Source organism: Spea bombifrons, chromosome 7 (assembly GCF_027358695.1).
Source record: "Spea bombifrons isolate aSpeBom1 chromosome 7, aSpeBom1.2.pri, whole genome shotgun sequence".
NCBI lineage: Eukaryota > Metazoa > Chordata > Amphibia > Anura > Pelobatidae > Spea > Spea bombifrons.
The window spans coordinates 17,311,746-17,383,834 of record NC_071093.1 but is presented as its reverse complement, the minus strand read 5'-3'; the positions used below and the strand labels follow the sequence as shown (position 1 = coordinate 17,383,834).

The 72,089-nt window shown below is 40.9% G+C and overlaps 2 protein-coding genes across 2 annotated transcripts in view; both read right to left on the bottom strand.

Annotated features, from left to right (window-relative positions):
* PTTG1IP (PTTG1 interacting protein) overlaps positions 1 to 8,477 on the bottom strand; it is a 20,239-nt gene extending 11,762 nt beyond the window's left edge. Inside the window, exons 1-3 of the mRNA XM_053470736.1 lie at positions 8,319 to 8,477; positions 5,264 to 5,316; positions 474 to 582 (exon numbers count right to left, since the gene is read on the bottom strand). Coding sequence (XP_053326711.1) covers positions 474 to 582; positions 5,264 to 5,316; positions 8,319 to 8,391 — 235 coding nt within the window. The 5' untranslated portion in view covers positions 8,392 to 8,477. The remainder of the gene's footprint in view (positions 1 to 473; positions 583 to 5,263; positions 5,317 to 8,318) is intronic.
* A 10,242-nt stretch (positions 8,478 to 18,719) lies between these two features.
* Positions 18,720 to 41,601, bottom strand: ITGB2 (integrin subunit beta 2). The gene is made up of 15 exons (XM_053470723.1): positions 41,524 to 41,601; positions 40,671 to 40,759; positions 40,354 to 40,537; positions 38,520 to 38,690; positions 35,896 to 36,137; positions 34,249 to 34,404; positions 33,144 to 33,239; positions 32,709 to 32,798; positions 31,823 to 31,963; positions 31,206 to 31,390; positions 29,526 to 29,770; positions 27,517 to 27,730; positions 23,011 to 23,219; positions 20,118 to 20,284; positions 18,720 to 18,867 (listed from the first exon to the last, which is right to left on the bottom strand). Exons 1-15 carry the CDS (start codon positions 41,591 to 41,593, stop codon positions 18,802 to 18,804), a joined length of 2,325 nt encoding a protein of 774 aa, XP_053326698.1. The 5' UTR covers positions 41,594 to 41,601; the 3' UTR covers positions 18,720 to 18,801.
* Between the last annotated feature and the right edge of the window lie 30,488 nt (positions 41,602 to 72,089).

Sequence of the window (72,089 nt, the reverse complement as noted above, 5' to 3'; positions counted from 1 at the left end):
CAACTATTCACAAAAACACTGCAGTATGACAACGACCCCAAACACACAGTCATTAAGAACTAGCCTCAGAATAAAGATGAACAATGAGTTGTGGAAGTTGTGATACACCCCCATAGACCTCAACATCATACAGCCTGTCATGGAGACAGAAGTAACCAAAGCTGCCAAAATCCATAGAAGATATTTGGAACAACCTACCTGCCAAAAACCATGCACAAGTATACCTAGAAAAATGGCGCTGTTTTTAAGGCAAAGGATGGCAACACCAAATATTGATTTGATTTTTCATCTGTTCATTCTACATTTTGTTAAATGAAAGAAGTAATGTAGTTTTAAAAGCATTCCTACCTAACAGCATTTTTTCACACCTGCCTAAACATTTGCACAGTACCGTATCTGCTAATTTAAGCAGGGGATATGGAAGAAGTTCTTTAAATGGATTTGTTTTATCTTAAGATAAAGAATTTACTTACCCCAGCAAACTCCCCAACGGGCATCACTCAGCTTGCACAGAGAGGACGGAGGCAGTATGTTTTTGACTGGATAGTCAACGCATTTACTGTCGGTGTTACACCAAAGACACTAAAGAATAAAACAAACTTTTGAGAATAGATAATAGAAAAAAAAAAAACAACTTCAAAGATAACCAAAATAGTTTCTTTTACAAGACAAACCTGTAATTATTCTCGGTCATAAAAAATACAGAAAACTATCAAAGAATAGAAAAAAGCATATCGTGTTCGTATCCAAGGACATGAGACCTTGATTAGTAGTATGCAAAAGGTGAAATTGGATATAACACTAATATTCTCAAGATTAAGAATTAGTGTCAAATCACAAAAATACATTTAGTTCTTCCTGCTACTACTCTAAATTTATACCCACATTCTAAGGATCCACGCACATGAAAAATTCATAATACTCATACACAAATACATAAATAATGACAATACCATTAGCATTAAACAAGATAAATAGATCGATTCTGAATAGAGATTAAAAAAAAAACAAAAAAAAAAAACATTACAACAATACAGAAGACAGGGAAAACCATACTCCCGTACTAAATCTAATTACATAAGGAGGCTACTATCATAACTTCAGTTCACATGGTGAACAGATCATCAAGATACAGGGAAATGTGGCAACCCCGAAAGGTGGTGTTCTTGGAGCAGCCAACACAGGGTTCCTGCTCACAACTGGAAAGAGAGCTTGAAGACCAATATACCGTATTTGCTCGATTATAAAATGACCCTGATTATAAGACGACCCCCCCAAATCTGAATATTAATTTAGGAAAAAAAAGAAAAAGCCTGAATATAAGACGACCCTATAGGAAAAAAGTTTTACCAGTAAATGTTAATTCATTTTTTTTTAAATAAAAGCTATGATTGAGAAAAATATTTTGGTTTTATTTCCTTCTATTTTCCAACCTGCCTCCCAGTTATGCACATCTGCCCCAGAAATGCCTTTTACCCCCTATATGCCACTGTGCCCCATGATATGCCTTTTAACCCTCTTAATGTCACTGTGTCCCCTGCAGCTGCGGGGGATCTGGATCTCAGTCGTCCCCGATTATAAGACGAGGGGTATTTTTCAGAGCATTTGCTCTGAAAAAAACCTCGTCTTATAATCGAGCAAATACAGTATTAACAATATGTGCCAAGCCCACAACAGAGGGTAACTATAGATGAACAAAAATAGATAAGTGGCATGTCTCAATATACTACTATATTATACAATATAACTTGACTTCATAAAATAAAATAATGAAGAGAAAATGTGGGAAACAAACTGAATAAAACTTCACTGGTTGACTAATAGCAGAAGTATGCTCTCGGAGTAATGGAAAATAATAGAATATGGGATTTCTACATATCTGTCACACATACAATCAGGTGCCTGCATCAAACATATCGATATCAAGGCATTACAGCAACACCGTTTAATCCACAGCCATGCATGTCAGTTGTCCTCCAGGGGTTAATTAACCACTTCCAACATAAAAAGATAGCTTGTTCCCTAAAAATATCAGCTCAAACACATGATGATTCAGTTCTCAAACTCAAATGATGGGAATAACTCTTTCATAAGAAAAAATGGCAGCCCTCATTACATTACAACATATTCAACAACATAGTAACATACATTCAATTACTTATTCTGTGTACTTAAAATGTATGTGATGTGCTGCAGTTTAAAATATTATATCAAATAATCCACACATCTGTACAAAGATTGTAAGATTTAAACCCATATACATTACCGGATGATGTTATTCATTTTATATTTATTGGTAGAATTCAAGCAATAAATAGTTCTTTCTTCGTCAGTCCTAATACTTTTATAGTTAAGTCTATATGTAACTGCATCATAATTTTTCAGACTGGAGGATACAAATGTATCTTAGATATGGCCTCATAATATTCTATAGCACCAAACACAAATTTGCCTATTCCTGTAGGTTCAATTTATCTTTGGTACTTTAACTAGGAATACCCTACACATGGGTATAATATGCCATATGAGAGTCCGTGAGCATCTTACAGTTACAGGGCAGTTTAGTATCTTAGCCATTTTCAATTTGTATTAGCATGGACAGTCACAATTTGTATTTGCAGGGAAGGTGGGCAAATATTAATTCTGGGGCCGGACATACCCACCAGCAAAGACCTTTCCACTAGCAAATCCTCAAATGTCTGTGCAGCTGTTGGGATATCAGGGGGCGAACAGACTGGTAAGGGGGAAATCACAAGTGGAGAAAACTATGCCCCTAAGGAAGCCTGAGCCAACTGCCCCTTTTGCCTGCGTTAGACACCTTTGTCAAAAAAGATCACCACTTAAGGGATTAATTCCCTTTACTGCCAGAAGAGTAAGCAGCAGCCTGCCACAGACAAGCAAATAAAGTGTTATGTTTGCACTGAAAGAAACATATGTACACAAATATGTATACTGTTTGTAATGTTCTCCATGGGAAATCTGTTGTGCACAACCAGTTTAGGCACTCAATGTGCCTGGAAAACCTGTTCTATCTTCACAGTAAGCGAATGAAGAAAAAAGAAAAAAAAAAAAAAAAAAAAGACATCAACCAAACCTTAAAGAGATACTCTAGTGTCCTGGACAGCCCTTAAAACAAATACATATTAAAGTACTAATCTTAGCCAGGGATGAATCTGTGAAGTGATCTATAGGATCTACTGGGATCAGCCAACAATAATGCATAGCAAAAGATAACGAAACAGCTCTCCTGCACACTTTAGCGAATGTAACAGCTCAGAAGAGGACACATTGTTAATCGTATTCCTTGGTATAGGCTAGCACCATTAAAGAAAAAAATTACATTACAGGACTGAAAAACATATTTTCTTGAACACAGAGTCAAATACTCTACTTTGTGGTTAATCAGTGTACTGGGAGCAAATTACCTACACATATAATAAGCTCTGTGTAGATGAGTCATTCCAGAGAACAAGGTGGTGTCATAATGAAAGAAACACTCAAGGAATTCTATTTAATAGCCGCCCTTTTTAATATCAAACTACATTTTCAAATACAGCCTAAAACGCTACCCTTACCATTATCAATAAACCCTTGATTTACACTACTAGCCATTATTATGGAAAAAGTAAATAAAAATCATTGGCCATGTAAAGTTGTAGTGCAAATATATAGTTACTTAAACAGCTCTAACAAAAGTCTCCAATGACTTGCTCTCTGCCAAAGCTAAAGGTCACTACTCTATTCTAATTCTACTGGATCTCTCTGCTGCTTTCGATACTGTTGATCACCACCTTCTTCTTGACTCACTTGCTTCTATGGGCATTCGAGATACAGCTCTCTCCTGGATCTCCTCATATCTGTCTAACCGTTCCTTCTCTGTCAACTTCTCAGGCAACACATCATTGCCCCTTCCTCTTTCGGTTGGTGTCCCCCAAGGTTCAGTCCTTGGCCCTCTGCTGTTCTCTCTTTATACTTCCTCTCTTGGCAAACTAATCAACTCATTTGGCCTCCAGTATCATCTATATGCAGATGATACCCAAATCTACCTGTCTTCTCCTGATCTCTCTCCATCTCTCATGTCCCGGATCACCAGCTGCTTGTCTGCTATTTCTTCATGGATGTCACAACACTACCTGAAACTTAATCTTTCTAAAACGGAACTCATTATCTTCCCTCCCTCCATCTTCACTCCACTACCTGAATTCTCTATCACCATTAACAACACAACTATCTCTCCTACTAACCAGGCCCGATGCCTTGGGGTCATCCTTGACTCAAACCTCTCCTTCATCCCTCACATTCAGTCCCTCGCCAGATCCTGCCGCCTGCACCTAAAAAACATCTCTCGTATCCGCCCATTCCTCACCCAAGAATCCACAAAAACTCTGGTTCATTCACTTATCATTTCCCGTCTTGACTACTGCAACACTCTTCTGGTTGGCATTCCACTGTCTCGACTCTCTCCACTACAGTCTATCCTTAATGCCGCTGCTAGGCTCATCTTCCTTGCACGTCGCTCCTCTTCTGCTTCCCCCCTCTGTGAAACCCTCCACTGGCTCCCAATTACCTTTAGAATTAAATTTAAGATCCTGGTACTGACATATAAGGCCATCCACAATACTGCTCCTCCGTACATTTCTGACCTCATTAGCAAATACTCTCCTACTCGATCCCTACGTTCCTCCCATGGGCTAAGGCTCACCTCCTCACTCATCACCTCTTCCTTTTCCCGTCTACAAGATTTCACTCGAGCTGCCCCATATCTCTGGAATCTGCTCCCAAGGAACCTTCAGAATTCACCCTCCCTCCCGACATTCAAGAAACACCTAAAAACCCACTTCTTCAGAGAAGCATACCATCTTAGCTGCTAGAACATCCTTGTCATTGATACCCCCACAATACCCCTCACCCTTTCTCTATGCCTTATGTTTATCACCCCATTTTCCCTCTAGATTGTAAGCTTGCGAGCAGGGCTCTCTCCACCAAATGTATCGGTTTGTCTAAGTCTGTCAATTCTTGTCTTGTCATATCCCTTGAATTTATGTATTGTATTAAGCGCTGCGTAAACTGTTGGCGCTATATAAATAAAAGATAATAATAATAATATATATATATATATATATATATATAAATATACACACACATTATATATATATATATATATATATATATATATACATACATACACACACACACAAACATAATATATAGATTTTATATACATTATATTAAAATATCTAGCGTTTCATAACCAATCACTCACCGTGACATTTTTCAGGCAGCGTTCACATGTTGTGTTGCTCAGTGAGGAGCACTCTGTAAAAAAAACAAACAATTCATAAGCATAACTGGATTATTTTACAACCTCTGTGTAGTCACTTCCTGTCTAAGATGAGAGACATACATATTTCTAACATTCCCTTTACAGTTCAGCTGGCTTTTAAACATACACAAATGGTACCCAGTGAGTATACCATGTGGCATGAGAATCATGTGCTTAAAGCAGGTGATCAGCTCTCACTGAAATCATGTTTGGCTCCACACAGTTCTTTTTTATGTTCTGGTGGCCATCCTTTACGTATTACACTGGATTGTATTATTTTTTTTTATACTACTGGCTTAAAGGGTTTGAGTGCAATTAAGTTTTTGTATGTATCTGTTACATTGTTTTCACTTGTAGTGGTAGAGCTAAAATAATTTTTTTGTCTTTATTTTAATTATTTTTCTTATTGTTCCCAGATCAATATAGATAGAGGCTAGAGCTCCCTTTTTGGGATATCTCAAATCTTACAGATGCCAATGATGGCATCTCCAGGCTCCCTAGAAATTTTGTTTTAATGTATTTATGTCTGGTACCCATCTGCATGTACCCAGCTGGGGCTGGAACGGGACAAACACATAAAGGGGATTCTGCAGAACCCCCCATGCATTTGTAAAAGGGACACTACAAATAGTTAAAGGGACCATGCAAGGCTTATCACTGCCATAAAGAATCAGCTGTTTGAGCAGGGAAAGTCACCCAAAATATCACATGACTGGTAATAGCAGCATTCAGGTGCGCAGATAATGGATGTTTATTGCAGTATAATTATTATTCTTGTTTTATATGGCGCCATCATATTTCACAGCACTGATAAAACCACATTTTCATCAGTGTAACCTAAATTACTTAACCTTTACCTGTTTAATTATACCCGCTTTCGTTGGTGTCACCATCCTACAAACATTTGTAAAGGAACTGAGACTATAAACTAATCTTTCAGGACTAATCTCAGGCAACAGGTGGCTGAGGCAGGCTAACCAAACAGCAGCTAAATCACAGCGCTGGACAACAAGCACCTATGTTTGTTTTACTGAGGTATCAACAGCAACACTGAAGGAATTACTATCCTCACGGCTAACTCACGGTCACTGAGATTGTTATTAATATTAACAGTGTTTTGTTAGCATGCGTCCGAAATGCTCTGACGTCAGCTTTGTTATTTATATGGCGATAAATATTTGTTTTACACGCGTTAACCCCTTCAATCCCAGGGGTTTTTGGTACCTCAAAGCCCAGAGCAATTTTGCCATTTTTGGGGTATGTCGGTTTAGCGATGATTCTCCTTTCCTGTGAATAGTTTACCCATATAAACTATATATCGTTTTTTCAAGGAGAGATAGAGCTTTCGTTTGATACCATAGTTGGATGATTAGCTGGAAATTTAGAATGAGAAATTTAGTAAAAACTAGCGAAGATTAGAAAATTAAACTAATTTTTTTTTTACATTTTCCCTCTGAATCCTCACAAAATTAGGTAAAGTGATGGAAAATCCCCTCCAAGTTTATTAATTCAGGTGTCCTGATTTCAGAAATACCTAATTTATATAGATTTTCCAGACTTTCCCAGCACCAGGGAGCGTTCTATTAGGTGTACAATTTTGTATAATTTTTATGCCTATGGCTTAACGGGTTTGGGGGTTGTGAACGGGGGCAGGAGGGTTATACTGGCTAGATGTTATGCTAGGGCAATGGGAAGTAAGGTTTTTTAATAATTTTTTTATTATCTTTTTTTATATATTTTTTTTTAATTTTTTTTTTATTTTAATTTTTTTACATTTTTTTTTATTTTTTATATATTATTTTTACACAGTAATGGTTAGAGGTCCTCCTAGGGACCTCCTGAACATACCAGTGATGTCACAATGACATCACAGCCCACATTATAATTTTTTTTTGTATTATTTATATTAATATTTTAATGATTTTTTTAATATTATTTTTTAAATGACTAACCGTTTTTTTTTTTTCTGCTTTTTCTTACAGGACGGGAGGGGGAGTGAGAGAGATGGTTTCTCACTCCCCTCCCCGCGATCCCCCTGCACCGATCACACTGTGATCTCTATGCAGGTCCTCACAGACCTGCATAGAGATCGCAGCGTCTCTGTGCCTCATCGGAGGGCAGGATATCCCCGCAGGGGATATCCTGTCCTCCGATGACCTTCCGGGTTACGTCAGCAGTGACGTAACCCGGAAGGGAATGCCCGATCGCGCGTTTCAACTGCGCGATCGCGCGATCGGGCACTTTCAACCGTAACAGCTTACCGGCTTTCATGCCGGAAGCTGTTACGGGAGATCGGGCAGCAGAAAGCCGGCAATGCCGGCTTCTGCTGCCAGGGGGGAGTCCAGGCTGTCAAACGACAGCCTGGTCTCCCGTGCAGCGGCAGGGATGTGTCCCTGACGCTGCACGAAAGGCTGGACGTACCGGGACGTCCATAGGGGTTTCTTTGTGGGCGTTTTTTGGACGTCCCGGTACGTCTATAGGGGAACTAAGGGGTTAAACGTCTGTTGTTTACCGACAGAGTAAAGACATCAGGGAGCGTAAAACTCCCCCATGTTACGTATAAGATGCCTTAGGTGCAGCTCACGAATCTCAGAGTCCTGAACACAGTTAACACATAACATTACTTTGGAGGGCGCTCCCGAATATAAAGCACCAGATATACGTAGTTTTATAACACTTCAGTTACAGTAACAATCGTCCTCTTTTAAATTGGAGCGTTCTATTATTGGAGGAAGTGAAATGCTCCCCAGTATTTTTAACACGGAGGTAGCCAACCCCTTCCACATCTATTAAACACCTAACAAGCACGGGTCGCCTACTTATTTACGATAGAGGGCCTTTGCAGGGATAGGGATTAATTAATTAATGCTATAATGAAGCCGCGTACCACTGTCCGCCCCGGACATTAGATAAGCTACACTTCGAGCCAGGCAAGGGGTCTTAAGAAGTCGCATAGCGTGGGAAGCCTTACAGTCCCATGAATTCCCTCTCTTACCTGTAGCAGCTCGAGCTCGCGTCGCTACGGTAAGCAGATACAGCGCTCCCGTCACCCAAAATGCAAGAGCCATCACGAAAAACCGTAATCTGCTCTCGAGCTACTTCCTTCAGAGCAACAGTTATGGCTCGGCTAGTTCCAATACTTCGGACGAACCCTGTTACGTCAGCAGATCATGTGATTCATTGGGTCACATGGTAAAGAGACATGCTTTGCTTTAAGCGGAAGACTAAGTAGGTAGCTAGCTAAGTTCAGGGTAAAGAAAACCTGGGCAAAGTACTGTTTTGGTATTTTCTTCCTGTTACCCCAAAAAATTGAAGTTCCGAGTTATTTTTTACGTGCTTGACAAGTATTGGCAACGCATTAGTTAATTATTTGGCACAGAAACCTTTTACTGCCACACAATTGAGCAACAGATTTCGCAGCAGAAACCCAACTACTGGGCTGCTATTTGGGGCTCTATATCTTTAAATTTCCAAAGTAAAACCACACCTTATTGTAAAATATTATGCTAGATTAAGGGGGATGTGAGAAATGTGCAGTGTAAATATATTAGTCCAATGGGGGATTTTTTTTAATCCCATGTAGATTGTAAAATGCCAGTTGCTAACTACCGAGCTGATATTTGGGGCAATATATCTTTACATTTCCACAGTAAAATGACAACATATTCTAAGATATAATAGTGGGGTGTGTGTGAGAGATATTTGTAGCGTAACTGTATTGGTCCAACTGTATTGGTACGTAGAATGTTGAAAATGCCAGATGCCAACTACTGGGCTGATATTTGGGGCGCTATCTTTAAATTTCCAAGGTGAAATCTTTCCATTTTGTAACATATCATAAAGGGGGCTATATGTGACACTACTGTACTTTTAATATATTGGTCCAATATGAGATTTTTGTAATGTATGCAGAAATGTTAGAAAACATTTATTATTACGTTTGCAGTTCTTATACAACTAATGCTAATCTGAAACAAAAAGCGTCTGATGGTTTGACCACTGATTGGAAACTGGCAGCCATTCCCGCCTGTTGGTAAATGATGTTGTTTTAATGGTTACACTACTGTGAGCACATTACCTACCTTCTGAAAACAAAAATCAAGGAGTTTGCTTAAACATGATTGCCGTTTTTCTTTTTTACTAGTCGCAAACCTGTACCCAGGACCGGGTTAAACATAGGGGCTGATAGAGCTGCAGCTCCAGGCCCCTACCTGAAAATAGACCCAGGCAGGGCCGGACCGACTGGAGTGAATTAATGAGTTTCTGTGAATGAGTGAATGAATATGTGTGTGATAGCATGGATAGGTAAACCGGGGGGTGGGGGCATGATACAGGGAGGCTGTTTTGGGGGCAAAGATGCCACAGAGAGGCTGTTTGGGGCAAAGATGGCAAGTCCTATGCTTCAATTATGGGTGCTAAGCAGGTCCTGTGGATGCAATCTGGGTGTCAGGGCTGATTTGATACTAATGGGGGCGGTGGCTGGGTGGCATAATTACACAATGTGGGGCTGACTGGGGCAATAGGCAAGGGTGTGGGGGCATTAATTCACAAGAGGGTGCTGGCTGTGGTATCACATAAATCAATATTAAAGGGGGTCTGTCTGGTGGGATAAATACACAATGGGGGGTTCGCTGGAGTGCACAAATACACATGGGGGCTGGCTGCATTAATACACAAGAGGAGCAGCTGGGGCCATCACATAAATCAATACCAAAGGGAGGGGCGGCAGGGGGCATTAATACACATAGGGCTGGCTGGGGGCGATACACAAGGTGTAAGGCACCTACCTTAAGTGGCTCCCGGACATCCTCTCCTCACTCCCGGCAGAAACGCCGACACCGTTCACTGAAACATGAAGCACCCGCTCGCGCGCGGCCGCTTCATGAATATTTATGAGGCTGACCGCCGGCTGGATATGGCGACGCAGGACGCGATCACGTCCCGGACGTCGGGGAACGCCCCCGGGCTATTTAAACCTCACTTACCGTTTCCTCAGTGCTCAGTTATACTGGTGCTTCCTGTATCTCGTGAGCTCCTCCAGTACTTTAGTTATTTATTCTGTTTACCCGGTATTTGACCCTGGTCTGCTTAACGGTTCCTGTGTACTTCTGGTATCCTGACTCTGGCTCTTCCTACGACTACGTGTACCTCTGGCATCCTCACCCCGGCTATCCTACTACTACGTGTACCTCTGGCATCCTGACCCTGGCTATCCATACCGACTACGTGTACCTCTGGCATCCCGACCCTGGTCTACTAAGCGGCTTCCCTCTGACCACCCGTGCTTACAGTTACACCGCCAAGCGCCCTGTTACCCTCTCCAGGCCCCTTGTGCGTGTTCTGTTCTGAGCAAGTGTGTTCCATTCCTGCATTCCGGATTCCTCCTGGTAAGACCAACCTCACACAAGGGGGCAAAAACACAAAAGACAAAAGCAGTGTGGAAAATGGAAAAAAATAATAATAATATATAATATTGAATATATTGAATATATATTGAAATATATATATATTGTTAGCTTAGTCTGTCCAGATGCAGGTGTCCAGGTGTCGGTGTGGCAGAGCCTGTCTTGGTGTGTGTGGGCGTAGGTGTGGCAGAGCCTGTCATGGTACGTGTGTGTGTTTGGGTGTCGGTATGGCAGAGCCTGTCTTTGTGTGTGTGTTTGGGTGTCGGTGTGGAAGAGCTTGTCCTGGTGTGTGTGTTTGGGTGTCGGTGTGGAAAAGCCTGTCCTGGTGTGTGTGTTTTTGGGTGTCGGAGTGGCAGAGCCTGTCCTGGTATGTGTGTGGGTTTCGGTGTGGAAGAGCCTGTCCTGGTGTGTGTGTTTGGGTGTCAGTGTGGCAGAGCCTGTCCTGGTGTGTGTGTGTGTTTGGGTGTCGGTGTGGAAGAGCCTGTCCTGGTGTGTGTGTTTGGGTGTCAGGGTGGCAGAGCCTGTCCTGGTGTGTGTGTGTGTGTTTGGGTGTCGGTGTGGAAGAGCCTGTCCTGGTGTGTGTGTTTGGGTGTCAGTGTGGGAGAGCCTGTCCTGGTGTGTCTGTTTGGGTGTCAGGGTGGCAGAGCCTGTCCTGGTGTGTGTGTGTGTTTGGGTATCGGTGTGGAAGAGCCTGTCCTGGTGTGTGTGTGGGTTTTCGGTGTAGAAGAGCCTGTCCTGGTGTGTGTGTTTGGGTGTCAGTGTGGCAGAGCCTGTCCTGGTGTGTCTGGGTGTCAGGGTGGCAGAGCCTGTCCTGGTGTGTGTGTGTGTTTGGGTGTCGGCATGGCAGAGCCTGTACTGGTGTGTGTGTGGGTTTCGGTGTGGAAGAGCCTGTCCTGGTGTGTGTGTTTGGGTGTCAGTGTGGCAGAGCCTGTCCTGGTGTGTCTGTTTGGGTGTCAGGGTGGCAGAGCCTGTCCTGGTGTGTGTGTGTTTGGGTGTCGGTGTGGAAGAGCCTGTCCTGGTGTGTGTGTTTGGGAGTCAGTGTGGCAGAGCCTGTCCTGGTGTGTGTGTGTTTTGGTGTCGGTGTGGCAGAACCTATCCTGGTGTGTGTGGGTGTTGGTGTGGCAGAGCCTGTCCTGGTGTGTGTGTTTGGGCTTCAGTGTGGCAGAGCCTGTCCTGGTATGTATGTGTGTGTGTTTGGGTGTCGGTGTGTCAGAGCCTGTCCTGGCGTGTGTGTGTTTGGGTGTCGGTATGGCAGAGCCTGTCCTGGTGTGTGTGTTTGGGTGTTGGTGTGGTAGAGCCCGTCTAAATGCACAAATGTGAGCCTGGCTGGGGGCATAAATACACAATGGGTGGCTCGCTGGAGTGCACAAATACACGTGGGTGCTGGCTGCATTGATAGACAAGGGGGGCAGCTGGGGCCATCACATAAATCAATACTAGGGGGCAGGGGGCATAAATACACATAGGGCTGGCTGGAGGCGATACACAAGGGGGCAAAAAAAAAGACATAAGCAGTATGGAAAATAAAAAATATACATTGCTTAGTCCGTCCGGATGCAGGTGTCAGTGTGGCAGAGCTTGTCCTGATGTGTGTGTCCGGGTGTCTGTGTGGTAGAGCCTGTCTTGGTGTGTGTGTGGGCGTCAGTGTGGCAGAGCCTGTTCTGGTACGTGTGTGTGTTTGGGTGTCGGTGTGGCAAAGCCTGTCTTGGTGGGTGTGTTTTTGGGTGTCACTGTGGAAGAGCCTGTCCTGGTATGTGTATGTGTTTGGGTGTTGGCATGGCAGAGCCTGTCCTGGTGTGTGTGTTTGGGTGTCAGTGAGGCAGAGCCTGTCCTGGTGTGTGTGTTTGGGTGTCGGTGTGGCAGAACCTGTCCTGGTGTGTGTGTGTGTTTGGGTGTCAGTGTGGCAGAGCCTGTCCTGGCGTGTGTTTTTCGGTGTCAGTGTGGCAGAGCCTGCCCTGGTGTGTGTGTGTCAGGGTCCGCGTACTAGACCCTGCCGCAGCGACTCACCAGAGTACCTGCTACTCGCGGGTACCGGGTACAGCGCTGCGAACCTGCTACCCGCGGGTACCGGATCCATCGCTGTGTTGTTGGTCTCCTTCCCCGTGGCCGGATCTAAGGGCGTGCAAGCCCTCTCAAGTCATTGTTCCTTTTCTCAGTGCTCAGTTATTGTGCCTGCTATCCGTATCTCCTGTGTGCTTCTATATTCCTTACTGTGTACCAGACCCGGCTTTCCTTGACTCCATCATTGTCTACCTCCTGGCCCTTGGAACCTAACTGGCTCCTGCATTATTGTGTACCAGACCCGGCTTTCCTTTGGACTTCGCGTATTGACCTCTGGCTTATCCTCTCGACTACACTTTTTGGGACTGATCTACTAAGTACCTCGCCTAGTTATTATCCTGCATACTGGTCTCCCTACCTATCGCTCCAGGCAGATCCTGACAGTGTGTTTGGGTGACGGTGTGGCAGAGCCTGTCCTGGTATGTGTTTTTGTTTGGGTGTCGGTGTGGCAGAGCCTGTCCTGGTGTATGTGTTTGGGTGTCGGTGTAGAAGAGCCTGTCCTGGTGTGTGTATGTTTGGGTGTGGCAGAGCCTGACCTGGTGTGTGTGTGTTTGGGTGTTGGTGTGGTAGAGCCTGTCCTGGGAGGGAGAGGGGTATATAGTGAGAAAGCAGGAAGAGGGGGTGTATAGTGAGAAAAGTGGGGAGAGGGGGATAGTAAGTATATTGAACTAAATAAAGAGTGTGAATGATTGAGAGAATTAATGAATTTGTGGGAATGCATTAATGAATATGTGTAAATGATTTGTGTGAAATATACTCTTTATACCTTAGTGCTGACTTTACATGTAATTTCCATTTGAGCTATACCTGCAATGCTATGTTTCCATACATTATTATGGTATACAGTGGGGCAAAAAATATTTAGTCAGGCACCAATTGTGCAAGTTCTCCCACTTACAAAGATGAGAGGCCTGTAATTTTCATCATAGGTACACTTCAACTATGAGAGACAGAATACAGGAAATCACATTGTCTGATTTTTAAAGAATTTATTTGCAACTTATGGTGGAAAATAAGTATTTGGTCAATGACAAAAGTTCATATCAATACTTTGTTATGTACCCTTTGTTGGCAATGACAGAGGTCAAACGTTTTCTGTAAGTCTTTAGAAGGTTTTCACACACTGTTGCTGGTATTTTGGACCATTCCTCCATGCAGATCTCCTCTAGAGCAGTGATGTTTTGGGGCTGTTGCTGGGCAACAGGGACTTTCAACTCCCTCCAAAGGTTTTCTATGGGGTTGAGGTCTGGAGACTGGCTAGGCCACTCCAGGACCTTGAAATGCTTCTTACGAAGCCACTCCTTCGTTGCCCGGGCGGTGTGTTTGGGATCATTGTCATGCTGAAAGACCCAGCCACGTTTCATCTTCAATGCCCTTGCTGATGGAAGGAGGTTTTCACTCAAAATCTCACGATACATGGCCCCATTCATTCTTTCCTTTACACGGATCAGTCGTCCTGGTCCCTTTGCAGAAAAACAGCCCCAAAGCATGATATTTCCACCCCTATGCTTCACCGTAGGTATGGTGTTCTTTGGATGCAACTCGGCATTCTTTCTCCTCCAAACACGACGAGTTGAGTTTCTACCAAAAAGTTCTACCTTGGTTTCATCTGACCACATGATATTCGCCCAATCCTCTTCTGGATCATCCAAATGCTCTCTAGCAAACTTCAGACGGGCCCAGACATGTACTGGCTTAAGCAGGGGGACACGTCTGGCACTGCATGATTTGAGTCCCTGGCGGCGTAGTGTGTTTTTGATGGTAGCCTTTGTTACTTTGGTCCCAGCTCTCTGCAGATCATTCACTAGGTCCTCCCATGTGGTTCTGGGATTTTTGCTCACTGTTCTAGTGATCATTTTGACACCACGGGGTGAGATCTTGCGTGGAGCCCCAGATCGAGGGAGATTATCCTGTATGTCTTCCATTTTCTAATAATTGCTCCCACAGTGGATTTCTTCACACCAAGCTGCTTGCCTATTGCAGATTCAGTCTTCCCAGCCTGGTGCAGGTCTACAATTTTGTTTCTGGTGTCCTTCGACAGCTCTTTGGTCTTGGCCATAGTGGGGTTTGGAGTGTGACTGTTTGAGGTTGTGGACAGGTGTCTTTTATACTGATAACAAGTTCAAACAGGCACCATTAATACAGGTAAAGCGTGGAGGACAGATGAGACTCTTAAAGAAGATGTTACAGGTCTTGCTTGTTTGTAGGTGACTAAATACTTATTTTACCGAGGAATTTACCAATGAATTCATTAGAAATCCTACAATGTGATTTCCTGTATTCTTTTCCCCCATTCTGTCTCTCATAGTTGAAGTGTACCTATGGTGAAAATTACAGGCCTCTCTTATCTTTGTAAGTGGGAGAACTTGCACAATTGGTACACTGTGTGTATATATATATATATATATATATACACCTGTGTGTGTAATCTCATGCGCTTCATAGTGTGTCCCTGAATGGCAGAAATAAAATGTAGTCACTCCAGTGTGTGTTTATGGGCAGTGTATGTGTAAGAGCAGTGTAGGTATTTGTGTGTTTGTAAGCTGTGTGTATATGAGTGTGTGTGTGTGTGTAAAGGCAGGGGAGTGTGAGAGCAGTGTATGTGTATACATGTGTTTAGGGACAGGCTTGTGTAAGGGCAGTGTATGTGTGCTTATGGGCAGTGTGTATGGGCAGGTGTGTGTATGGGCAGTGTGTGTGTGAGAGAGAGCAGGGTAGGTATTTGTAAGCTGGTATGTGTAAAGGCAGTGTATGTGTATATGTGTGTTTATGGACAGGTGTATGTAAGGGCAGTGTAAATATATAACCTCTGTGAAAAAATAGCTGGGGGGCACAATTTTCCATTCTTGCCTCGGGCGCAAAATGAGGTAGCTACAGCTCTGCTGAAGTTCAAACCGAGAATGGGGAAAGAAGTGACTTCGAACATGGCATGGTTGTTGGTGCCAAACGGGCTGGTCTAAGTATTTCAGAAACTGCTGATCTACTGGGATTTTCATGCACAGCCATCTACAGATAATGGTCCGAAAAAGTGAAAATATCCAGCGAGCGGCAGTTGTGTGGACAAAAATGCCTTGAAGAGGTCAGAGGAGAATGGGCAAACTGGTTCGAGATGACAGAAAGACAACAGTAACTCAAATACCCACTCGTTAAAACAAAGGTATGTAGAATACCATCTCTGAACGCACATGTCAAACCTTGAAGCAAAAGAACTACAGCAGCCGAAGACCACACCTGGGGCCACTACTGCCAGCTAAGAACACTGAGGCTACAGTTCGCACAGGCTCACCAAAATTGGTCAAGGGAAGACTGGAAGAACATTGCCTAGTCTGATGAGTCTTGATTCCAGCTGTGACATTCAGATGACAGGGTCAGAATTTGTCGTAAACAACATGAAAGCCTTGTATTAACGGTTCAGGCAGGTGGTGTAATGGTGTGGGGGACATTCTCTTGGCACACTTTGGGCCCCTTAGTACCATTTGAGCCTCGTTTAACAGCCTACCTGAGTATTGTTGCTGACCATGTCCATCCCTTTATGACCACAGTGTACCCATCTTCTGATGGCTACTTCCAGCAGGATAATGCACGAAGCTCACATCATCTCAAACTGGTTTCTTGAACACACCAATCAGTTCACTATACTCCAATGGCCTCCATAGGCACCAGATCTCAATCCAATAGAGCAACTTTGGGAGGTGGTGGAACGGGAGATTCACATCATGGATGTGGACCAAAATCTCTGAGCACCTTGAAAGTATGCCACTCAGAATGAAGGCAGTTCTAAAGGCAAAAGAGGGTCCAAACCAGTACTAGCAAGGTGTACCTAATAAAGTGGCCAGTGAATGTATATTTCTAAATTTAGGACACATATAAGAATCAATTTAGTAGGTTTTTTCATTAGCTTTTGTAGAAGAGTAAAAAAGATTTTTCAAATAAGAAAACTGGGGGTTTTTTTTTACCATATTTTATTTTCTTTGTATATTATGTGATATATAATCCAAACAACTAAACTCAAATTGGATATATAACCTATCTCTTTTTAAGTTACAAACTAGACATGCCTTTGCTAAATAAAGGTGTATCCAACAGGTGCTGGATCAGGTTGGAGTGGCGATGCAGGGACAGGATCAGGCCCAGAGCATGGCTGAAGGCAGACAGATGTCGATATGTTCGATTTAGGACTGCTGCCCTCTATAGCCTTAGTATTCTGTTTAGGAAACATCTCTAGGAAATACAGAAACAGACAGGATACAAACTGTAGCTAGGGACACACAGCTTAAAAAGTCCACGGGCAGGACGCTGGGACTGGATAGCCTATGGACTGGGCACACGGCTGCATAGACCACAGACTGGGCACACGACCGGACTGGCGGGGCCCGCTCTCTGTGACCGGACTGGCAGGGGCCTGTCCTCAGCAAAGAGGCAAGTTTCAGAGCTATAGGAGGATCAAGCAAGGTGAATAAACCTCAGTCAGGGTGCTGAATACATGGCAGGATATACCCCAGGCAGGACACAGAAAATGTAAAAAGCACAAAATATCGTAAAAGAACACAGATCACAGTTTATTTCTCTGATCAGAAAGGGTTCATTTTAATAAATTGTATACATTTTCAATAAAGTATATCTGTACCTCGACTTCTGCCACTCTCTGTACCTCACAATCAGCTCGAGAGATAGAGAGTGATGCAATGTCACAACATTGACTTTGTCATGTGATCGTCAGGGATCGCTTTGATCACATTGAACAGCTGACCCTAGGATGATCGGTCAGGTCCAGGACCTCGGTGACACTCACTGCAGGACCAGTTAAGCATATGGAACAAAGAAATGAAAGAAAGCAGATGCTGGGTTATGTAGCTAAAGACAGAAAGGGAGGTGGTTATGTTGCTTTACAGATTTTTGGTTACGTCACCTAAAGTATCGTGTACAGTTCAGGAGACGCCTCTCCAGAAACATATTGACATACACACTGGTCTATTCACTAACAGGAGAGTTGTGGTTTCAGGTATTTAAATCAGCTATGTTAATATATTCATAATAATACCCAAACAAAGATGAATCAATACCTTAATAACTATAGAAAGTTCATGCGTTTCATGGTCAATATTTTCTTCACTTTCTGTTTTGCCATCATCTGCTGAATCTTTTGTTTAAAGATTTTGTTTCAATTATATATTTTTTTGACTTGGTACATCACTCAATAGAACTCACTACAATCGCTTATTGCCATTGAAAGCGAACTCCCCCCTTCTGAGGGTTTTTGTTTTTTATGTGAGTAAAAATTGCAGATTTCCAAAGATTTATTAACTTAGTAGAGTAAAAAGCTCAATTAATATGTTTTATCTAAGTGGAAAGGCATCTTTAAATTATTAAATGAAAATGAAAGACACAGTTCCTAAAATAGCATGTAGCATTGGATAGTATTAATGGGAAAAAGCTTTGTCCTGGCAAATTTTAGACTGTTGGTAATTATCAAATTTAGGAGTTTCTGGTATAACTAATAATAAATGCGATGTATATATTGCATCACATTTACACAGAGAAGTAAAACCTATGTACAGAAAACAAGATTTGTACTTTGAGGTATACTATTTGTGGGTCATAGCCATACCTGGGAACTTCTCGGCTCCGGCCACCCGAAGCCTTCCCTTGCGGGACGCGGCCAGGACTGCACAGTGACATCGGCGGGCAGTCCTGCTGATGGTGATGGGTAACACCCCCCATTTAAAGGAAAAAATGGGCGGAGAGTGGGGGAGCAGCACTCAACCGGCAATCTCCGGGTCAAACACGCAGAGTTCCCAGGTATGGTCATAGCCAAGAAGAAGTTTTATTTCTGCTTCTTAAAAGGAAAAAAACAAAAGTATAAAAGAAGTGGCTCAAGTTTGAAAAGGGGTTCTATAACAATTTTAAACAATAGACCTTACAATAAAAATCACTCTTCATACATAGAGTGGTTGTATACTTCAAGTACATAAAAAATTGAAATCGCACTTTGCTTCTTGATTTGCTTGACGATCATTCTCCATCGTACATTGGGTTCACTACATTGGTGGTTGGTTGCTGGTACAGAGGGTTTGGATCCTAAGCAAACAAAAAATGTATAGATTTTATGAGTTAAATAATGAACTATTCTACATGCAATGTGCTTATTTTGATATAGCTTTGATAGACAGAAAACTTTCAATACTTATCCACAAGTCCAGCATCCAACCGGACATTTCAACAGCAGGGCTGTTTTTAATGCAGGGCAAAAGAGAGCTGCTGGCCCGTGCCCAGACTTACCGCAGAGACCCACAGCAGCTGCTCTTGGGCCCTTTCAACACCTAACATAGTCCAGTGGAGGTCTGTGCCCTGCTGACATTGGGGTGTGATGTCTTATCCAGACATTTTTGAGTGCACTGAATGCAGAGGAAGTGTTTGTGCCTGTAGCTGCACAGATCTCCACTAAGGTAAAGTTGGACTGAAAGGGATCAGTATGGAAGCTTGGCTTTGGGCCCCTTTATGTTGAAAGCCCCATGGGTAGGAGAACTGTCAATGTTTGTTGTGTTCAAGCAAACCTATTGCTCTTCCTCATGAACCCAGAGCCTCTTTAGCTACATAGGTCATTGAATTATGTGTAATATGCCTGGAGTACAACATCGGGAAAATAGAGAGCCACAGGCTATATAATTCTTACAGAAAGCCTAAAGAAAATATTTGTTGCATACATTTCTAGAGAACTAGAGGTCACCTGCTTACTAATAGTACAAGCTGTAAATAAACTATTTATTATTGCAAAATAAACATGATTACATTATTGTGCAGAATTACATAACTGATATGATTAGGAGACACCACAAGTGGAATATTAGTGATTGGTGAACCTAAAATGTAAACATGTCTGGGAAGGAGGTGAAGAAAATCTGTTGGCCCCTTCGCAAATATGACAGGTCACTTAAGAAATATGAAAAACGAGTGCTGCTAATGGGTCATTCCATGGTCTTTACAAGTCACTGATTACACATGGACCTAAATATACAGTGCTTCGCTAAAAGATGTATAGACAACAATAATGAGCAATAATTAACTACTAAAATGTGATTGTAAATAAGCAAGATAAAGAATTGTACATTCATTTATTTTATGAGCTAGCATAACATGTTTCCAGAGTGTAAGCTTGCAAGTCGGGCCCTCTTTACCTAATGTATCAGTTTGTCTTAATCTGTCAGTTCTAATTTTGTCATATCCTTTGAAAATACGTTATTCTAAGAAGCTCTGTGTGAATTGTTGGCATTATATAAATAAAAACTAATAATCTTATGATGGTATATAATTTTGTTATATATACTTACTTTGTTCCACTTAGATTTCAATTTCTCTTTTTCGAACCGCTTGTATGCCTTTCTATCATTTGCTTCTGTTACAAGCTTCCAGAGGACAAGGCATAACACACCAACAGCAATCACACCTCCAATGGTGCCTCCAACTATTGCAACAACATTAGGAGCTTCAGGGCACTCTGTGAGAAGGGTAAATAAAACATGTTTTGTGATGCATAGGTCTCAAACACCTCAAGTAAATTGATAAATGTAAAATAGTACACTTGGGATGTAAAAATCCAAAGGCAGATTATAGTAAGGGGGGCACAGTTCTGTCAGTGACATCAGAAGAGAGGGACTTGGAAGTAATTATTTCTGAGGACTTAAAAGTAAACAGACGATGTAATAAAGTGCTGCAAGCAGGATGCTGGGTTGTATAGCTAGAAGAATTTGTAGCAGGAAGAGGGAGGTGGTTCTGCCATTTTACAGATCTGGAAACCCCATCCCGAGAAGGATATTGACATTTTGGAGAGCGTTCAGAGCAAGGCTACAAAAAATGGAGAAAGGTTTGCAGAATAAAAATTTAGCAGGAAAGACTAAGGGGACTCAATATGTATAGCTTGGGGGAAGAAAGAGAAAAAGGAGATATGCTAGAAGCATTAATATACTTAAAGTGATTTAAATACTGAGAGGAGGTCTATTTCAAAGGAGGAGAAATGTTACAACAAGAGATAAACTGAACATCCTCTCATCAGAAGTGGCTGAGGCTAATGCAGTAAGGGGATTTAAACATGCACGGATAAGCATATGCTATCCAGACAACAACAACTGATTAAGACCTAAGCATTAAATCATGTGATGCAGTAAACCCTAGGGAGACGATTTGTTTGGCATTTGGGTGCAAGTGCTATACAAGTCACGTATAGGGGTCACTGGGGTGGGCCAATGCTCCATTCCCCTTCCAGTGGAAAATCCATGCCAGTTGTTACAAAATGTTAGAGTTATGCAGGATCTGGTCCAGGATTCCTATAGAGCCTGCATCTGGCACAGGTGCTGGGCATTAAAACAGCACCTGTGGTCATTCTGCCCCATGTGCTATTTTGGGTATCTTTGAAGGCGGCCAATGCAATTTACCCCATCAAACCATATATTTTTTAACACTTTTTAAGACATCCCAAGGTACTTCAAATGCTGGTATTTGAACCCTTTCCATGCATTCATTCTACTACCCCCCTTTGTCAAACTTTGTGGTAGTAATTTATTTTGTGTTTTCTTTTTTTATCACAGAGATTGTACTTCAGGTATGGATTTACAGCTCCTGGTATATGTCACTGTAAGAGTTATTTTGAGGGGACAGCAAATTTACACTGTTATACATGCTGTACACTCACCACTTTACATTGTAGCAGAGTGTCATTTCTTCAGTGTTGTCACATGAAAAGATATAATAAAATATTTACAAAAATGTGAGTGTACTCACTTTTGTAAGATAATTTATGTCACTGTCGAACACCCCAATAAGTGTTCACCAACATCTCCTGAGTACAGCGATACCCCCAGGTTTGTCTGGTTGTTCGGGTGCTAAAAGGCCAAATTTGGGATGTGTGCTCCCCCCCCCATTTTGGTCAGGTTGTGTCTATGCCCCATCTTTCAACCCGGCCACTCCAATTTACCCAATTTTTCGGCCTATATTCGGGGTCTAGCACCCCGGGCAGGATTAGGATACAGATCCCCCGCAGCGGTGCAGGGGACCCGTATCCTACTCTCCGATACGCTCAGACAGCCTCCCCTGCCGGCACTTTCCACGGGGGGGAGTGACGGCACGGGAGATTGTATAAGCGCATCGCGCAGACGTTCCCCGGCTGCAGCGATGCACGCGTAAACAACCTCCGCTGCTGGCACGTCTGCACAATATGCTTTTGCAATCTCCCTTGCTGGGAATTCCCACGGAGGGAGTCCCGGCAAGGGAGATTGTTAAAGCACATCGTGCAGACGTGCCGGCAGCGGAGGTTGTTTACGCGCATCGCCGCAGCCGGTGAACGTCCGCACGATGCGTTTTACCTCTGCCCCCAAGACTTACCAGAGCAGACTCCCGGGTGTCTTGCAGGGCCGGCGGGGGACATCTACGCAATACGCGTATACAACTTTACGCATATTGCGTAGATGTCCCCCTCCGGCGCCGCAAGACACCCGGGAGTCTGCTCTGGTAAGTTGGGCAGAGTGGCAGCATATCTCGAGGGGGGGGACACAGAGTGGCAGCATATCTCGAGGAGGAGGGAGGACAGAGTGGCAGTATATATGGGGGTGACAGAGTGGCAGCATATCTCGGGGGTGGGGGGGACAGAGTGGCAGCATATCTATTACAAAACGTTTTCTTTAAAAAAGCACCAAACTTTTAGGGTGCGGCCTATATTCAGGTGCGGCCTATATCCGAGCCAATACGGTATTTTACTAATCACATTGTGACTAGAAAGCTGGGCTCGATTGACTTGCATGTTTGAATGCAGTACCTGTAGAGCCAGAGTTCTCAGAAGGGTCTGGAGAGACCCTCTTGGAAACTTTGGCAACTTTGGGTTTTTTTTAGGATGCGTAAAGTGGTAAAATCTTGCAAGTGGCAAAGTCTCTCGCAGTGGCGGTTGTGACCACTCTCCGGAGCGGTCATAGTGCATCCTGGGGTGGGTGTTCAAGGCATTTTAGCGACACCATTGAAGCTTTGGAGGCACTCGTTTATTGCCTCCTAAGCTTTTTTTTAAACTGGAGTAATGAAAAGACCTTATTAGTGCTTGTAAACTCATATCCATTAATTATTGCGAAAAATAGAGAAGTACACCTAATTTCCAGAGAATGTAAAAATTAAGAAAAGGAAAGTATTTAGTGCATTGAAGTTTCTCATTGTATAATGTCTTGTGCTGTAGTATCCACTTACCAGTCTTTTCACTGTAAGTTATTGTGTATTTTTCTTCTCCATCATCCTCCTTTATAATATACTGCATCCAACAGTTTTTTGAATCCTTTACTTTGCATAACATTTCCTCTTCCAGTTGGAGTGTCCTGTAGGGTGTTACACCAGGACATCTACTGGAGCAGTTTCTTGCATTTCCTTCTTCATGTGTTATCAGGCATTCAACACAGGATCTGATAGGGATGAAAAAGTTTTAGGATTATCTACAGTGGCAAGTGTAGCTAGACATGATGGTAGTTGGCAACCAACATCAATGAGGTACTTGTGGGGATTAAGCAATACAATCTACAGTGGCCAAAATGGAGCAACATGTAAAAAAAAAAAAGGGTATGTCTAAATTCACTCATTATCTTGATGCTCTGCCGAGTGCGAATATATTGGAAGTAATACTGGAGGAAGCAGGTGAAAGTAATGTCCCAGCCCTCACCAATATAGACTGGTACTCCTAACTGGGACTGTCAAGATATGGATGCTTGACAGACACGAAAAAAAAATAGTATATTTCCTGTCAGGCTCATCATATCTTAGCCCTTACTGGATGTTGGAGTCCAGAGCGCAGGAGTGTAAGAATGCATGCAGTGTTAGACACACACGTCACAAATGAGACAAAAGCTGAATGTTTGAATATAGGTAAATTAATCAAAGCAGATACATCTCACCATAAGGAGCAGAGTAGCAGGCATATCAAGTACACAGACTACTGGGGAGTACAAAGTTAGAATAGTTCCGGTAAGAATCCAAAGGGTCTGGGACAGGTAGCTAGCAAAAGGGGTAAATCCAATAGGCAGTCCAGGTCAAAAAGGTAACAGGCAGGCAAAATGGTAAATCCAAGAGTCTGGAGTCAGACATGACCTATTGTGCCAAAGTAACTAAATGAACTCACACTGTTACTGAGAGGCAGGGACATAAAGCCTGTTGATAAGGTCAGGTGTGTCAATGACATAGGCTTCAGGTGAGGAAGGCAGGGTAATAAAGCCTGTTGGATAGGTCAGGTGAGGTAATGACATAGGCTTCAGGCGAGGGAGGCAGGGTAATAATATAACAAAACACAGCTGAACATAAAAACACAGATTCGAAACATAACCAGACAAGTCATATTTGGTACAGGATGCCACAACGGACAGGGAACAAGGCAAGATGCACAGGATAGGATATCTCAAACGGGACATGGGTAGAGAAACCGAGATCCTTAGATGTATAAGGGAAAGAGGGCAAAGGTACATAAGATACAGACACACAAGTAAACAAAACCGCAAGCTGTGGAGAGGAGTTCAACTCCAGGCAGTTTGCAGGGCTGGGGCCGAATACTGACAGTATCATGATTATTTAGGGTATTGGGGTTGATTTTTTTTTTTGCCTGAACAAAAATTATAGCTGAAGAGCCAGTTTACTGTATACCCAATCGTGTATTCGTTAATTATAAATAGGAACCGAATACCCTGTCTTTTTTTATTTTTATTTATTGTCCTAGGTTTTTTTTTAGAAAAAAACCCCCAAACCTTAATGTTTCAATTACAATTACACATAGTTTCAACTTTTAAGTGTTTCAAAATGATAAAGAATTTATAATGTTTTATAACATATTTTATTGAAGTTCTTGACATTTAGGATGCCATATATAGTTATTGTTTAAAATATCACAGTCCAGAAACATTTTTAAATTGAAATGATGGCTTATCACCGTTCAGCTGTGGATGAAACCCATTTTTTATTTAACAAAAGGGGTAACACAGCTTAAAAAAGAAACATAATATAGCAAACATTTGAAACATGAGTTTAGCAGGACTCTTGTTCAGGAGTCAAATATCTAATACCATAATTGTTTTAGAAACAGAGCCATGTGGTCTTAACTAGAACACAAAAGCAACAACGTCAACCACATGGCACCTAAGGACCCATCAATAGGGATTGATATGCCTTAAGTTCCCCACCAAAAACAAGTACTGAGAAAAGAGCAATTTAGTCCCTACCTCTCCATGGTTTATGCATGACCCCTTCATTACACTTGTGAAGGGACTGTCTAATAGACACAAGGGTTTAAAGGCTATACAGTAGGAGATAAAGAGCACCCTAGTAGCAGTATGCTGCCCTTTAAATATTATTATTATTATTATTATTATCTTTTATTTATATAGTACCAACAATTTATGCAGCACTTAATACAATACATATATTCAAGGGGTATGACAAGATGAGAATTGACAGACTAAGACAAACCGATACATTAAGTGGAGAGAGTCCTTCTCGCAAGTTTACAATCTTGAGGGGAAAAAATCCTGTTTTCATTTGTCAAAGGCAGATCTAGTTTTCCATTTTTTTTGGAGATTTCTTACTTGCCTAACACTGGACTTTTCAGTAATTAATATATTAAGAGTTTGCTGCTTTTGTGGTTTACTACAGAGGCACTCATCACCACTCCAAGTAGTTTAGGATAGAGAATCTAAATCTAAATACCAGCTACAATTTTGGGATTAGCAGCAACATCTCTCATCCTTTTACACCTTTTGGGTAAATTGCTTAGATTTATTATGTGAAAGCAGAATAAGATCCTGCATTGTCATTCCCTTTATTCCCTCAATTAACATGGAAAGCTTTGGGTGGGGAAATTTTGTTTCCAGAGCAGCTGTATCATCACCTGCGTTCAGCAAAAGCAAGATGTTTTTATACTTCTGTGCTGGCAAATATGGATGATGTTATATTAAAACAAATTAAAATCACTGAAGACACTGAAGACAAGGACACACTTCTGAACGGTTTGCCTAAAAAATCCTTTGTTTCATATGTGGGGTGTACACATTAGCACATTTTAATTTTCACCCAGCAGGATTCCATTGACAAAAATGTATCTACAAGCACTCAAGGAGGCCAGAATGATGAAGACAGATTTGCTGAGAAAGAGAAGCATTTCTGAACCTCTCTTTCTTCGCAAATCTATCTGCATTATTCTGGCCTATCAGAGTACTTCCACAAAAAGGCAGATCCACGGGGCTCCTCCAATTGGGGGAGAAGGTGTACCTGCAGACAGAAAACAAAATCTGTTGTCTGCCAATGAATAAACAAAAAATAATTATATAAAAACGCCAATTCAGCCACATGGCGTTTTTTTTGTGAAAAAACGCTGCAGCCAGATGTTAGCTGTTCTTCAATAGGAAATCGCACAATGCCATATCCACTTGGCGTTTTTCTGTTTGGCGTTTTTTCAGTCCTCTCTGGCGTTTTTCTGCTTTTTTGGGCTCTGTGGCAGTTTTTCAAAATCGCAGCATGTTGACACTCTGGCGTTTTTTGCAAGGAAATCTTGGCGTTTTTCTCCAATAGAAGTCTATGGGAGAGAAAAAACGCCATGAAAAAGCCATGTGGGTTTATTGCCTCGGCGTTTTTTATGGCGTTTTTTTCACAGTTACAATGCAGAGGATGGACCCAGTATCTGTGTGTCCTACGAGAAATAGGCTGGAAACAAACAGTTTCACACAAAACAAAGTTCATATTGAATTTTACACCATTTGGAACAAACATGCCATTACAAACAAACAAACCAACTGGATCCTACGTGCCAAAAGCAACAGCAAACAATTTGCACCATCATTTGGGGCCAATCTTCCTAGAGGAGCAGACATTCGGAATAAAGCATGCCTTACAAACCACAGAAAAGAGACAAAAGGGTCCGCCGGTGCGTTTAAGTAGAACTGTACCAAGGAAATGACATCAGGAGGGGGCAGATACTTGCCATTTATCCTAATCCCTTTTAGCTGGGTGAAACTTCTAACTTGTAAAGGCTGGAAAAACTGCCTAAGGTCAAAAAAAGCAATTTCCACAGAAAGGCTAAAACGCCAGAAAAAACTCCAGAAAAAACGCCAAAACGCAGGAGAATGCAGTGGCAGTTTTCTTGGCGTTTTTCCTGGCATTTTTCATCAAGAAAAAAAAACGCAGGACAAAAACCCAAGTGGAAACCTAGCCTTCTAGTGTAAAAATATCAGACAACATATAAGAGTTGGTGAAGGGTGAAAACTCTTTGTCCTGCATGGGAATCCACTGAGCAATTCCCTGAAGTTTTCTAACGGAAGACAAAGCATCCTAAGTGCATTTACTTGGTAATGAGGGAGAGGAATTGTTAGCTGAATTTTGTGTTCTCTTTTTAGGATGTGGAATGTAACCGTGCTATTTATCTAAGCTACTGTGTCTTTGAGATTTTTCTCAATTCTTCTAACAGTATTTATAGAAACATGTATAATGTAAGGGGATTTTTCAAACAAGGGCTGCCTACCAAAACATTATTTATAATGGGTTTATTAGTCAAGTGCTGCAAAGAGTTCTGTGTAAATAGACAGGCAGGCCAGCAGAGGGCAGCACTGGGAACCTGTATCTAGTTTTAAGCTTTCTTTTGTCATCATGTTATGTTTTCTAAAGCAGCTCCTTGTAGCATTATGTCTATGTTTATGTCTATAAACAGTCTATGTTCGGATAGTTGCTTACCCAAATTTTTCACAGGGAGAGGTGCAGCCAGGACATAATTCACAAAAGGGTGAGAGGTATCCTGGTTTGCATTTGCAGGCGTTACACTTGCATGTCCCTCGTCCACTGCAGACAGACCCCCTTTGGTTTATACAGTTTGTTGTGGAATTGTTGCACTCACATCCAGTGCCTTCAAATCCTGCATTGCATCTGCATTTACCACACTCACAAGTTCCTAGGAATAAACATAACGCTTCAGTCAAAGATTTTCTATAGCATTTTACTTGTGCACTACCACCTCTATTTTTGAACATAAAATTAACCCCTAAGGTAACGCCAGTCTTACCTTATGGATGGGCTGACTCTTCACCCCAAAGCCATTCAATTGTAAACAACTGCTTCCTTCATTACCACATACAAAATATTCTTGAAATTCAATATAAATAAAACATATAAATGCATACAATGTAATTAAATTACCTTAATAGTAGGCGGTAACATAAAACTAACACCACTCTTAACCCTTTGAGTGCATTGAAGCAATAGAAATAAAGCCAGGGACCATGTAAAGTTTGAGGAGTGCAAAAAAAGACTATATGAGCCTTATCTGCCTTCAGATTTGCTTTACATGTATGACCTGTATGCCAAAAGTTATATCAGTTTTCTTTATATATATATTTAATTTTTGGACCAGGCACATCGAGGAACTCATTGAATGCCTTGGGACTGGTCCAAGCCACTGCTGAAGTTGGCTGGTACTGAGTATCTGTGTATGTGTATTGCTAATTATGTTCACCTAGGGGCGCTCCTGTACACAAACAAAAAAAGAAATACAAAACAATAATAGTGCAGCAGAAAAAACTGGCAATGGAATATTTTGTGTAAATAGTTGCACTCATAGTTTGTCTGTGATATTTAAGCGTTTCTCAATTTTCTTTGATCTATATCGAATAATAGAAGGGAATAAAACAAAAAGCCAATGGTATCTACACATATAAACAATAAAGATACAGGAAGTTCTACAGGGAAAAGAAGCTCTCTGTAAGTAGAACTTCTGTTTCCCTGCCATGCCAGGTGACACTACAGATATATATACCAAAGAAGAAGGGTGGGCAAGCTAAGGAGGAAAAAACAGCCTCAAGGACCTTATGTCCGAAAAGCGAGTCTTCATGCACCATCTTATTGAATCTGTAATGTTGGACAAAAGTATGGAGAGTCCCCCAAGTAGCCGTCTTGCAGATCTGTTCAGGAGAAATGTGACATTGTTCAGCCCACGAAGTGGAGACTGCGCTAGTAGAAGAGTGAGCACGGATCCCAGCAGGAGAAGGCTGGACAGCTGCAGAGTATGCGAAGCTGATGGCCGCCACGATCCACTTAGCAAAGGAGCTGCTGGAAATGTTGAAACTTCTGTTGGGCCGGAAGAGGCCACAAATTGGGTGTCACAGTGGAGACTTCTGTCTCCCTGTGCCTGTTCAAAATAGTTTTAACCTGGAGCAGTGCGAACCAGGTCGGAAGGGCCATTTTTAAACTATTTTGAATCAGCATGAGGAGACAGGAACAGGGGGTTGAATCTGACCCCCTAGAGAAACAGGCCCTGTCTCAGCTGTGACCCCTGTAGTTATGCCATTGCCTAAAGTTTTGTTTAACAGCCTTCTTGGATATCATACACCTGCTCTGTACAGGATAATACTTTTTTTTCCTTGTTTCCCCATAAACTGAATAGCATCCAGTATAATGTCCACGCACAAGTCTGTCATCTCCATGAGGTGGCAGCAAATGCCAGTTTAGTCAGTTTCTAGTATTTGCTTTAAACAACTGAAAAAGGAACACAGCTCTTGTCATAGAGGAGATGGACTCATTGGTAGAAGGTGGTACCATTTACTGACCCAACACAGAGGCTCATAAACCCGTAAGACCATATAAGATCCTAAATGCTTATGTAACTGCATATTTTTCTGTTTTTGCCCAAAACAAAGTAAAACACCAGATGAAGACTAACTATTAGGTAGAATGCAATCTATAAAACTCACCTTGCCCAGCACAAAGAATCCCATTAAAAGAGTCGCAGTTCCAGTTTTCACATTCACAGTATTTGCCACTGACTACTTTTGTGGGGTCTTCTTTAGTGTGACAGTAACACCGTCCACATATGCAGTCTCCTTCTCCTGAACATATAGCTGAGCTGTTATCCTTTCTGCAGTTCTGCTCCAGCTCTTGGCTTGTCTTCCCCCCTGTAATGCACTCACAGTTTGTTCCCACATGACCCTCATTGCAACTAGAACAGAATGGAAAAACAGTTTAAAAATTCTAGATACAGAGATGTTAAACTATATTACCCCTTAAGGACAGAGCTGCTTTTTTTGTACACTTTGTGACAATGGCTGTTTTAACATTTCTGTGCTCATGATTAGCTGTAATTTTCTTCTTCCTTTGTTACTTTATCCACACAAGTGATATATTTAGTTTTTTTTTTCAGGACAAGAAGGACTTTATATGCTCTTAAAAATAAACTATATATATATATATATATATATATATATATATATATATATATATATATATACACACCGTATTTGCTTGATTATAAGACAAGGTTTTTTGCTCTGACATTCATCGGCTGCCAGAGAGGCGGATCCCCGCAGTGCTGCAGAGGACCTGGATCCTCCTCTCTGGCAGCCAGTGAACGTTTGAGGGATGTGCACAGACAACCTCCGCTACTGCTGGCACTTCCGCCGGGGCTTCTATGACAGCGCACCGCCACGACATGACCTTCCGGTGCTCAGTCATAGAAGCCCTGGCAGATGTCCCAGTTGTCTTAAGCATGGGGGACAAGTATAGGGATGCACTGGTAAGTTAGGGGAGGGGGTAAGAGTGGCATATGGGGGTATAAGGCTTCCAGCGCCATATTTAATATGGTGCTCCTTGATGCTTTGTGGAGTGATTAGACGGGGCCCTCTGAATGCCTCTGCAATTTTGGCTAAATAAACAGTTGACACCCAAGACACATAGTAACAGAATAGTAGAAAACATACTAGGGACTTCCATTGTAAATCTAAGACCAAGATGGCATTTATGCTTTCAGGTTAGTACGGCATTATCATAAGCATTATAGTAATATTTAATTAAGAACAAAGTTGTGTCTTTGTTTTACAATACCGTCTCACTCAATGGTGATTATAGCCAAAAGACCAATATGAGAAGTAAACAATCTACACTTTTTCTGAATGACATGTGGGCTTCCAGCTCATCCATCCATAAATAGCACACTTCTCATAAAGCAGCAATCAATGCTTCCTAATCATTTACTGGAACAGTTCCTTAACTTACAGAAAAGTGTGAAAAGAAAGGCAATATGTTGTTTTACGTGTTTTGTTCCCAAAGGCACTTAATCATGCCTTTTGTGTGAAAACCTGGAACAGTGATACAGCTTAGCGGGACAGTGCCGGAAAAGCGGGGTATAGCCCACAAAATGAGGCATGCCCTGCTACTTCATAAAAGGCATATTATTTATGACTGGGTGAGGAGTCAAACTTTTTCTTACTTTAAGTAAGTTTGCGCATACTCATTACAATGCTGAATGCACACATGCAAAGCCCTGCCTTAATAAGGGACAACTGCCCAGGACATTGTTTACAGGGGAACAGAGAGTAAAAAAAAGTTGGCCCTTGGTGTTAAAATCTGACCTCATATAGACAAAGAAACTAAGTTACCTGCAGATGCCACACACTCTCTTTCCATTTGAGTTACATTCATCAGGTTCAGGTGAGTCATCGCAGTTACAGTCACATAAGGTCATAACACTCACAGTCAATGAGTCGGTGAACCCCAGAGGACGTATTAAAAAGCTTTGATTTGGAAGGCACCTGCTGGCAGTCACCTTCACATTAAAGGAAACCTAAAACACAGAAGGATATAGGAAAAATGGAAATATTCTTCTCTTGTCTTTTAGGAAAACCTATTCTATGTTATGGTATATGTTTTAGTTGATTTTTCTTTCTTCTTTCCTCTGGTAGCAGTTAGAACCACAGTTAGCCATATTGACACTGAAAGGCATGTGCGTGTACATGACAGTTCTCATTTTCTCTGACACTGTTTCTCTATTTTATTGCTCTACTATCTTCCATATTTACCTAGTAACTTGAATGAGAATGCCCACTATTTTTTCTAGTATCACATTAGATATGGATTTTCAAAAATATATTGTGCTATTTTAGAACAATTCTAGTTCATACATAATATAACTTACGAGAGACGGCTAGATATTAGTCATTTCTGTGTTTTTAGGTCTGTTACATCAGCCCAATCTGCTAGACAATTATTTTCCTACCTCCTGATTGCCTTTCACGTTGCTACACCTCCCCTCAGGCTGGTTTAATATAACATCACTTTCAGAGCAAAAGGAATCATAGACAATGTCTAGAAATTCTGGTGTAGTCCCGTGATTAAGGATAACTTCTGAACTGAGGTTCTGGAATATGAGAGAACATATGATCATCGTTACAATGGAGACCCAGACAAAGTTTAAAACATTTATTTTAACATAAAAAAAAACCAAGATAATAGACATCACAACATGTACAACCAAAAATGAAAACAATCCACCGAAACATCAAAAACACACAATACATTTTTACACAAACAAGTAAGATGTTACATTGTTCCAGAGGTGCTGAGATTGTGGGATTGGTAGACACCTTGGGTAGTGAGGTGAATTCACCACAATGCACATTGGGCACTGTCCATATCTGCACAGCCCATATCTGCACAGCCCCTATAGCATGCATTAAGTTCCTTAGGGGAAGGCCTCCGTGTCTATTCTAGTCCAAACAGTTTCTGCTTCGGAATCTGCTTCTACTCTGTAAATAGCTTGTATACATGGTTTTTGTTTAGGCGATACATTACACATTTGTTTCACTATCCTTTGGGACCTTTGTGGAACTTTTACAAAGAGCAGGCCTGTGTCAGAGGATACCTGACACGTAACACAGCAAGGCATCAAAGCCATTTCTGGGTGCACAATGGTAAATAAATGTCTAATTAATGAAATATGTTGGATGACCCCTGGCACTCCAGTTGCTGGGGCTTGCTGCCGCTACAGACAGTCATTTGTTCAAGAACTGCATTGTTGATCAGCAGTTAGTTCACAAGAATTATTTAGTGAATATGTGGTAAGCTGGTAGTGTGATTATTTCCATAAAAGACATTTACTGTACCTGATAGGCATCTTTAATCAGCTGCACAACATTACTGGAATCTGAAGACAACACCCCAACGACAGATTTAGGAATTAGGCCCTTAAGATCCTGTAAATTAGCATAGTTGACATATAGGACAGGCATGCCTTATTTCACAGACCTGATATAACAATTAAATGCAATATTGCCAATTGGATGACGGTGTAAACTATATTGAGGACATATTTAGAGGCAGGAAGATGCACAAGTAGTGTAAGTTTAGTTTTTTTTATCGCCATACATGCAAGTTGGGTTGCTTAATGCACATGGATGCAACTTTATATGTTCATATTTATTTGTTTGTTCTACTGGAAATGTATTCGAACAATGGTACAGCTATGTCACATCATCATCATTATTACCGCTGTAGAAAATAAAAAGGGCTCAAGCTTCCCAAGATCACAATATCCTTACCTCGTATATCTTTACCATCTGGGATGTCACAGCAAATACAACCTGAATATTATTCTCTGAGAGTTTCTGGGCCAACTGTCCAACTGATGGGTAATCCTAGTTAAAATAAAAATGAACAATTTAATTCACAATCTCAGGTTCATTCAAAAATAACTCATTAAAGCATCTGTCAGAATTGAAAATTGAATTGAAAAGCAAACTGAATGGTACAATTATACATGGGAGGAAATTATACTGGTTTATATGGTTGATTATGTTTCTCTAGGCGTCTGTGCAATGTACGGTCCCTAGTAAGTGAGATCCAGATGCTCTAATGTATTAAAGTATTTTTTTTAATAATAAGGGTGTCCTCATGTGTCACAGCAAGTTTGTAAGCATGGCAGTCAGCTATCCAGATGTAACCCTTAGAGTTTTTATTTACCTATTGGTTTATTTATTGATCTCCCCAGACCAGTTAAAAACAAATAGATAATATGATATTTCCATACTCAATAAGGTCTGGCTCAAGTATTTTTGGTTGACTGGTAAATATCTTTTCCGTTTAAATTTTGGGAAATACTGCGTAAGAAAACTCAGATAACACTACCTTTAGTCTGTCATATAAAATTTGTGACAATAAGTGCCTGGGATGGCTAGTGTCAGGGAACTGCCTTTCTTACATAAAAAACAGCAAACTGTGAATAACAAAGAGAGAAGAAATAAGGTGTCTAACAGTGACACTGCTTCCTGCGTCTGTGACTGGTTCTCTTTCTGTAAAGTATCCTGCTGATTTCTACCCTAACAATTTTGTGAGCATGTGCTTTGCTCCACAATCAATGTCACTGTATCCATCGATGTGGTTGGGTCTTTTGATGGTGTGCAAAGGTATGGATGACTCCTATAGAATTTACACTGTGTGTAAGTTCAACATTATTCCTAGCAGCTAGCACCACTTTGTTTATTTTTAAAAATATTTCTTTGAATACTCATGTCTTTTCCAATAACACAGTAAGAACTCTCTCTCTCTCTCTCTCTCTCTCTCTCTCTCTCTCTCTTTCTCTCTCTCTCTCTATATATATATATATTCCTATTGTGCTTTAATGGATATATATTTGTATAAACTTACAAACTTGTTGCTGTTTTTGTACATATTGTCTTCAAGATGACATTGGCCATCATTTGGAGTGAGAATGGCTGCCAATTTCCCATCTCCGGCAATATGGAAGCCGTCATCTGTGGCGTAAACCAGAAGCCTTGTAACATTTCTCCAGCCAATCTTCTCCTATGCAAACCACAGGCACAGATGATCAGATTTATGGTTGCCATTAGTAGCTCTAATTGTGCATCAATTTATATTACAATAGGTCAAAGTATCAAGATTTTCTAAGCAGTGATAAATTGGATAGCTTTCTCTCCAAATACCTCAGATTATTATTATCAATTACTGTATAAAAGAAGCAAGATATTTTGCTGATCAACAAGTGCACAGGTGGATAATGTCCATTACACATATAAAAAGGGAGTCTTGCTTATTTTCTGGAGATGTTGTTGTCACAGATTGAAACACTGTGTCATTTACCACTCCTTAAATAACCATCTCACCAAATGTGTGACTTTTTAGTTATCAAATGAATTGTGACAGATGTTGACTTATTATTATTTTTTATTTATATAGCGCCTACAATTTATGCAGCACTTCTCACAATACACATATTCATGAGGTATGACAAAACTAGAATTGACAGACTAAGACAAATCAATACATTATGTAAAGTAAAACCATGTTTAAGTCATGATAATATAATGATGTATTACTGACTGCTAGATGAACTAATTGTTTAGAGCAACCTCATATGATTGTACATCTGATATGTCAAAATTCACAGCATTTGCTTCAAATTATTTAGGTGCTCCAGGAAGGTAGCATGGTTATTTGTGAAGCTAAACCTAAGGCCATAATAATAGCCCAGGATTTGGCTATTGGAGGGGCATATAAAGCATTGCTGTCTTGACTACTTAATGGCAGGTATCATTTTAAAAGTGGTTGGGCTACCTGACCAACAGCACAATTACTTTCAACGTTAGGGCCTACTGCAAGCAAAGTTTTTTTTTCTGTGTTTTATTTTATAACTGTGCATCTGACAGACACAGAACACACAAGCCCATTTCTGTGTGACCTTATATAAATCATACTGAATCATACTATTAACTTATGGGGATTTGTTAACAGAAAATTATAGTAAACTTAATGCCATGCAGGAGTTGCAAAATCCAGTATGATATCTGGCATAAAGGGGGAATGATATAGTGAGGGCAGATGCAGAGCCTGGCCTCTGGAGAGGCACTCACACTAACACAAAGACACTTACACTAAAAAACAGACACTCACACTAAACACAGAAATACCAAGACGCTCACACTGACACACACACACACCCCTAGCCGCTAACTCACACATACACACCCACACGTTAACAGACACACCCATACACTCATACTAACATACCCAGACAAACACATGCACACACACTAACATAGCCAACGTGATGCCACTCAATCCCACCACCTTATTGAAAGTATGGAGATAAAGAGGTAAATTTTATCTATAAATGAAAAATACAAAAATCAGCTAGAGAATTTTACATAAAGCTTGATAAAAAAAAATTGGTTTACTTTAAACAAGCAAGACTAAGAGCAATCTAATAAAAATACTTCAGTAAGCATTACTCGTGTATATTATCACAGGGGTTGAATAAAAAGATATTTGACTTACTCCACAAACCGCCACTTGCATCATTGCATCTAAACCTCCCTCAGGAGCATCCAGATTGCCAGAAATTTGCTGCTTTCCGACCTGTTCTTCAAATTGTTTTCCATTATCTGTTAGGTTGAGAATATGTTTGAAGGCAAATGGGGGCTGACACTCAACAGTCTTATCTGTGCAAGGATTCTTGAGATTCTCTGGGTGTGTGCTCACATATGGCAGCACCGTTTTATCTACAAAGGATCCATAACCTGACCAAAACACAGATTTTTAGCAAATATGATCTCATATTGAAAACCTGTGGAAATCATCCTTTGCAATGACAGACAGATGCAGAAAGGTTAAATACCTGATTTCTCAGAGCATTCTCTGAGTACATTAAAACTCCAAACACATAGTTTTTATGTTTTGCTAGCTACACTAGTGTCAAGCATTGTTATACTTAATTTGTCAGCACAGAGCCAGTGATGCTGGGACCTACTGACAGAGGAGACTTAGACGAGTACTATTACATTCCAAATGTCATTCCTTGGCACGTAATAGTATGCCCTAAGGTTGTAAGGAGATAAACCACACCTAGCAGGAGGTGTGTCCATTCAGAAGATGAACCTGCGTGATTTTTCAGCATCAGAACACTGTAAAGCAAGTGACAGGAAACTGGTGTTTTTAGAATGCTTGGGGAGAATTTATAAGCTTATATTAAAGTCCAGCTTTGGTTCTCATAATGTTTCAGCTCCTTTAAGCCATTGTGCTTCTGAGACCTAATAATGCTTGGGCAGTTGCTCTTACATGAAACAATTTGATAACCAGCATTATATACTGTACCAGTATGAATATACTCTCAATAGCTTCTACATTTGTATTTAAATTTATACACCTTATGTTCCTAACAAAACTTCATTTACTTACAAACCAAAATGTGATTCATCAATTTTGCTCAGCAAGAAAAAAAAGACAGTTGGTGATTGTGTAAAGAGTGATTCTGGCAGTTGTGGTCTTATCACCATAGCAAACGATACATTATTATGATCATATTTTAACAAATGAGTGCAACCAGATTGTGTATGACTATTAGAAAAAGCTAGACTACAAAAAATGATACCATTTATATCAAAGTCAAATGCAGAAGTCAGTGGCCTAGAGATCAGATGTTTCTTTCCACAGTGCAGGTTATTGTGTTTTAAGAGTATAGATTGTACATTTCTATGAACAGGTGGATTTTTAGTGAGTGTTTTTAGTTATAATTAGTAGGACAGAACATGGTAGGAAATTTCAGAGAATAGGTAAAATAGTTAAAATGTGATACAAGGTCAGAAAAATCATCAATCATAGGCAGAGTAAAGGAGAGTATTTGGAGCAGATACTGTATATAGATGTGCCATAGTGATCTCAATTGCTCTGTAAATAAGGGTAAGACTTAATGATATGATGGGCCAGTGTAAGAAATTGGTAAAATGGTATATGTTACATAGTTACATAGTTATATAGGCTGAAAAAAGACATGCGTCCATCAAGTTCAGCCTTTCCTATATCTTTTAATTTGTTGCTGTTGATCCAAAAGAAGGCAAAAAAACCCAGTTTGGCTCTTTCCAATTTTGCACTAACCAGGGAAAAAATTCCTTCTTGACCCCAAAATGGCAGTCAGATTTCTCCTTGGATCAATAAGCCGTTTCCCCATAATTAAAGATTATATCCCCGAATATTATGTTTTTCCAAGTATCCATCCAAGGTAAAGCACTAGCATTGTGTTGCACTAATCAAGATGTGATATCACAGGGAATAAATTCATATTTGTATGAAGAAACTACTAATCCAAATGTATTATGCAGGAAACTGCTGCAGGAATTGTGAGTGACCGGATATTGTAGGTGAGAGAGTTGTGTTGAGGGAACCATAGGAATAAAAAGGTCTGCAGGTGAAGGTCAACAGTGTCAAGGATAAGTTAGGTGAAGTATCCATTAGTTGAAGCTGTGAAGGGATCATTAGTTAATTTAGTAAGAGCTGTTTCAGTGATGGAAAACAAAATTGGATTGGAAAGTAGAGAGAGGATAGAAAGAGTAGATAAGATGATTGTATACTAAACTGTCCAGTAGCTTGGAGGCCAGGGGTAGAGTGTAGTCAGTTTGGGATATTGGATCTTGGGAAGGTTTCTTCAAGATTAGAGAAATGAGAGCATGTTTGAAGGAAGATGGGAATATGCCAACAGCAAGTAGGTGTAAAGAGGTATAAAAACACTGCAAAGACAAGGTAGATGTCAAGGGATAGCTTTAAGTGGGTGGTTGATTGGCAGTCAGTATGCTAATTGGCCATAATCCTTTCACCAGTCCAAAGTCCACAAGAAGTGTTGTGAAGGTCAAGTAAAAAGGTTAGATGTCACCCTGGTCAGAGCATTCAGTAGTAAGAACTCCAGAAGTGTAAACCAGAAAACGTTATTGTCCGCCGGCCCGGGAAGAGAGTTCCGAAAATTTTGAAGCATGGTTAAAGTCGTTTAGGAAATCTTAATAATGAGAAAAAAATGTTTGCATACAACTCTTTCAAAGTTGTTAAACATTTATGTACAAATGAAAGCGACAACAGGCCTCTTGTTAATATGAAGCATTATAAGGAAGAAAATCAATGGGCTATGAACTTACCTATTTGTACTGATTTGGTAAAGGAATTCAAAGCTTGCAGCAGGTCACTTCCAAGTTTTTTCACATTTTTAAGATCGTCAACCATAGAGTAGGAGAGGTCCATAAGATAATAGAGATCAACAGGATAACCCTCTGCTCGTCTGAACTTAACTTTAAACTCTTGGGTCTGACCTGATATGAGTTACATTAAAAGTTTAACAAATGATTAAATCATAACAAGAAACTATTCCATACAATATATCGTAGTTGGAGTCTAGAATAAAAAAAGATGGAAGACATATAGGAAAATAGTTGCTAATCTCATGAATCCTATTCTTAGCTTGACCATCTAGGGCTATTAGAGAACATGTCCCCATAATGTTTATTAATGTACAAAATACAAATATGGCCCAACAAGCACATCGAATGCAATTCAGGCACACAAATGTGCCAAAAGAATTAGAAGGCTTACTCTATTGCAATGATTGCAGTGTTTGGAACTAGAATAACATGCCACAATTCCTCGAATTCCATGAATACAGTTAAAATAATCCTACTGCGCATTCCATGGTTCTTGCTCCTACAGGGTTATACACTATATGGCCAAAAGTATGTGGACACCTTACCATCACACCTATATTAAATTGTTGGACATCCCATTCCAAAACCATGGACATTAATATAGAGGCTTCCCATAATATTTTTGAAGTGTGTCTGTGAGAATTTGTGCCCATTCAGCCAAGAGCTTTTGTGAGGGCACTGATGTTGGACAATAAGGTCTGACTGCAATCTACATTCGTGTTCATTGGGATTAAGGTGAGGGCTCTGTGCAGGCCCCTGGAGCTCCTCCTCACAACACTCGGCAAACCATGTATTTATGGACCTGGGTGCTGGAACAGGAAAGGCCCTTCCTCAAACTGGTGCCACAAAGTTTGAACCATCATCTTAAATGTCTTTGTATGCTTTAGCATTAACATTAACCTTCACTGGAACTAAGGGACCTAGTCTAAACAAAGAAAAACAGCTCTAGACCTTTATCCTTCTGCACCAAAGTAGGCACTATGCATTTCGGCAGATAGCATTCTCCTGGCATCCCCTTAAACCTACACATCCATCAGACATCCAGATATTAAAGCATGAATCATTCCAGAGAACAAGTTTTTACTGCTCAAGAGTCCAACCGTAGTGTGCTTTACACAACTACATCTGGGGTTTGACATTGCACACAATATTATTCAGCTTGTGTGCAGATGCAGGTTCTGCTGCTTGTGTGTAATTTCATGAAGCTCCTGATGCTCAGCTGATAATGTTTTCAGAGGCAGTATGGAACTACTATATGTGGTTACCAATGCTACAGAGGACAAACAATTTTATGCTATGTGGTTTGACACTTTGCGGCTGAGCTGTTGTTACTCCAAGCCACTTTTGCTTCACAATAATAGCACTTACAGTGGCCCAGGGCAGAAATGTCATAAACTGACTCGTGGCAAAAGGGTCATTCTATGACAGGGCCAGATTTAAATTACGACCCATTCTACACTCGATATTTAGGAGGGCTGTCAAAATACTTTTGGTCATATTCTATAGTGCACCTTGCTGTCATTATGGCTGTGCACTATAAACCAGAATATGTATTGGATTTTGGATTGTGCTGCTCCTGACCTGTTCTAATTTTTACTTTAGAATCCATAGCTTTCTAATATGTTACCAATTTCTATTAAAATCTCACCAGTCATATATGATAAGGTTCTAGATTTCCCTGCCTATATTGCAAATATGTATTGATTTACAACTCTGTGTCTCTATCTTGAACAGAAGTAAATAATATTGAAAAAATCTTGTGCCAGTTGAATACCTGGTCGTAGCTTAAGGAAAATGTCACTGGGTGTCAGTTGGATCACATCATTTAATTCCTTTGAAGTTTGTGAAATGACTTGGCTTGTGGGGTAGATAATGTCTGTATCATTGCAGCCTCGCAACTTAAGCTCCTCCAAGGTGTCACAACGAACGGAGTCCTGTTCACCTGCTTTGGTGAAATTCTAAAAAAAACAAATGAAAAAAAGTGTTGACATTGGCCGTAGCAGTCTATTCTGTAATCGCCAATGTTTACAATGTCACAAAAAGTATGTTATAGTAATGGTAAAACATGCAGTAAAAGCTGAAAACACTCACCAGCTTCTTGCACCAACCACAAACTGGGCCTGACTGTATACAGTCCTGACAGTTGTTCACTTTAAGTTTGTTGCATCCATTAGCATAAACTGTAACAGAAAATAGATATATTTTGTATTTAATTAGTGTGTTGGGTTAGGGACACTGCAAAAGAAATCAAGCTTATCAGGTTTGAGGAAAGACTATCAGATACTTTCAGAACATTTCAATGTGTCTGCCTCTGCACCGCTCATCCATAGCTTCAACAAAGCAAAAGTCAATTTGAAGAAAATACTATGATTATTTATGTTTAGTAAGCGCTGATATTGAGATATTGAGCTAGGCTTTTGTTGGAGGATTTTCTTTTCTGTATTTGCCTTGATTTATGATCTGATTGCTGTTTGGAACCTTGCACATTTGTCCTGTACATAATACCCTAGAGGACTCTGCTTTTTGCCCATGGAAGGAGCAGCTCGCTTTGCACTATATCAGTATATAATGACTAATGATCATGGAAGGCATTTGATGTAACTGTTGGTTTGGGTGATCAGTGTGCTTTATACAATTAGTATGTGTTGAGAAAATATTGTAAGCTTATTAAATGGGTGATGTCTTACATATGTTGTTATAGCAGGGGACTAAAAAGTATGTGCCTCCATTGTCAAAGGCCTTTTGGAACATCTACACAGGGACACAACAAGGATTGTGTATGACTCTAGCAACACACAGACTTGCAGGGTTTTCCCCATTTTAGGACACCTTTTCAATGTAAATAGTGACTGAAAAGAAAAGGCTATAAGCGGCCCACTTTAACTATATTGTTGATCTTTTCAATGTAAACCACAAATGTCATTAGAAATAAATTCATATTCACCAGAAGTGGTAGTGAGAATCTCAGCCTGGATCCACAGCAAGATTAGACCCCAGGACATTTCCTGAAACATAGCATATATTACTTTCACACAGATTCAGTACACACACAAAAACAATACATTCTAACTATACCAATAGTCAGAACATTTGTTTATCTTATCAGAACTGAGTTGTAAAATTATTTAGTGTGTAAAATATTGTGTATAATGTAAATACTGTTCGCCTTTAGGCTGATGTCAATGATGAACAAGAGATCAGGTGACATCAGCACATCAGTGTTCATGCAGTACTGCACTGCTCTTTCAGCTAATGTAGTTTGCTGTTGATTGAGTATAGGGAAGACATACTCTACAGTCACGGGAGGTATGAGAGCCTTTCTGCACAACCAACACCAAATGTTACTGGTTAGGGAACCATATTAGGACTCCATAGCATTGTGTCCTAACACATAATTCACAGCATAGATGGCCCAATTTCAGTTTAAAAATGGCCCTGTACCAGTCAATGACAAGCCCAACCTTGAGGCTAGTACCTCAGACAGACTTGGTTACCTTATGGATAATCACAACCAGAATGTTGCAAGGATTTATTGCTAAACTTTGTCCATTATTTCTTTAGCATATACCATTTAGTGGCGTCTGATTCCTCAATTGAAGCTACCTTTGTAATATTAAAATAAGTGTTGTAGAGTGCAGAGTGAATTAAAGCAGGCATTAGTTGGATATAAGGCTATTATATGCAACTTATAAGATGTTATAAGAACAGAGTAAAGTTTCAGGTTTTACAGCATGTGGAAAAAGAAAGAAGAGAGTGGAACTAGGTGGGCAAAGCTAAATTATACTATACCAACCTTTTCCTGCCTAGGGACCTAAGCATTCACCAAATGGCTAATTGGTCAAATCCAGTATATTGATACAGTTCATCACTTTTACAATATATATATTTCCTCTCTCCAGCATCACATTGGTTTTGTAAATGTGTCATTTTGCAAAACCTTCATCCTGTGTGGTTTCCCAAGCGTGTGGCTTATAGGTGAGAGGTTTAAGTCAAAGTGTAAAGTTAAAGAAACACCACTTAAATATTGAATTGGTGGAGAAACAATCAATGTTTAAAAAGCATCCATAATATAAAATTTAATTGTGTTTTTTTTATTTAATACATGGAGATTTAGTAACAGAGGGGCTGAAGAAGGAATATTTTAAATATTGCCACATGTTATAATTTCTTTTGCAGCACACTTGTGAAACATTTGTGAAAATATTATTACCTAACACAACAAAATTCTGTGAAAGCATAACCATAGATACCAGACCCAAGGCATGTGAATGTACATCACTAAGCCACAAAGTTTTTAGGGCCTAGATTGTGTTGTATATTCTTTCAGAAATAGCAATTACATTATTATTCATTTTATATAGCATCATCAAATTATGTAGTGCTGTACAATAGGTAGACAGGACATGGAACTACCCTATCCCTCCCTAGTATCTACCCTATCCCCCTTCCTTTGTACTTACCTTTCAGCAGTCCTGCGGCGAGTCTCCTTGGTCTGCCACAGTGCGCGCTGCTTTGCTGCTGAGCGCCGGAAGTAATTTTCCGGCGCTCAGCATTACAAGCCAGCACCGAGCTAGAGGGCTCACAGAGGAGAGAGAGGGCCACCGAGCGGGTAAGCGAAAACCACTCGGCACCCCTCTCTCTCCTCCGCTTTAAAAAAAAAAAAAAAGCGCTTGGGGCAGCAAAGTGCCACCTCTTTAAAAGTGCCGCCTGGGGCAATTGCCCCACTCTGCTCCATGGTAGGGCCGGCCCTGAGTGGAACCATCACAAGTCGTGAATTGGGGGAATGGATTGAGCCCTCTAGAACTGTGGGATCACAGCCCTGGCTGCATTCAGGAAATGTAAAGTAAGGGAACATTTATATCTTCCAATAGGGATATGGGAGGCCTGCAATGGAAATGCTGAAAATCAGGGTCACAAACCTTTCTTATAACCGCTAGTAAACCGCCCCAAAAGGGATGGACCAAGGGACATTCCCACCAAATATAGACATATGTGCCAGTATGTGATTTACATTGGCAGCATTGTGAGGAAACATGTGGCAAGAACTTGTGTAGTTCTGCAGGAATTCTATACCACCTGGTGAGTAATTTACAGGCCAATTCTTGTGTTTTGCTGGAAATTACTCCCTTATGAGTTAAATAAACAATATGTCTCCATTCTAAATCTGAGAATTGAATTTTGTGACGGACTGACCAGGGACCTAAGGTTGTCCCTCTCCACCAAGAGCGACTTCTCACTTCAGAACAATAATTCCCTGCAATTCTCTGTTGGCAATATCCCCAAGCAAAGTAAAGGGATATCGCTATCCAGTACCCAAATAACTAGGAGAGACTAGTCTTTAGGTACAACAAGAGGAGAACTAATTTATTTTAGACACAGACAGCTGGATATATCCAGTAAAACACAAATTAACATAAAACAAGATACTGGGATACAAACTGTGCACTGGCACTCAGTCCCCTCCAGGAGCCCATTGCACGGAGGCTTCCGTGACATTTCTCCCCCTTCACAAAGAGACTAACACAGACGGTTGACTCTAAAGTTAGTCAGTCCATCCCGTCCCAACTGGTCCCCTAGCCCAATTGCCACTACAATTGCAGTGCTCACCCGGCCAAACTCTGTCTCTCCCGATGAACATACCAGCTGCTGGAGAGAAGTGCTGACTGCCCCTTCTCCCTGGAGTGTACTCAGCCGCTGGGGAGTGATGTCACCTGCATCCCCTCCCTGGTGATCCTGCTGGAGGGGTGGGCCGGTTGCACATGTTCTCAGGCACTTGACCAGCTGCTGAGGAGTGGCGGTGCCTGCGTCCCCTCCCTGGTGCTCCTGTTGCCACTGGGGAGGAAGGACAGGTTCCTCCGCTTCCGGACTTGGCAAGGTCGGGTAGATTAGGGGAAATATAAAGACCCAAGTATTTAATGGTATCTGTTTTCCATTTAAGAGGGAACTGGTAATATAATTTTGGAGTGAATTGTCAATATTAAGCCTGGTTATATCTGACTTTTGAAGATTAATTTTGTAATTTGAGATAGCCTGAAATTCTCTTAGTTCCATAAGTATGTGAGAAATACATTTAGTTGGGTTCTGAAGGAAACACATATCATCTGCATAAACTGAAACCTTATGTTCAGTGTCTCCAATCTGCAAACCCAAGATAGATGGATTTAGGCATATTGTATTAAACAATGGTTCCATGGATAAAATAAACAATAAAGGGGAAAGGGGGCAGTCCTGTCCTGTACCATTAGACAGAGCGTCCTGACCCGACAAAACACCATTGACTCTGACCCGGGCCGTTGGGTCAGAGTATAGGGATTTAATCAAAGTAAGAAAGTTGGAGCCAAGACCGACCTTATCCAACACTCTAAACAAGAAGGGCCAGGCCACCCTGTCAAAGGCTTTTTCAGTATCCATAGATACCAACACAGCCGGACACTTATGATATTGGGAATATGCAATAAGATTCAAAAGTCTAATCGTGTTGTCCCTTGCCTCTCTACCCGGTACAAAACCCACCTGGTCAGGATGGATAAGAGATATATAAAAAAAGTGAAAAAGGTGAAAACAAGTCTAGGAAAAAAGAAAATAGGAAAAATAATAATAAAAATTTGACTTTGCTTTTTTTCGTGTGTTGGGTACACAGCTGCAACCCTTATAAGGATGGATAAGAGAAAAGATCAGAAGTTGGATTCTTAATGGTAATAATTTAGCCAATATTTTTAGATCTGTATTTATCAGCGATATTGGCCCATAATTCCTACAATATTCACTGTCCTTGTCCGGTTCGGGAACTATAGTTATGACTGCAATATTAGAGGGCTCTTGCCAATAGCTTCCTGGGTTTGTCCCCTAGTTCATAAAAGTGTTTTTTAGTTAATAAGAAATTCCTTTTAACTTTATCATTTAAAAGGGAGGCCAGGTGATCTCACAGTGTCTGTAGTTGAAGTAAGTGATTAGCATCACCAGTACATTTATGTTGCATCTCTAAGTGTGCTATACATTGAGTAACCTTTAGAATATTTGCTAGTCTTTTATTTTGAGAGCCCAGCTTAATCAAATTACCCCTGATGACTGATTTATGGGCTTCCCAGACAGTGGGAAAATTAATTTCTGGGGATATGTTTTCCTGGAAGTAGTTACGGAGGTGTTCTGATAAATCCATTATATGTTGAGGGCAAGCTAATAGATTTTCGTTTAATCTCCATGACCATAGTCTCTTGGGTAAACTTGGGAATTTAATGGAGAGATGTACTGGGGCTAAGAGTTTGGACTCCAATGTCTGTTTTCAGTAAAAGATATAAATGGCGATGAGAAAGGAAAAATGCATCTATTCTAGTGTACCTGTTATGTAGGGCCGAATAATATATATAATCTCGGTCCCTAGGATGATGCGCCCTCCACACGTCGATTAACTGATTAAGGTGTAATTGACGTTTCACTTTATTAATATTAGAGTAGGAGATTTGCGATGTTGTACCTGAACAATCTAATTTAGGATTAAGGACCAGATTGAAGTCCCCACCTAGTATAGGCAAACCCTCTTGGAAAACAATTAACTTAGCCAGTGTCTTCCCTAGGAACGCAACCTGAGTCTTGTTAGGGGCATAGATATTAACCAAAGTTACCTTTTGTTGACCAATGTAGCATTTAATAAAGAGACTTCTACTTGTCCCGCCAAACCTCAAGTCCTGCCAAACCTCAAGTTCCTTAAAGGGGATATCTTTGTGAATTAAAATAGCAACCTCTTTAGTTTTTGAAGTAGGAGAGCTAGCATAGTATACTGTGTGAAAATATCTATCAGACAATTTAAACTTTTTCGTGGCCAGGAAATGCGTTTCCTGAATGAAAGCAATCTTGCTTTTCATGGATCTTAGGACATAGAGCAATTTGGATCTTTGCTGGGGTTTGTTAAGACCTCTGACGTTAAGAGAGGTGAATTGTATTATCTCAGGAGACATAGAGGGATATTGGCAGAGACCCCTTAAGAGAAACAGCAGCACCACTCACAGAAAAAAAAAAAAAAAACAGATACCAATAACAACAAAACCAGAAACAAAGACGAACCAATTGTCCAATGCAAAAGCATTGATAGTTGAGCCAGTGGACCGAAAATCCGATCCGAGACCAAGTCCTCCAATCTGATAAAACTGGGGACGCCAGGTTCTGGTAGGGTAACATGAGCTAACAAATACATGAAGTGTAATAATTATCCTTCATAGTGTAAACTAGAGGACTGCATTGGGAGGCGTAGGACCCGCTGAAAAACTTGCGGGCGCGGGCGGTCTTGCTGGTGCTGCGGGAGGGAGCGGGCGGTCAGGCACTGTACCTGCGGGTCCCGGTAATCTTGCGCAGTCTCGCAAGGCTGCCTTCTCGCTGCTCCCTTACAGTGTCTCCTCTCTTGCTCCGTCCAGGAACAAAACGTAGTCACATGATGTGACGTCAATTCCCGTGACTCCGCCTTGTTCCTGGGTGGCGCAAGAGAAGAGACACTGTGAGGGAGCAGCAAGAAGGCAGCCTTGTGGGACTGGGCGGGAACTCTGCAGTTCAGGTAAGGAGGTGGGAGCGTGATTGGCCACCAATGTGTTGGGAGCGGGTGGGAGTGGAACACCCACATTGCGGGAGAGGGCAAAAAATAAGCGGGAGCGGGCAAAAAATCTGCGGGCGGGAGCGGGATTAAAAAAGCCCTAGTGTAAACCCTCACTATAGGTGACAAGTAGGGTAGTAAGAGAATTCACCAAACAAGGTATAAAACAAATATGTTGCAAACTGAAGATGAAATGTGTGAGGAGAAGAAGTGTCTGACCGTAAATAAAAAGTGAAAAGGGGCAATTAGTAGAAATCTATGTGTATATTATCTCCATAAGGAGGGGCCACATGATAGGTATGAGAAGGAAATATAAATAATATAGCTTAAGATATCATCACAGAAACTGTGCACTGATGACTACTTATGGTGTAGGTAAGTAGAGGCATAGCAGTTATATTGAAGCAGTCTTAGTGCATGATAACATATCTATATCAGCCCTTAGTAAACTAGACCACTTTTTCAGGTAGACAGATCACATTTTACATTTCACATGCTCTAAGCCCATAACAGTTCAAACTCCGATTCAAAGCAAAGAATGAAAACATTGAGGAATTTCAAATAAATCACCTGCAACCATAAGTTGGGGTGGGGAGGAAAAAAACTCAAATAATAGAGAAAAAATGCACGCCAGCCCCTTTAATTTCATTAGGCGCCGGCGGTCGGAGAAGGCAGCTTTCAATCCCGCTCGCAGCCGCTCAGTAGCTGTTTTGAACGTTGGCCTGCGGCCGGCACACCGGGAAATTTCCCGGTATCCCGGTGGGCCAGTCCAGCCCTGCACCCAGGCCATAAGAACCATACACACATACGCAAAAATTAGTGATAAAAAATAACTACCTGATCACTTGAGGTCTCACCAATCAATGTCAGTGGCCTCAACTTGTAATGTAAAAGTGATCTGATAGCAATTACATATTTTTTTAGAAAAAAATAATACAATATTTATTTAATGTTTACTAGACATGTACAAATCGGCCAAATGTTTCCGTTGGTTCTTGGTCCACTTGCACAAGCCAGGTACGGTACGCAGGTAGGGAAATAAAGGGTCAGATTCACTAGGCAGAAGATTAGTCGGACACAGCAAGGCTCAAGAACAGGAAACATGCTCCCCAATGCAGCAAACAGGGTACCTGAGGCTTTTAAATCTGGAGCTACATGCCCCTCGCCGCCTGGTGGCTGTCACAGGTGCGCCCTCTTATAGGTCTTAGCAGTGTGCCCCCTTTAACTCTGAGCCATCGGGACCGGGCTGCAAACATCGTTGTGGTGACTAGACGCCGCTCGGGACCCTGACACTGGTTAACAGCAGCCTGCCTGCTTACGACAGAAGATGGCGACGTCACACTATCTGTGCTCAGGAGAAGTGGGAGATTAATGTTTTGTTTATTGGTCCAGCTCGGTGTGCAGCATCCATCCCACAACCTGCTTGACATATGAAAGGCAGTGCAAATTCCTGTGTCTTTGAAATATTCAAGGGGTGCACTTTTAGGGAATATATGGTCTTGAAATATGGGGCCTCTACTACTACAGTGTTAAAATAAATGTGGTGAAATACTTTGGGTTAGTCTCTGATACGCTCAGACAGCCTCCCCTTTCCACGGGGGGAGTGCCGGCACGGGAGGTTGTCTAAGCGCATCGCGCAGACGTTCACCGGGTGCAGCGATGCGCGCGTAAACAACCTCCGCTGCCGGGACGTCTGCTCGCTGTGCTTTAACAATCTCCCTTGCCGGGAATTCCCACAAGGGGAGTCCTGGCAAGGGAGATTGTTAAAGCACATCGTGCAGACGTGCCGGCAGCGGAGGTTGTTTACGTGCATCGCCGCAGCCGGTGAATGTCCTCACGATGCGTTTTACCTCTGCCCCCAAGACTTACCAGAGCAGACTCCCGGGTATCTTGCGGGGCCGGCGGGGGACATCTACGCAATACGCCGGCACCGGGAGTTATATACGCGTATTGCGTAGATGTCCCCGCAAGACACCCGGCAGAGTGGCAGCATATCTGGGGGGGGACAGAGTGGCAGCATATCTAGGGGGGGGGGCAGAGTGGCAGCATATCTCGGGGGTGGGGGGGACAGAGTGGCAGCATACCTATTAGAAAACTCTTTCTTTAAAAAAAGCACCAAACTTTTAGGGTGCGGCCTATATTCGGGTGCGGCCTATATCCGAGCCAATACGGTATATATATTCCTTCAGTACACATAGACCTTTCTTTTCCATTCAGATTCATATTTTAATGAAAATTGCCTGTTTAATTCATTCATACAAATCTCCAATAACAAGGAGGGACCCCAAAGCAACAAACTGAAACTGATGGGAAAAGTGCAGAAAGTCCATTAAGTTTTATTCATTTGTTTGCCTGCTGCGCATGAATCACATTTTCTGGGACCATTGCCAGTCATTAATTTTTGGTAGCATTCCTAGGAAATGCGATTAAGATTGAAAGTGGGTACAGGGTAAACCATTCAGAGTCCAAAAAATCTTATAGGTGCTGCTTATTAAGTATTAGCCAATTCATACTCCACATGAAACCATCAAGGACAGGGTGTAAAAGGTTATCTACGGCAAAAGAAGAAAACAAATGCTATTGTTAACCATTGCACTGCCAGAAATATCTATAAGACTGAAAAGCTCCTACCTTAAATCGCTCTAAAACTAAACTTTTAATAATGTCTTTAAAAATCACTAAACACTAACTTATAATAGACACTAAACACTAACTTATAATAGAGAAGTGCAAAAGGGAAAAAATACAATTCTCAGGGATTCCGTGGACCTCAAGTTACTGAGAGGCTGTTCTGCATATCCACCACTCCCTCAGTAAAGTAAATCTTCCTTACATTAAGTAAGACTTTATTACATTCACTATATGTACACATCTCAGGGGCTCTGGGAGGCTGTTCCACATATTCACCCTCCTCTGATTAAAATAAGTCTTCCTTATATTAAGTAAGACTTTATTACATTAAATAAAAGTTGAAAAAATCTCATGGGAAGCGTAATAAATGTGTAAATGGCAACCTTTTCAGTGTCTGTAAACCGAAAGTGCAGAAAACGGAATTCATTGTCTGAAAATGAACGAGCCAAAAACAAGTCTGCTATGAATGTTCCGTGTGGTAAACTGAAACTGTTATAAACCCAACAGCAGCTTCCATTTACTTATTTATTCTCTCTTCATTTATAGATGTGTGTGTGTGATTATATATATATATATATATATATATATATATATATATATATATATATATATATATATATATACTGTATATTGTACGTTTTGTGTGTGAGAGACCATGTGGCTTGATTCAGTTACTCATTTGCTGAAAATAAAGATTGCATGCTAAAATTATACTTGCAAGCAGGCAAGTAAAAACCCAAATCACACTCACTAAGTGCATATCTCACAGTCACAGAACAGCACATTGTAAAGAACGTTTGTCCTAAAGAGAATATGTGTCTAAATATGTGCAAAATAATGCAACAATGTAATCTCCTTCTGGTTACTCATCAATATAAAAAATAAATCATGGAAGAACTGATACAGACCCTTGATATTAATAGGATTTTTTTTTTAAAGTGATTTGCCACATTGGATCACTTTTCAGTTCAACTGTATGTCCCTTGGCAGGAGGCAGGAGTCCCTTGTTGATTTATACCTGTGGTTTTAGGTTCTCATGAAGGTTAGTGCTGCGTTCCTGCATGCATCCCCACCACTACCCAGGCAATATTTGCAAAACAAAGACGTAGCGATTAGTCCCAGGTTTATGGTGCTACCCACATTTTTACAAAATTACAGATAGACCAATACCAACAAACATGATTTTGTCTTAATGTAAAGTACACGAGGACTTTCACAAGTTTATTTTTATTCATTTGTCAGGGCTTCAGTTCAAAGTTCAGTCAGTCTTTATCAGTGAAAATACATTGTGCCTCACATCAACAAATTAGAGCAAGTTGGGCAATAAAAAAACTTTTCAGTGGTTAGTTGTAAAGATACTTTTGTAGCATTGCTGGTAAACATCCCTCAAATCTATTTGTCAGATCTGAGCTAACTGTATGATGGAGGTAATTTCAATCATAAGAAACCGAGCACAGTAAAAAGGGTATTTAAAAAATAATATTGTCTTTTATAATTCTGTCAAGGGGGTTAACAAATAACCCTTGTACTGCCTACACCTATGTTTATTGTTTATAATATATCAAATTATGGATATTGTTGCACCACACACTAAATTATTATTTTTTTTTTACCTTTTGTTAAATTCAATTAAGGTTTTGACAGGTCATTGAATTGGGTCCTAATTGTGGACTTCGTACTCACTGGCTCTAGAGTTATCAGTGATATCTCAATGATAACTGGAGCTTGCTGTGTGTTCTTGTTTGGAAGAGATGCTTGGAATTTCAATAGTGGATTAAACTTGCTGGTGAATTACATTTGTTATAACTAATTAATGAATCCAGCACTACAGTATATGCTAAGATACATAACGCATTTCATCATATATACTTTTTAAATTAAAAACTAACAATACATTCCACAGACAACCATACAAACATGTCCCACAACATCTTACTATTTTTTAAAATACTAATTTTCTTTATTTTCTTTGGGGCATAGATCAAAATGCATATGTGTTCAATCATTAAAAATGATATGTCTTGATGTATTCCCATGCTGGAACCAGTCCTTACCTTCAATTTTCTGTCCTGTGTATTTGGTACTTATCGTGAAATAGTTCTTGACCAAACGTCTCCAAAAACATGTGGCTTGTGTACAGCTATTGGGTTTTTGCATCAATTTTGGGTGATTTATGTGCTTCCTCTTTCTGATTTCCTCACAAATGTCAGATTTGGAGTTGTCTTAAGCATAGTTCAAAAGTTTTAGACGTTTAGCCAAATTCAGCTCCACCCACGTTACCCAACATACCACGGAAAACCATGAGAAGGCATTACAGGAAACCGGATAAAGTGTAAGCTCATCAAATATAGAAGAAATGTGTGTAAGACATGTGTGTCATACTTCAGACTGGGTGTGAGCTACAAACAAAGGAGGATGTGTAGTGATAAGGACCAGAGTGAAGGTTAAAACCTAGTGAAGAATAATGGAGTGTAGAATCAAGGTCAGAGGTAGACAGGGGAGGGCTGGCAGCCTAAGGCCTGGGGGGCAAGTCAAGTCAAGTGGCCCATTGCACCACCGAATCAGCCCACCATACATGTCCATCTTTTCCTGATTTTCTAACGCATATTGATGTAATAAAGCAAGACAAATGTGATTCAAATGTGGTTTAACATATTTAAATTTAATAGCAACAAAGGGTGACTTCAAGTCCCATGATGCTCAGGCAGGAGAGTCTCCCATTATGCCAGATGAGCATCATGGGAAGTGTGGTCAAATAGCAGTAGGAAGGTATTTACTTTTTTTAAAAAAATCAGCCTTAAGTAATAACATAGCAATAACATAGCAAAGCTGCCATCACTATACAGAGTATAGGCATCCCCATCACTATACATAAACAGCAATGTGGACTACACTACCCAAGATGCTCATCCAGCATTATTTACATTTTTTGGTGAATGTTCATCATGGGAGATGACATCTGTCACATTCACAAACTGTGCATTGCAGATTGAAGATGAATGAAAATAGCAGCCAGTTGGCACACCTGGCAAAACCCTTATTTTATCAGGAGACAGTCTGCCATTGAGGAGACGTACACTAGGGAATAGCATTTGGAGCGAAGGAGTTAAGACCTAGCTGCCATCTTAACTTTTAATGGAAAATGTTAGCCATTCAGTTCATATCAGCAAGATCTAAACAGTCATATTATTTGAAAATGAATGAAAATTAGTGAAAATCGAATTATAGCATCAAAGTATTTCTAATGGCTTCTAATGCAATATTTGATGTAAAAACCAGTTAGGCGTAAGGTGGTAGGGGTCACGCCTAGGACAGCATCCAGCCAAGATACGTCTCTTATTTGAGCAAGCAAGAAAATCTTTACATTTCCCCAGAATTCAAAGTGTCCTACTCCTTTTGGGATCGTCCTTGGATCAGTGGCATCTCCAGAAATCATATTTGGGGAGACATGAAATAACAGGGACAAAAGTAGAGTAAGGTGACGAGATTTTTTAAATGAAATCCAGGTTAAAAAAAAATTTAATTGTCAAAGGGTAAAAAACTATTTTATAAGCATATTTTCTTCAAACTACATATTCAGTGTACTTGGTATATGTTTATGAAGTGATTGTATGATATATACGTTATTTCTCACATTTTGTCCATGAGACAATACTTCTTAGAATGTTCTGTGCAGATTGAGAGTATCATGGGCCTGGTGCTGAGGATTAAAATCTACCTAGACACATACCCACCAGGACAGGCTCTGCCACACCGACAGCCAGACATATACACCAGGACAGGCTCTGCCCCATCAACACCCAGACACACACACCAGGACAGGCTTTGCCACACCAACACCTGCACCAGGACAGGCTCTGCCACAATGACACACTCACACACACACCAGGACAGGCTCTGCCACAACGACACCCAAACACACACACCAGGACAGGCTCTGCCACACCAACACCATATCTGGATGGGCTAAGCTACAAAAAAAGTATTTTTGTCACTAACGTCAGGAAGTGGATCCATGCTGCAGTACTTAGGAAAGCCGAACGAGCAGGGGGCTGAACGGGCTGGCTGCGTCTCGGCTCCCCTACATCGGAGCCGCCAGAGAGGTAACAATTTTCCACGCTGCTTTTTCATTGATCCCCCCTTTTGTGTTTTTGCCCCCTTGTGTATCACCCCCAGCCAGCACTATGTGTTTTTAGTATTGATTTATGTAATGGCCCCAGCTGCCCCCCTTGTGTATTGATGCCACCGGGCCAGATAAAATACTGCCCTGCAGTATGGGGCATGTACATCTGACTAGTTGGTTCCTTCCACGAGTCTATACATGCCCCATACTGCAGGGCAGCATTTTATCTGGGCTGGTCAGCAAAATGTAAAGGTTGTGTGTCATGGAAAACATGGCTGATGTGGTCACCCTTGTGTATTGCCCCCATAACCTTGCATATTGCCCCCCCTTTAGTATAATGTCAGCCATGGCACCCAGATTGGAAGCAGGACCTGCCCAATACCCAGATTGGAAGCATTGGAGTTGCCATCCTAGCCTCAAACAGCCTCTCTGTGCCATGCCCCCCACATCCATGCTATCACACACATATTCATTCACTCATTCGTATACTCATTTACAGATACTCATCCATTCCCTCAATCACACATACTTGTTCATACACCTTCCCCCACCTCCTTACCTGAACTGCAGATCGCTCTGTGCCGCTCACAGACTTCCACAGGGCCCGCTGCCTCCCTCTGCGTTGCTCGCACTCTGTGTGAACACTTCTCTTGTCCCGCCAGGGGAAGCAGGAACGGAGCGGAGTCATGTGACCTAACGTAAATTCATGTGACTCCGCACCCTTCCTGCTTCATCTGGGTAGATTCAAGAGAGGTTGCTCGCACGCACTGTGCGAACAACGCACGGGTAAGCAGCAGGGAAGTTAATCCGGCCTTGCATCTGGGGACATAATTTGTCTGGGGACAGTGTCCTCAATAGGGGCAATTATAAAACGGTATATATAAAACGGTGTATATATATATATATTGTGACAGAAAGGCCGGTACAGTAGTGGATGGGCGATATAAATGCCCTACTTTGTCTAATTTTGTGTGCCCTTACGTGTAAAATTAAAGCCCCAGGGAAAGAGAAGCACAATAAAAAACTACACTATAGGAATGTGATTTATAAATTGTGTAATGGGTCCCTGGGGTGGAGTATCCAGAAGAGCAGGGTGGGCTGGTGCTCCAACAGTTTTAAAATCCAGACCAGGATTTACAGATGACCAAGGACAGCTCACCTGGTCTAATCAGGAGGGTTTAAAAAGCCCAGCTTGGTGCTATTCAGTCTCTCTTCTTATTTCCAGCCAAGAGAGCTGCTGGACAAAAAGCCTTGCTGGATTTGTTTGGAGTGTTTTGTTGGGAGGTGGGAAAGCCACCCCAACCTAGAGAGGAAACACAATCCTATGTTTAGTTAGTGCTCAGATGAGCAAGAGTTTATTTTTGTTTATATTGTATTTTTGTTTAAGCTGCTGGTTTGAAGAAAATATATATTTCGATTTTATCTGGATCTGGAATTGGCGTTTATATTACCCTAGAAGACAAGTGATTCTGAAAGATCTCTGACTGATTCCTTGTGCTTTAAAGGACATTCAGTTACAATATACCGTATTGGCTCGAATATAGGCCGCACTTTTTTCCCCCCACTTTAAGCCTTTAAAGTGGGGGTGCGGCCTATATTCGGGTTCTAGCACCCGACGCCCGGGACATGCAGTTCCGGGCGCCGGGCAGGCAGCAGGTTTAGGATACAGATCCCCCGCAGCGGTGCAGGGGACCTGTATCCTACTCTCCGATACGCTCAGACAGCCTCCCCTGCCAGCACTTTCCACGGGGGGTGCCGGCACGGGAGGTTGTCTAAGCGCATCTTGCGGACGGTCACCGGCTGCGGCGATGCGGGTAAACAGCCTCCGGCAGCGGAGGTTGTTTAGCCGCAGCCGGTGACCGTCCGCACGATGCGTTTTACCTCTGCCCCCAAGACTTACCAGAGCAGACTCCCGGGTGTCTTGCGGGGCCAGCGGGGGACATCTACGCAATACACGTATACAACTTCCGGCGCCGGCACATCCGCTGAGTGCCGGCACCGGAATTTGTATACGCCTATTGCGTAGATGTCCCCTGCCGGCCCCGCAAGACACCCGGGAGTCTGCTCTGGTAAGTCGGGGGGGCAGAGTGGCAACATATCTCGGGGGGGGGAGGGCAGTGGCAGCATATCTCGGGGGGGAGGACAGTGGCAGCATATCTCGGGGGGGAGGACAGTGGCAGCATATCTCGGGGGGGGAGACAGTGGCAGCATATCTCGGGGGGGACAGTGGCAGCATGTTTTTTTGGTGCTTTTTTAAAGAGAAAAACGTTTTCTTTAAAAAGCACCAAACTTTTAGGGTGCGGCCTATATACGGGGGCGGCCTATATTCGAGCCAATACGGTATATTCATATTCACACATATTTATACACAAAACACAAAACATTTGTAAAACAAGTAACCAATCTGCTCTAGACATCCCATTTTAACTATTTATTATGTACTTAAGGATGTGCCCCTGTACCCAGATTGCACCAGCACCCTGATTTTGCCCACAGGATTTGCCCCAACACACAGATTACTTACAGACACAGGATTTACCCAGCAACCAGACTGCACACACAGGATTTGCCCAGATCACAACTGTAGGAATATAAGGGAGCAGGGACCATTCTCATTACCCCTATAAGTGAGCATTAATGTGTATGTATAAGTTTGTGATCATAGATGTATATATGAAAGCACTTGTATGTACGGGCTTGAATGTGTAACTTTGTGCTAGCATAGGTGTGTGTGTGTGTGTAAGTGTTTGTGAGTATGTGTGTGTATATATATATATATATATATATATATATATATATATATATATATATATATATATATATATATATATATATATATATGTATATATGTGTGTGTGTGTGAGAATGAGTGTGTTAGTGAGTATAAATAAGTGTATATGTAAGCATGTGTAAACCTGTCCGTGTGTATTTACATATGTGTGCCAGAGAGTATGTTGGGGAGGGGCAAGGGGCAAAGAAGGCACAGACAAGCAATTTGGGGGGGGTATGGCACAAATAAGCCCTTTGGAGGCACTGACAGGCAAGGGCAAAGATGGCACATGCAGGCTGTTTGGGGGCTAGGGTGGCACTGATAAGCTGCTTGAGAGCAAATGTGACACTGTGGAACATGTTTAGTGAAGTTGGGGAGCCCCAGGGCCTTTGGTTTCTAGTTTCAATTGTACTTTTCACATATAACACCTTACTTAACCACACTCACTGGCCATAACTGTGGATCGGTAAAGCATGTTTCACATGCAAGAGGATGAAAATATAGGTGGGAGTGGCTGCTAGTGATCAAAGTGCTGCGATGTAATGTTTAGGGGAGGGCTTTGGAGTAATGACAGGATTCTACTTCTACTGTATTTCAATAATCTTTTCAACACAGTTTTTAAGAGACATCTATCATTAAAGAGAACTGTAAAATTACAGATTTCTTTTACCTCTCTCTACATGACTCTGGACTTATCTTGGGGTATTTTGAGAGCCCCATCCATATGTGGAACTGTGTTTATTGAAATACTATAGTTGCCTAGCAACAGAGTACTATAATTTCTCTAAAGCCCTCCTGTATCATCCTTGTGCACGTGAAACAGTAACACTATAAAGAGTGATGGCCAGTAAGTGATATATAATGTGTGATGCATGTGATTCAGTGAGGTGGTTTGCATGGTCGGTGTGATGGGAATGAGATGTGATAGGTATGAGGGAGTTGTGTGTTTTGTGCTATAAACAGGGCCGGCCTTAGCGGTGTGCGACCGCACATGACGCCATGGCAACAGGGGCACCTGCCCTGGGACTTAACCCCTTCGTTCCCCTATAGACGTACCGGGACTTCCAAAAAACGCCCACAAAGAAACCCCTATGGACGTCCCGGTACGTCCAGCCCTTCGTGCAGCGTCAGGGACACATCCCTGCCGCTGCACGGGAGACCAGGCTGTCGTTTGACAGCCTGGACTCCCCACTGACAGCAGAAGCCGGCTTTGCCGGCTTTCTGCTGTCCGATCGCCTGTAACAGCTTCGGGCATGAAAGCCGGTAAGCTGTTACCGGTAAACTGCCCGATCGCGCAGTTTCAAACGTGCGATCGGGCATTCCCTTCCGGGTTGCGTCACTGCTGACGTAACCCGGAAGGTCATCGGAGGACAGGATATCCCTGCGGGGATATCCTGCCCTCCGATGAGGCACAGAGACGCTACGATCTCTATGCAGGTCTGTGAGGACCTGCATAGAGATCACAGTGTGATCGGTGCAGGGGGATCGCAGGGAGGGGAGTGAGAGACCATCTCTCTCACTCCCCCTCCCGTCCTGAAACGGAAAAGCTGGAAAAAAAAGTTAATTCATTTAAAAAATAATATTAAATAAATCATTAAAATAATAATATAAATAATACTAAAAAAAATTATAATGTGAACTGTGATGTCACTGTGACATCACTGGCATGTTCAGGAGGTCCCTAGGAGGACCTCTTACCATTACTGTGTAAAAAAAAAATATAAAAAATACAAAAAAATTTAAAAAAAAAATATAAAAAAAGATAATAAAAAAAATTCTTCAAAAAGCCTTACATCCCATTGCCCTAGCATAACATCATAACATCCTGCCCCCGTTCACAACCACCAAACCGGTTAAGCCATAGGCATAAAAATTATACAAAATTGTACACCTAATAGTATGCTCCCTGGTGCTGGGAAAGTCTGGAAAATCTATATAAATTAGGTATTTCTGAAATCAGGACACCTGAATTGATAAACTTGGAGGGGATTTTCCATCACTTTACCTAATTTTGTGAGGATTCAAAGGGAAAATTTAAAAAAAAATGAGTTTATTTTTCTAATCTTCGCTAGTTTTTACTAAATTTCTCATTCAAAATTTTCAGCTAATCATCCAACTATGGTATCAAACGAAAGCTCTATCTCTCCTTGAAAAAAACAATATATAGTTTACATGGGTACACTATTCACAGGAAAAGAGAATAATCGCTAAACCGACATACCCCAAAAATGGCAAAATTGCTCTGGGCTTTGAGGTACGATACACCCCTGGGATTGAAGGGGTTAAATTAAAACATTGTTTTTTGTTAACTTTATTTAACATGGAGGATGTTAAATAAAGTTAAAACAACAAAAATACCCCAATGTTTTAATTTAAGTCCAGGGCAGGGGCGCCAAACGGTCGCTCGTGAAGTTTTCAGCAACCGCTCGGCGCCCCTCACTCTCCGTGACTCCGTTGCTGTGAAGCTTGCACTGCGGCAGGGGGGGAAGACGGACGCCTCCCACTCCCACCGCAGGACTAAACAAGGTAAGTAAGGATAATGAGAAGTAGGGAGATGGGGGGGAGGGGAAGGCAGTGAGATGGGGCAGAGGTGGGGGGCAGTGAGAAGGGGCAGAGGTGGGAAAGGCATTGAGAAGGGGCAGAGGGGGGAAGTCAGTGAGAAGGGGCAGATGTGGTAGATAGTGATAAAGGGGGAGAGGGGATAGATAGTGAGAAAGGGGAGTTTTGTGACAAGATTTTTTTCCTTTCTTTTTTGGGATGGGGGGGCGCCAGAGGAGTAGTCCCCATAGGGCGCAAGAACACCTAAGGCCGGCTCTGGCTATAAGTGTAAGGAGGTGAGGTCCCTTTGAACTAGAAGACCTTAACGATAACACCCTTTCTGTGATGTATGAGATTGGCAGCCAGACAGGATTCGGAGGCTTCACAAGAAAATACAGCAAAACAGTATGTTATTTGAAAAAAAGAATAGGTTTATTTAAGATACACAGTGAAGGAAAAAAATATTTGATCCCCTGCTGATGTTTGCCCACTGATCAGTCTAATTTTAATGGTAGGTTTATCTGAACAGTGAGAGACAGAATAAAAAAAAAAAATCAAGAATAACGCATTTCGAATCTGGGGGGAGGAGCGATGATGTAGCACGTAAGTGTGCTCGCGCGCGGCGTTTTGGAGCCCTGGGCGCGAAAACCTTGAGTTCTCCCTCCGGCGGACCGCTGTTCCCGGCTGAAATCGGGCTGGTTATTGGCCCTTCTACCGGTGTTTCACAAGCCTTATCGGCCCTAAAGGCTTTACCGGCTTTACGCTTTATGCCGGCTTGATACCGGGAGACCGTGATATCGGCTTGACACCTACCTTACACCGTTTCTCCAGTCCGTATCCTGCATTGCTGAGTGAGCTCGTGGTGGCGTATTACTGACTTTTCGGCTGTGGCTGAGAAGGAGAAGTGGGGCAGCCGCCGTTCAGACGATTCTGCTGACGTTTGAGACCGTTGGAGGAGCATTAGTCCGGTAAAAACAGACGCTGACCCGTAGAGGGAGAAGATATATGTGGCTGACTTTATACAAATGGCTGATCTGCTAACTCGACTGAATGTATATATTTATGAATACTACGAACTGCAGATTTTCAGATAAGTCCATGAATTTATTTTTTCATTTTTGCTCTGACAACTTGTATGCTTGATCATCTGAATGGTTATACGAATTAGAGATCCTGGAACTTCCATACCAATATAGATAGCCTATGAATTATCTTCTCTGATAATTTGTGTGTCCGACCAACTAAATACCTATAAATCCTATAAAACGAATTGCTATCAATTTTTTAAAGAACAAGCCATAGACCTCACAAAGAAGCGTTCTCAAAGAATATCTGTTTATACTAGAAGAAAATAGCTTAGTAGATATACACTTATATATATGAAATAATAATCCATATTATTTAGTTTTTCACTTTTGAAAAAGCGGGGCTGGTATAGAGAGAGAGAGAGAGAGAACATAAAGATATTTCTCCGAGATATATTCCAGTGAAGAAGGAGAAACAGGAGGGGAAAGAAGAAAGAAGAAAAAAATATATATATATATTTCTTTTCAATTCTATGATGGCCTCAAAAAAGCGACTGAGAAACTTACAAGAAGAGATAAAAGAGAGGATAGGAAAGATAGACCGGATAAAAGATTATCCTTCTTTTCTCCTCAAACCTCTAAACCTGAAAAAGAAAGATCAGATGCAGAAATTGCAATGAATAGATCGAGTTCAGGTGAAGAAGAACAACATAGTATGACTCTACCTCTCCTAGATTCGACTCCACAAATTCAGGAATACCTGAACACTGCACTCGACAAACAGTTTGGAAGAATAAAACAAGAAATACACTTACAGATTCAAGACTTGAGAACTGATTTTTTGGCACTTGCTACTAGAGTCAAAGTAAATGAAGATAAAATGGAATAATGATGGATTTAATGCACCAGGACAACATTAAACAATATAACATGAAAATTGATATAATTGAACAAAAACTGGCTGATTTAGAGGATCAATCACGACGATTAAATTTGAGGATTAGAGGGATAGCTGAAACCGTCTCTAAAGAACAATTGGAAACACATCTTAAAGAATATCTATTAAAAATCGGAATACACCAAGAAGATCAGACGTTAATGTGGGAACGGTGTCATAGGACGATGAAACCATCGAATCTACCATTAGAGGCTCCTCGAGATGTTTTGATTTGCTGTACAGACATGCGTACAAAAGAAAAAATATTCAGAGCACACAGAGAAGCAAGTTTTTTTAGCCCAGGGCTCCAAATTGCCATTTGTGAGATGGCAAAACGTTTCTGCAACATAGGGGGTGATTGTAGAAGTAGGCAGTGTTACGCGGTGTCACACTACCTACAAATATGTGTTTTATATGTTGTATTATCGTTGTATTTTTATTTATGTTTATTCCAATGTTACACAATCCAAGTTCTGTATGAAGCTATGTATGAAGCGGGTCAGAAAGACTAAGCACAAAATTTTCAATGGGCCTGATTAGATTCGGTACAATCAATACTCAAGGGCTTAATTCCCCACAAAAGAGATTATTGGCTCTCCAGAGATTGTGGAAAGAAAAGATAAACGTTGTCTTTTTGCAAGAGACGCACTGGCGAACAATAGATAAAATTAATATAAAAAAATCAGAATTATCCCCTATGTGTAGAAGCATCTTTGCAAAAAAAGGGGGGTAGCAATTCTATTTTGGAAAGATATAGATGTGAAATTTAAACATATGGAAACAGATCCAGATGGTCGATATATTATAGCTATAGTAGAGATAAACAATATGATACTAACATAACTTAATATATATGCACCTAATAGCTCACCTGTAACCTATTTAACAAAAATTTGGGAAAAAACTTTAAAAATAAAACAAGGCCCATTAATATGGATGGGAGATTTCAATTGCGTGTTGGACCCCTATTTAGATAAAAGATCGTTCAAAAAGCTACACATAGAGCGAAGCACTACTTCGCAAGCAAATAGATTTCAATCTCTACTAAATAGACATAGCCTATATGATATTTGGTGTATATTACACACAACTGAAAGAGATTTTACTTGCTTCTCTAAAACACATTGTGCTTATTCCCGTATAGATTTAATTGTGGGAGACATCGGGTTGACATCAAAAGTTAAAAACACTAAAATCCATGAAATCACGTGGTCAGACCATAACCTAGTAACTATGGATATAGAAGATTCTGTGAGAAAACTGACTTCAGAATCATACTTTAATAAGGAAAAATACCGATATTCAATACATAAAAGAAATAACTCAATTATTCTTTAAAGAAAATGATGTGGAAAATATGTCTGCATCTAATTTATGGTGTACATACAAAGCAGTAATAAGGGGACATTTTGTTAAATTAGCGGCACATATTAAAAAAAAAAGCAGAAGCTAAATTATCAGATTTATATATAAATTTATTTCAGTTAAATAAAGCCAATAAACAGACTCCTTCCAAATTAATTACTGAGAAAATTGAAGTCATAAGGACTAAGATAAATATAAAACTTATGGAACAGACCAATAAAGTGCTGATGGCACTAAATTCCAAAAAGGTATTACAAGGGAAAAAAGCAGACAAAATGCTCACGAACCTGATAAAAAAGAGAAGAGAAAAGAGAATTATTTCTAAAATATCATATAAAGGCAACACCCTGATGGATCCGAATGAAATAGGCCAAGCATTTAATGATTATTATAAAGCTTTATATAATTTATCAGATAATACAACAGAAATAGATATTCAAGATTATTTCTCAATGAGACTCTTTCCTAAGATCTTGGAAGAAGCCTTGATAGGTTTAAATGATCAAATCACCCTGGTGGAGGTCCAGAACAGAATTCGAGAGTTAAAACAAAAAAAAATCACCAGGTCCTGACGGTTTTGATTCAAGTTTCTATAAGTTATATACAGGGCCGGCCTTAGGGGTGTGCGACCTGTGCGACCGCACAGGGCGCCATGGTTGCAGGGGCGCCTGACCGGGACTTAGATTAAAGCATCGGTTTTTTTGTTGTTGTTTTTTTTTAAACTTTATTTAACATCATTGATGTTAAATAAAGTTTAAAAAAAAAAAACGATGCTTTAATCTAAGTCCCGGTCAGGGGCGCCGAACGGTTGCTCGTGAAGTTCTCGGCAACCGCTCGGCGCCCCTTACTCTCCGTGACTCCGTCGCGGTGCCAGCATCTCGTGTTGAGCGCCGGACTATACCGGAGCTCAACATGAAATGCCGGCAGAGCGAGAAGACTGATGCCTCCCGCTCTTACCGCAGGACTCCGGCAACAAGGTAAGTGGGGGGGGGTAGTTTGAAGGGGTAGAGGGGAGGGGTAGTTTGAGGGGGGGGTAGTTTAAAGGGGCAGAGAGGGCGTGTAGTTTGAAGGGGCAGAGAGGGGGGGTAGTGAGGGGGGGCGCCAGAGGAGTAGTCCGCACAGGGCGCCACAACGCCTAAGGCCGGCTCTGGTTATATATAGAGGAACTCTCTCCTTATTTGGTAAGGTTATTAAATGAAAGTATAGCTAGAGGAGCCCTTCCAGAAGAACTCTTAAGAGGGAACATAACACCAATTTTAAAACCAAATAAAAATCCAGAAGAGATAACTAGCTACAGACCGATATCTCTCCTTAATACAGATGCTAAGATATATGCGGCAGTACTTGCCCATAGATTAAGTGCAGTATTACCGCAATTAGTGCACACAGACCAAGTAGGCTTTATTAAGAATCGGTCAGCCACTAGCCATATAAGAGCAATTGCTGGTATTTTTGAGGAAAATCTTAAAACAAATATTCCACAACTGACCCTCGCGTTAGATGCCAAGAAGGCTTTCGATAGGGTCAGTTGGAGGTTTATGGCAGGAGTATTAAAAGCCTTTGGACTTCAAGGACGAATATACCACGCAATAATGGCTCTGTATACTAAACCAATGGGTAAAGTAGTAGGTCCCATCAAAATGGTTTCCCTTTTTAAATGGCACACGTCAAGGTTGTCCTCTCTCTCCGCTACTATATGTCTTATCTTTAGAACCCCTTGCAAGAGACATCAGGGCTGATCAGAATGTGAAGGGCTGTGGAAAAGAAAAAATGCAAAAAATTAAATTATATGCAGACGATGTGTTATTGACAGTTAGGGACCCAGTAAACTCTATCAAACATATCATTAAATGGATAGACCAATATAGTTTAGTTTCAAATTATAAGTTGAATATTGATAAGTCGATGGCTTTAACTTTTAATTTGAACTGTATGCAAAGACAATGCATTGAGACCTTGGGTTAAAAATAATTTTACTTACTTAGGAATAAGAATTAACTCTATACCTAAATCCTGGATGGAGAATAATCTTCTCCCCTTAATTAGAGATATGAACCTTTCTTTAAAAAAATGGAGAGGATTATATATCTCATGGTGGGGAAGAATAAATGAGGTTAATTCATATACTTTGCCTAAATTTATTTATATCTTTAGGATGATTCCTCACACAGTTCCGGTGAGCTGGTTAGAACTAATCCAACGATTGATTAACAAATTTATATGGGAAGCTAAAAAACCAAGACTGAAACTTCAAGATATTATTAAAAATAGAAACCAAGGTGGACCGGGAGTCCCCCTAATAAGAGAATATGTACAAGCGGCACTATTTATGCAGGCTATTTTAACACAAGCGAATAGTGCAAGGCAGGAAACATGGTATAAAGGGGAACAATATCTGTTCTGGATCTCCTCCAGGAAAGCCATTGAAATGACCGCAACAGGAACTAGTTTAGCATTGCATCATATGGTAAGAAATTGGCATGAGATTAAATCGAAATTGGGACTAGAGGGTGTGATATTAACTAGTCTTCCTATTTACAACGTAGAACACATGATAGAAGATTTAAATTTATCTATGTGGAAACAGAGGGGCATAAATAAAATACAAGATCTAATTGAGAGAGACACAATAAAGACATTTCAACAACTACAAGCTGAATTGAATCTTCCAACAGGAGAATGCTTTAGATACCTAAGGGTAAAAAGTTTTTTTCAAAAAAAACAGTGGCAGAATTCGAATATGCAGGCTTATAATCCATTCAAACAATTAGTGGAAGGAGAGCAATATAGGAAGCTATTGGCAAAATCTTTAAAGCTGATGAAGTTATGTAGAACTGAACATATCTTTCCTGCATTAGCAAAATGGGAAAAGGATTTAGATACGACAATAAACATTGAAGATTGGAAAAAAGCACTAAATATAACATATGATTTTATACGTTGTTTAAATTTAAATGAGCTCCAATTTAAACTTATGAATAGGTGGTACCTAGTTCCCTCTGTCCTGGCAAAAATTTCCCAATAATCTTTCAAACTGCTGGAGATGTGGTGCAGAGAATGGAGATATGCTCCACATCTGGTGGAATTGCAACCCTATAAAAAAACTATGGCAAAGGATTTCATATAGTTTAGTGAACAAATTTGGATTAGATTGGGAACTAACCCCTGAAAGAGCTCTACTACATTTAAACTTACCTAATAATGGAAGAAAAGATAACCAATTCCTTGTACATATACTGACCGCAGTGAAAATAGTGATCGCCAGAAATTGGCGCTCTGCGGAGCTAATTTTATGGGCCAAGATAAAAGCTCAATTATTATATCAGTGTAACATGGAAAAGGGAATTTTGATACAAACTTGTTGGAATTCCAATACTTACACTCTTTGGGAGGACAGAATAAAGTTTGTTGCTGAAGGTAAAAGCTAACATACAGAACATGGATAAGAATAGTAGTAAAGTTTGACGGGATCAAATGGAATTTTTTTTTTTTTTCCCTGTTGTAAGGCTTTTGTTTGAGAAAAAAGAAAAGAAGAAGAAAAAAAAAAGAATAACGCATTTCAAATAAGTTATAAAATTGATTTGCATTTTACTCAGTGAAAAATAAGAGCTGTTCAAGGATGTCAGGGACAAGATTGTAGACCTACATAAGGCTGGAATGGGCTACAAGACCATGGCCAAGCAGCTTGGTGAGAATGTGACAACAGTTGATGCGATTATTCACAAATGGAAGAAACACAGAGTAACTGTCAATCTTCCTCGGTCTGGGGCTCCATGCAAGATCTCACCTCGTGGAGTTTCAATGATTATGAGAACGGTGAGGAATCAGCCCAGAACTGCACAGGAGAATCTTGTCAATGAACTCAAGGCACTTGGGACCATAGTCACCAAGAAAACAATTGGCAACACACTACACCATGAAGGACTGAAATCCTGCAGCGCCCACAAGGTCCCCCTGCTCAAGAACGCACGTGTACAGGCCCGTCTGAAGTTTGCACAACTGGGTGAAAGTGTTGTTGTCAGATGAGACCAAAATCGAGCTATTTGGCATCAACTGTGTTTGGAGGAGGAGGAATGCTGCTGTTGACACCAAGAACACCTTCCCCACATGGAGGTGGAAACATTATACTTTGGGGGTGTTTTTCTGCTAAGGGGAGAGGACAACTTCACCGCATCAAAGGGATGATGGATTGGGCCATGTACCGTCAAATCTTGGGTGAGAGCCTGCTTCCAGCATGACAATGACTCAAAACACACAACCAAGGCAACAAAGGAGTGGCTTAAGAAGAAGCAGCACATTAAGGTCCTGGAGTGGCCTAGCGACCATTGAAAATTTGTGGAGGGAGCTGAAGGTTCGAGTTGCCAAACGCCAGCCTCAAAACCTTAATGACTTGGAGAGGATCTGCAAAGAGGAGTGGGACAAAATCCCTCCTGAAATGTGTGCAAACCTGGTGGCCAACTACAAGAAATGTCTGACCTCTGTGATTGCCAACAAGGGTCATGTTTTGCAAAGGGGTCAAATACTTATTTCATCGAGTAAAATCCAAATCAATTTATACCTTATTTGAAACGTGTTATTCTGGATTTTTTTGTTATTCTGTCTTTCACTATTCAAATAAACCTACCATTATAACTATAGACTGATCATGTCTATCAGTGAGCAAACGTACAAAATCAGCAGGGGATCAAACTATTTTTCCTTCACTGGCCACTTTATTAGGTACACCTGTTCAATTGCTTGTTAACATGTATAGCTAATTAGCCAATCACATGACAGTGGCTCAATGCATTTAGGCATATAGACGCAGTCAAGACAACTTGCTGAAGTTCAAACCAAGCATCAGAATAGGGAAGAAAGGGGATTTAAGTGACTTTGAATGTGGCATGGTTATTGGTGCCAGACGGGCTGGTCTGAGTATATAATTGTGACGCCACTGCGAAAATGCCTTGTTCATGTCAGAGGCCAGAAGAGAATGGGCAGACTGGTTCGAGATGACAGAAAGGCAACAGTAACTCAAAAAAAAATCACTTGTTGCAACCAAGGTATGCAGAATACCATCTCTGAACGCACAATATAGACCAAAATCTCTGAGGAATGTTTCCAGCACCTTGTAGAAAGAATGCCACAAATTAAGGCAGTTCTGAAGGCAAAAGGGGATCTAACCTGGACCAGCAAGGTGTAACCAATAAAGTGGCCAGTAAGTGTATACCATAGTTATAGCAGAACATAATTATATAAGAATCTGAGAAAGTTAGCAACAATGTCTGTGTGTAGAACAGCACCTCTTAAGTATGCCTATGCAAATCTATATGTTGGTTAGTGTGTTTATCTATATACTCTATACCCATTTTAAAGTTTGAGAAGACAAATAAAAGTTTATCCTTAAATGTACAGCGCTTCAGAATATGAATAAATTATTTTTACAATACACTTTACAGATAAAAGCTCTTGGAGCTGCTGCAGAGCAGTGATGAATAACACAATAATTTACTTCCAATAGGTATTTATGGTCAAGGACAGTGTTCCCTCTAAGCTGTCCGCTTGTGCGTGCACACAACTTTTTGAGAGAGCGCACACGTCCTAAAATTGTGCGCACAGTACCCAACGGGGAGCTGGGAGGGCGGGCAGTCCGTCCAGGGTGACGCTGGCACTCCTCCAGAGACGGACAGTAATGTCCGTCCCTAGAGGAGCAAGCTCGGTTGGGGAGATCAAAGAGTCTAGAGGAAGAACGAAGAGGAGGAGGAAAAGTAACTAACAGAGGAAAGGTAGGAAAACATTAAGTGAGAGTGGAATAGTAAGTGTGTGAGAGTGATGGGTGTTATGCTGTAGTTTATTCTGAATGTTTGTGAATGAGTGTGTGTGTGATAGCATCCATGTGTAAGTGTGGGGGGGTAGCATGGCATAGGGAGGCTGTAATCACATTCATATGAGGCCCAGGTTCCAGCATGTACTGGCTGTCTGGGCATGATAGGAGTGTGATTGCTGTTTTATATATATATATATATATATATATATATATATATATATATATATATATATATATATATATATAGTCCAATTTTGGTGTGCTATTTTTAATAAAGTGGGTTTTTTTGTTTTGTTTTTTAAAAGGGGTGTCATTTTCAGTTTCGGTCAAGTGAATGCTGAATTTTCAGTGCAGAATTCTCATTTCGGTGCATCCCTATATACTAAGCCAGACACTGAAGCAGTAGGCCTACACCACATCAATGTTTGGCTTAGTATATAGTGATAGGGGTTATGCTACATTATTGGCAATGTCTGACTCAATGTATAGTGATAGGTGTTGTGCTGTGCCTCAGTATATAGTGATAGGTGTTATGCTGCCCCACCGTCAATATTTGCCTCAGTATATAATGATAGCAGTTATGCTGCAACACCTTCAATGTCTGCCTCAGTATATAGTGATAGGTGTTATGCTGTACCCCTGTCAATATTTGCCTCAGTATATAATGATAGCAGTTATGCTGCAACACCATCAATGTCTGCCTCAGTATATAGTGATAGGTGTTATGCTGTACCCCAGTCAATGTGTGCCTCAGTATATAGTTATAGGTGTTATGCTGTACCGCTGTCAATGGTTGCCTAACGACAGAAGCTATGCAGTTTTTCCCAATAAAAAAAAAAAATATATATATATATATATATTGATCCTTTATGCAGCCCGGAGCCCCCGCTCGTGACTCGCTCATAATTAACTTTTGCAGTGAGAATTTCACCTTTAAACTAGACCATGGAGTCAAAAGGGTTGGAAATATATAGCTCCACCCCCCTTGCAATGTGATTTTTTTTTTTAGCTCCACCAACTTCGCTTTAAATGGACTGTAGAAGCATATTATGCGCACTAAATTTTGGCTCTGGGAAAAATATTGCACAACAGAAATTTTCTGCACACACCACCCAAGAAAAATTAGAGGGAACATTGGTCAAGGACAACAATTTTTTAAAACCTGGGTCTTGGGACTAAGGGAATCTCTTTCAAAGAGACAAAGGCAGTGCATACTAGCCTTACAGAAGTACAGGGGATATGCTGTAAGCTGAGTGCTGCAGTCATGGAGTGGTCAATTACAGTGGTGACCCTGTGATCACCACCATCACGGCAATGTGGGACTGCTTTTTATCAGTGACAAACCAGGTATATCGTTGGTCATGATGGGGTTATTTTTTTTTTTTTTTATTTATTTCATGCTTGGTAAGGATATACAGTGCTGTGCAAAAGTTTTAGGCGTATGTGGAAAAAATGCTGTACAGTAAGAATGCTTACAAAAATAGACATGTTCATAGTATTTTTAAACAAAATGCAGAGCAAGTGAAGAGAACAAAAATCTAAATCAAATCAATATTGGGTGTGACCACCCTTTAAAAACAGTATCAATTATTCTAGGTACACTTGCACAAGTCAACAATTTAGTAGGTATATAGTAAGGTGTATGATTACACAATTTTACCTGATTCATAATAAAAGTTTGGTTTCAAGTTATATTCGTCAATATTGGTTTATACTTTCTTGCCGGTCTAAGCTCCCAGGTTTTTTACAAAATCTTTTGCCATAAATATATGAATAATCACATTTTTCCATCTGATTACAGTTGGGTAAGCGAATATGAAAAAGAAACAGCTAAAATATGTTGTAGAAGCTTATGTAGATTTGTTTTGTTTTTGTAGAGTATACTTCTTTACAGTCCCACCAGATATGCAAGTAGGAACCCGACTCTTCAGAGCATCTACAACAGATAGAGGAGCAAGGATACATCTTATATCTAGCAAGAACCAAGTAGTGAGTCTCTAGAATGTTTATGTTATTTATATATTTTTAGTTAATGTAATTCCTTGAATCCAGTCTTTTCCAGGGAAAAATTGTTATTTAGTTCAGGTGAGGTTTGTTGCAATAACTTTATAGTATGGGAGGTTACTTTATTTCTAAAATGACAAAGAAAGCGTCAAATATTTTTACTTCTAAAAGAGAGACGTGTTAGTAAGGTAGCTTTTCATTCTTAAATAATTAAATATATCTCTTTTTAGATGATAAAGCATACTTAAGTTTGAGCTGGTAGAAATGATTGGTAGAATGATTCATTGGTCTAGTTAAGTATGTCTGAAATAACTGATATTTTTGTTTTTTTCCCCAACTACTTAGATTATCATTCATATATTCCACACAGTCAATCGGGGTTGACATTAAAAACAGACATTTTCATTTACCCTAAATTCTTTTTTCTTTTATTTAGTGGCAGTAACTGTTGGGGGTATTGTTCTTCCTTAGGGACAACAAGCCTGTAACATAAAAAAAATGTTAACCCCCCCCCCTTAAACCCATCCTCCTTACAAAAAAAGTATCCCAGGTGCACAATGGAAACCATTGGGTAGTAAGAACACCAATATATGCTTGCAAAAAATAATTTAATGGTAGAGAAAAGGGGGGGGGGCGTACTGCTACTATATTAAGAATTTACGGTAAGTAAATATTTCTGTCTCTCCTGGCATATAGTGGCAGTAACTGTTGAGATGTATCAAGATCCCCTAATGGGTGGGAAGTATCTAAGAGGCCATAGACTGGAGAACCTTTCTCCTGAAATCTGCCGCAGAGGAGGAGATGTCTGTCATGCCGGAAAAAGGTATTACATGAAGACCAGGTAGCTGCTTTCCAGATCTCTTCTGGAGATGCCGCCACCTTTCCCGCCCAATAGACTCACATTACCCTAGTAGAATGGGCTGTAACAGGAGATGAGAGGACCTTGTCCCTGACATTGTTAGCCAGCCGAATATCCTCTGTGAACCATCTGGAAATGGTACTTTTTTGATGTTGCTTGCCCTGCGGCCTTTCCAAAAATTTTTTACAGATTTCGGAAAGGTAGATATACGGTCGATATAAATCTTCAATGTCCGTCTGACATCCATTGATATACAAAACATCCTTATCCTGATGGAAGGTGAAGTCTTAATGTATAATAACTTAAAAGAAATCTCTTCCAGAGGTTCGAACAGCTCGGGAAAAAAGTGCTTGCAGAAAATGAGATCTTCTCAGGGTCACTGAATAGTAGCAGCTTTGAAAAAAGCCTGATAAGCATACCGGAGGCCAAACCAGACAGGAGAAAGTGAACAAGAATGGAACTAATGGAAGGTGGGAAAAAAATCTAAACCTTCGCTGTTGCACAAGGAGAGGAATTTAAAATCCGACAATATATTCTGGAAGTAGATCCTCTGACTGATTTAAGCAGTACGTTGGCAATACTGTCGGTAATCCCATCATCTTTAAAGATTATCCTTGCAACAGCCAGGTCTTCAATCTGAACATCTGAAGGACTTCTGGATGAAGGTCCCGGTTGTCCAAAAGTTGGGCTGAAACTGGAAGCTCCCAAAACATAGGCCATCCCGAAACTCCATGTTACAGACAGACCATCCAACACCCAAGAGTTTTTTTAGTCTGTCTAGGGAGGCGAATACTAAAACCTCCCTGTTTCTTCTGGTTGCCATTAGGTGATCTCTGGAAGGCCAAACCTCTGTACCAGTATGGCGAACATC

Excerpts from the sequence above, each read along its gene's own strand:
- ITGB2 (XM_053470723.1), bottom strand. The coding sequence starts at position 41,593 with ATGTTTCAGGAAATGTCCTGGGGTCTAATCTTGCTGTGGATCCAGGCT. Across the intron at positions 40,760-41,523 it reads GATTCTCACTACCACTTCTG|TTTATGCTAATGGATGCAAC; the intron begins GTGAATATGAAT and ends TTTCTGTTACAG. Across the intron at positions 27,731-29,525 it reads GATTCTTTGTGCTGGGCAAG|GAACTTGTGAGTGTGGTAAA; the intron begins GTGAGTTTTATA and ends GTTTATTCCTAG.